At 32.2% G+C, this 72,089-nt stretch overlaps 5 protein-coding genes and 1 long non-coding RNA gene across 10 annotated transcripts in view; 2 read left to right on the top strand and 4 right to left on the bottom strand.

Annotated features, from left to right (window-relative positions):
• The first annotated feature begins 15,514 nt into the window (after positions 1-15,514).
• Positions 15,515-18,812, top strand: LOC105137642 (uncharacterized). The gene is made up of 4 exons (XR_844626.1): positions 15,515-16,044; positions 16,185-16,315; positions 16,416-16,528; positions 18,472-18,812. It is a non-coding gene; the product is annotated as an uncharacterized LOC105137642 (long non-coding RNA).
• Positions 18,813-23,172: 4,360 nt separating this feature from the next.
• On the bottom strand, positions 23,173-27,088 carry LOC105137641 (PH-interacting protein-like). Its single transcript, XM_011043450.1, has 8 exons — positions 27,054-27,088; positions 26,838-26,901; positions 26,666-26,711; positions 26,468-26,566; positions 26,118-26,186; positions 25,758-26,031; positions 25,025-25,158; positions 23,173-24,446 (listed from the first exon to the last, which is right to left on the bottom strand). The coding sequence occupies exons 1-8, from the start codon at positions 27,079-27,081 to the stop codon at positions 23,349-23,351; spliced, it is 1,812 nt and encodes a 603-aa protein (XP_011041752.1). The 5' UTR covers positions 27,082-27,088; the 3' UTR covers positions 23,173-23,348.
• A 7,659-nt stretch (positions 27,089-34,747) lies between these two features.
• On the bottom strand, positions 34,748-46,061 carry LOC105137640 (ABC transporter B family member 25, mitochondrial-like). Of its 3 annotated transcripts, XR_844625.1 has the most exons (20): positions 45,158-46,061; positions 44,642-45,074; positions 44,482-44,543; positions 44,326-44,369; positions 44,092-44,194; positions 43,735-43,842; positions 43,196-43,279; positions 42,942-43,002; positions 41,697-41,842; positions 41,482-41,598; positions 41,059-41,144; positions 39,723-39,811; positions 39,217-39,272; positions 38,896-38,976; positions 38,706-38,771; positions 38,530-38,622; positions 37,697-37,761; positions 36,947-37,082; positions 35,853-36,223; positions 34,748-35,292 (listed from the first exon to the last, which is right to left on the bottom strand). XR_844625.1 is itself a non-coding variant. In XM_011043448.1 (19 exons), the coding sequence occupies exons 1-19, from the start codon at positions 45,497-45,499 to the stop codon at positions 36,080-36,082; spliced, it is 2,316 nt and encodes a 771-aa protein (XP_011041750.1). In that variant the 5' UTR covers positions 45,500-46,061; the 3' UTR covers positions 35,508-36,079. The 3 variants fall into 3 exon arrangements, 2 of the variants coding, with proteins under 2 accessions (XP_011041750.1, XP_011041751.1); XM_011043448.1 differs by lacking the exon at positions 34,748-35,292 and having other exon boundaries at positions 35,508-36,223; XM_011043449.1 differs by lacking the exon at positions 34,748-35,292 and having other exon boundaries at positions 35,508-36,223; positions 44,642-44,947; positions 45,129-45,207.
• A 4,851-nt stretch (positions 46,062-50,912) lies between these two features.
• Positions 50,913-56,869, bottom strand: LOC105137639 (Tetratricopeptide repeat (TPR)-like superfamily protein). Of its 2 annotated transcripts, none has more exons than XM_011043446.1 (12): positions 56,388-56,869; positions 56,159-56,300; positions 55,935-56,051; positions 55,302-55,803; positions 54,840-54,878; positions 54,629-54,750; positions 53,722-53,868; positions 53,413-53,502; positions 53,153-53,277; positions 52,321-52,526; positions 51,601-51,725; positions 50,913-51,475 (listed from the first exon to the last, which is right to left on the bottom strand). In XM_011043446.1, the coding sequence occupies exons 1-12, from the start codon at positions 56,750-56,752 to the stop codon at positions 51,278-51,280; spliced, it is 2,178 nt and encodes a 725-aa protein (XP_011041748.1). In that variant the 5' UTR covers positions 56,753-56,869; the 3' UTR covers positions 50,913-51,277. The 2 variants fall into 2 exon arrangements, with proteins under 2 accessions (XP_011041748.1, XP_011041749.1); XM_011043447.1 differs by having other exon boundaries at positions 53,722-53,817.
• A 7,450-nt stretch (positions 56,870-64,319) lies between these two features.
• FHIT (FRAGILE HISTIDINE TRIAD) lies at positions 64,320-68,228 on the top strand. Its single transcript, XM_011043440.1, has 5 exons — positions 64,320-64,543; positions 64,633-64,749; positions 67,363-67,509; positions 67,662-67,760; positions 67,854-68,228. Exons 1-5 carry the CDS (start codon positions 64,394-64,396, stop codon positions 67,968-67,970), a joined length of 630 nt encoding a protein of 209 aa, XP_011041742.1. The 5' UTR covers positions 64,320-64,393; the 3' UTR covers positions 67,971-68,228.
• A 3,284-nt stretch (positions 68,229-71,512) lies between these two features.
• The window catches only part of LOC105137638 (calcium uniporter protein 6, mitochondrial-like), a 3,514-nt gene continuing 2,937 nt past the window's right edge, over positions 71,513-72,089 (bottom strand). Inside the window, exon 3 of one of the 2 annotated variants that reach the window (XM_011043443.1) lies at positions 71,513-72,020. In XM_011043443.1, coding sequence (XP_011041745.1) covers positions 71,964-72,020 — 57 coding nt within the window. In that variant the 3' untranslated portion in view covers positions 71,513-71,963. The remainder of the gene's footprint in view (positions 72,021-72,089) is intronic. The other variant, XM_011043442.1, reaches the window with a different exon arrangement.

Here is a 72,089-nt window from a genome sequence, read left to right as displayed (position 1 = left end):
ATTTTTCCAAGTTACCATCGCTAATGTGATGCACCTCTCAAATCTTCAGCTAAATCCGACTTACTGGAAGAACTGTCTTCACTTGTTTCTTTTATGTGCTCTATAATTCAGCTATTGTCTTTAAAGGCATCCAAATATGAGAATGGGCTTTTTAACGGAATAAATAGATAAAAAAGCTTGCGCTATGTTGTTCGTCTATTTTCATACAAAAAAAAATCCATATGATATCAAAATAAAGTACAAAGAATATCAATTTTAAATGAACATGATGATCATGGATGAAATTTAAAAAATAATTGAAGTCATCTTAGTTCAACATTTAGAACCCGTGACATATATCACATCTGAAAAAATAATAAAGTAAAATCTTTAACCAATTAAAATAATCAGGAATAAACTTGAAAAAAATTAAAAAATAAGAAAAGATGTAGATTTAAAAACAATGAGAATCAAATTTGTCAAAAAAAAAAGAAATGGAATTGAAAAACAATTTCAATTAATAAAAGGATGAAAAAAAAGAGATCATATTTGATATATAAATTAAATCTCAAATAATAAAATTAAAAAAGAATTAATTCAATAAAGGATTCAAGATCATATGCATTGTAATTAAAATAATGAGAATTAAATTTGATATGAAAATAAAATATTAATGGATAAAATTGAAAAAATATTAACTCAATAAATGATTTGAGACCAAATATACTGAAATCAAGAGAATGAGAATCTAATTTGACTCAGGAAATAAATAATCAGACTTATTTGTTATTTTACAATAGTCATCATGTTTTTATAGGAGATGAAAGAGAAAATGAGGAAAAAACATGTGGTTAGAGCTTAACCCTCGATCTTCTAACAACACATGCCTCGCCACCATGATGGAGGTGGCGAGGCACATCAAATATTATCTTTGATAATGATATTTAAAGTTGTTTTGGCTCCGTATGCTCTATTCAAAGGGCATTAGCGATACCCACTTGCAAACATGCGTCATCTTTTTTTTTAATTTAAATAAAGTTTATATATATATTAAAAAATTCAATTACCTCTTATCCAATATGAGAATAACAAGAAAAACTATAACAAAATAACTAAGGTGTCTTTGCATCTAAGGCTTAATAAATATTTTTTTGGGGTATTTAAGTAATTATATTGTACAAACAAAATTAAAAAGCCTAAAAATCTCCTTGACCTTAGAATAATATTTTTTTCTTTTAAGGATAATTTAATAAATACATTGTATATTAAATATATAAAAATATTGACTAACCCCCTTATTTTCTACAATGATTAATGGATCTCATGAAAAAGACTTTCTTACCTCTAAGTCCAAGCTAAGTGAGTTTGCCCTTTAAGGGTAAAATAGTGATTTTTCTATTCAAAGCCACAGTAAAATATGAGTATGTACACATTAAATTCCTGAGTTCTTTTAAGTTTTTGTATAATAATTTATTTATTGATTTATAAAATAATAAAATCAATTCTATATATTCATGGAATCTCACAAGATTAGTGGCTCTATAAAGCTGATAAATACATTAAAATATTTAAGATAAACTACTAGATATGAAGATTATAAACACCTACAAAACAAAACTCATGTTAAGTTTATAAGACTTTTAACGTCCAAATTAATAAAAATATAGGAGAATTAATAAAAATATAGGAGAAATAAAATCTTTGAAGCCATGAAGAGGATACATTTGTAAAAATATAATGATGAAAATGATAAAAATATGCATTGATAAATCTAAAAATAAAGAATTGTGAAATTTTGACCTCATGGAATGAGAACCTTCCTTACTTGGTAATTCATGAATGTTTATTTAACCATAAACCATGTCAACTTATACAAAGATAAGGATGGAGTATGAAAAATATTATGATCCTCATTTATGATAATTATCTAAGGTAATAACCCTTGATGGTTAATGATTTATTATTAAATAGATAATAAGGTTGTCTTATTGGTCATTCACTAGGTATGAGTATCCCTGATATATTTTTATAAATCTAGTTATGACAAAAGAATATGGAAGTATTTAATGTTAATTAGCAATTATATGAATAGTGAGTTGAGTAAATTGTGGTCATATTTCATGTGTTCGAGTATATGCTTTCACATATATTTATATTTAAGCTTGTATCTTTGAGTAAGTTTATACTAAAAATTGTGCCTTTAGGTAAATTTACCTCCTTACCCGAGTATATTACTTTGTTAAGCTATATAAACACCTTCAAACTTGACTTAGAAACTAATGGATTGCGAGGTAGATGGTCAATTGAATTTCTTAAAAGTATAGTCACCCATCCTAGGTCTAGTAGAGCATTAAACCACATAAAATGTCAAGATCTAAAGAGATTTAATATGTATTCGAGTTTTGGATCCCTAGATATAATTGATACCCTTTGAGTTTTTTCTAGTGTTATATATCAAGGATTACAAATCTAAATTCATCAGTTTATGACATGTTGAAAGGTATACAAAATATCTAATAATATCAATATTAAAATGAATATTGTTGGCTGTACATGATTCGAGGAAACCTTTTTAGAGAATACTAGTTTTAAAACTATATTATGCTATAGATTGGATTAAAAATATTTAAACCTACAAAAATATTGGAGTCCTAAAATTTGTTTTGGAATTGCTATTAAACCTAAGTCAAAAGATCAAGTTTATATTATCGTGACTAGATTCCTTGCACAACCTTACTTTAAAGTTATTTTTATAAGAATTATATTGAGGTAATCCACTTAACTTGACAGGTCTAAATATAGCTTGGATGTCTGTCAAAAAAAATATAGTTTGGCTTTAACAAAAAAAGTTCAAAATGATTTTTTTAAAATTAAAATATTGATATATTAAATTGATCTAGGCTTTACAGCTTAACTTGCGAAACCTGCATTCAGATCATGGACTCCTTTAAGTTTAAAAACTTTATCTTTTTAAACTATTTTTTATTTAAAGGTATAATAACAAAAATAGACTCTCACAAAATTAAGTACCAATAAAACACTAGGATATTTATTTAAGATTGTGATAATCTCACAGAAAGTAATCTAAAATAAATTTAAAAAACCAATTACAAATCAATCAAATATTAAAGAATAAAATTGATTAAAAAATAAAAAGGAATTTAATTGATAGAAAAAAGAAGAAGATGGAATTGAAAAAAAAACTATTTAATGTTGTTATTAAATCTTATTCAACAAGTCAATCTTCAAATCTTATAACCCAACTCTTTATCCAATGCGAGTTTAAAATTAACCTACTTAAAAATTGATTTTACTACACTTTGTTGACTTGGTAGATCTAAATACAAAATAGATGAACAATAAATGTTTGATTTGGCTTTAAAAGTACATGAAGATTATATATTTTTCTTGTTATAAAAATATTAAGATGTAACATAATAGATTGATCCAAGTTTTATGTTGTAGTTGTAAAATTTATGATTTAAATTATAAATTTTTATGAAAAATTTTAAAATATATAATTAAATAAAAAAGAAAATAATTTAAAAAATAAAACAATAAAGATACTTTGCTGTTAATATAAACTGTGAAGAATCATATTACTCTTTGGTTTCATTTAGTAGAGAAAGTAATTAAAATAAAATGTAACTTTAGAAATGAAATCACTTCCTTTTAGTAGCAAAATCGATCCAATTACATGGTTGGTGTAGAAAAGATATTTTTATTGACTTATGGTATATTTAAAAGTAGGGTAGTGATTATTTAAAAAAATATATATATTAAAAATATATATTATATTTATTTTTTAAAATTATTTTTAATATTAGTATATTAAAATGATTTAAAAATATTAAAAAAATATTAATTAAAAAATAAAATAAAATTCTAATTTTTTATAAACATTTTTATTTTTAAAATGTAAGAACAACAATGCTTTGATGACGCGAGTTACACAGCTCTTGAAGTATCGATATACATATTTATTTCATTATATTTGCTAATGTAATATAATATCGGTGTGTTGTTAAAGATCACTGCATTTGTAAATATCTTAATACGAATTTGTTCATTAATGTTAAAAGGTTAATATAAAATTACTTTTCAATACCATCCAAGGACTAAAGTTTTTAACTTGAAATAATATTAAAAACTTTATGATTAAGTAATAAAGAGTGTGAGATTATGTGAATCACACTATTTTTATTTTTCTAATTAAAGTTCAAAAAATTTACATAAAATAGTGGTGAGCACATATAGGATTTAAATTATTAAAAAAAACAATTCAAGATAATATGTAACTATTATTGATTCTCATATAATAAATTAAAATTTTAGTTTTAAAGGTTCAATGACAAATAATATAATGTTGAGAGTATGGAATGGTTCATTTTCAAGTATTTTTTATATAGAAATATATCAAAATAATATATTTTTTAAAATAATTATTTTTAACATTATCATATAAAAATAATTCAAAAATATTTAAAAAAATTAATTTAAAACAAAAAGTTTAAAATTTGGAAAAAACAGTAATTGCATTGCATAGCTAAATACCTTTTAAACCTTACACTATGCCATTACATGGTGATTCAACATTTAACAGTCATGCTGTTGGATAGCATAACAATTAATAATTAATAACTTTAAAACTCTCATTATAGCTCAAGATATAAATTAATGTAATTTACTACAATAAAATTCTCAAGTGAAAAAAGATGAAGTCTTAAAGGTGGAGGTGTTTTGGTCCATTGGTTATTAAAACATTACGCAGAAGTGTTTATGTTTTTTATTTTTACATTTTCAGCACAGTAAAAATACTATTTTAACTCCCAAAGTTAGTAAAATTCATATCTCAAAATAATAATAATATTTTTTGGGTTATTGTTAACTAATTTTTTTATTTACATAAATAGTTATCAATTTATTTAATTAAATATTTGCATGGAATTTTTAATTTATATTTTAATTTTTTATGTAAAAAATATTTTTAAACAGTTTATATACTTAGTATTTGTTTGAAAAACATATTTGTAACCCGTGGCAAAACAAGAGTTAAATGACTTATCATTAATAAAACATAAAAAGATATGGCCAATTCAGTGGCCGCGTTGGATCATTTTTTTAAGCTAAAAAAGGTGTAGTTATTAGAAATGCATGTATTTTGTGTAGCAACAAGCCTTTTTTAATTTTTTTTTCATTTATCGTTAGCCGAATTGTTTTTTCATTGGATAAAAACGAGTCCCCTGCATGTTATAAAAATAACGTTAAAAATTTTACACACAAAAAAACAAAAAAATGCGATGATAAAATAAAATAAAATAAAAAATCATGAAAAGTTGTATAAAAAAATGCTGGTTAATATCATTAAAGAAATACTATAATTTTATTAAAAAAATTTAATTTCAACGGTATTTAATAGAAAAAAATTCAAAATTTTTTTTAGTCAACCTATATAAATGGATAAATTTTTTGAATGTATATATAAACAAAACAAAACAGGCTAAACATGCTTAAAAGTCTACACGTCTGATCATTAAAAAGAGGCTTTGCCCATACTCCAGGCCTTTTAATTTTTTTAATAAAAAATTATTGCAAATAATACATTGTTTGTTGGCTTAGAATCTAGCTAGCTACCGGAGACTTATTGTAAAGTTGTGTTATATTTATTTTGCACCTAAAAAATTAATTTCTCATTTATTTTACTTTAAATAACTAGAAAATACAATAAAATTTTTGATAAATTCATTTATGCTCTCAAATAATTCAAAAACCAAAAAACAAAATCCAAAATCAGCCAAATTGTTAAAAAAAAAAAAACAATTCCCAACCTAGATGTACCAACTTAGACAAAAAAAAAATGATATAAAGATCATTTATATAAAACTTTTCTTATTTAATAGAATTCATTAATATTAAATATTTTTTTATCATCATAACCTAAGAGTTTTTCTCTCTCTTAAATTAAAATCTAACAAATTTCTATTTATTCTCTCAAATCAGGAATTGAGAAATATAAAAAAATAAAATTTTATATCAAAATTAAAATTTTCAAAACTATATAGATTGAAAATTTAGATTTTAAAAAGTCCAAGAACCAAACTAAATCTTTAATAAAAACTTTAAAATTGACATCTATTTTATTTGTATTTTCTGCTTTTATCTTTTAATTTTGAGTTTTCTTCATAAATTAGAAGTAATTAGATATCAATTTGGTTATAAAATGATTCAATTAAATAAAAAAAAGGTCAATGGAATAAACTATATTGCAGCAATTCATACAATTAGGTTTTTTATTAATTATTGTATTGGTGAAAATCGACAGGAAGAGATTTTCTAATATTTCCCTTGAGAAAAGAATTCTGCTAGTTTGTAATTTTTCAATTTCTAATATATGTTAGTTATTTCTACCACTTGATCTTTATAAAAATCATATAATTGACAACATCTCCCCTGTTTACTGTTTAATAACATTAAAATAGAAATAATTTAATGAAATTCTCATGCATTATAAGATTGACCACTCAAAACTCTCCTCATGTTTTATATTTAAAAAACAAAAAGGAGTACGAAACATACGTGTATGTTGTTGGTGCCACCCATGAGTGGATAGAAGTTTGGTGTGTTTCTTTTATATATTTAGGTAAATTGTGGACCTATTAATTTGGTATGTGTCATTTCAATCACTTTTTTGCGGGATCAAATGTATGAAGCAATAAAATTACTATTAATATTTAGGTATTTAATAAAATTACTTTTTTTCGGGAATTATCAACGCAGAGCTGAGATTGAAGTCGTTTATTTTAGCCTTTTCAACCTCTTTTTTAAATAAAAAAAACCCAACATATTAGAAAAATGATGCTTTTCAACTTCTTTCTTATCCAAAGAGTAGATTGAAAACCCAAGACAAACGACCACAAATTCCTCACTTTCGGTGTGATTGTCGTTTTTTAATTATTATTAATATTAGTGTCCGAATGGCTTTTATAAACCTCTAATAGCTTTAAAAACTTAATTTATAATTATTAAAAAAATATAAAATTTAATCAATTAAATTACCGTCCTTGAGAGTTATTGTTATTTTTATTTAACAGGATATGTAATCATGATGGTTTATGATCTAAATTTAGATGGGTTAATGCTAAAAATAATTTTTTAAAAAATACTGTCCTTGAGAGTTATTGTTATTTTTTAAAAATAAAAAATATTATTTTAATATTTTAAAATGAATTTAAACGTAGAACAACACATCGGGTGGGCAGGAAAAATGCATGGAATCGCAACCATACGACAATCCTTACAGTCAAAGGAAGTATTTTGTCCGTGATCATTGCTTGTGAGCGGCGAGGGATAAGAACACTAAAGTATTGACTGATTGTTTGTTTGTTTGTTTAAACAGAAGGTACAGATTACATTTTAAAGTATTCTGAATCATTTTTTTTATTTTTAAAATTTAATTTTTTACATCCATAAATAAAGATAATCTAAAAATATTAAAACTAATTAATTTTAAATTAAAAAATTAAATCTTAAATAAACAGTGTTGTACCAGCAATGTTCAATTATATGGGATGGTGCAGTCTAACAAGTTCGTGGAAAATAAGGGGATGGATCTGTTCAGAAAATGGTGGGCGGTGGAGGATGGCGGTGGCCACTATTCCCAGACAAACCAACATGGGTTGTTCTGACGGCGATGATGATAATGAAGCCTTTAGTATTTATTTAGCCGAAAAAGATTTTATTAATATCTAGGAAAAAGGTTAATCGGCATGAAATTAAATGAAAGCTTGGAACATGGTGTTGGCAAATGGATACACATAAAGACATGAAAACACATGACATGTTTGCCTTTGGAATCATTTTCCTCTTTACAACCGAGAATCTTGTATCCAAACTTTTGGTGGGTTATCCAAACTTTTAAATTTTTAACCTATTCAAATTATTATTTTTGATATTTTTATATTGTTGAATATGTTAATATTAAAAATAATTTTTTAAAAATAAAAAAAATATTATTTTCATGAATTTTCAAATAAAAAACACTTTAAAAAATTAATAATCACCACGCTTCTAAGCAGCCCTATCTTTTGAGGAGGAAATATTGTTGTTTATTTGTCATAATAGATGATTTTATCATTGTCTTTTTTACTGTAATTTATGGTTATGATTTTACTTTTAAAAATTAATATATTTACAATTATAAAAATTTATTAATTTATTATTTAAATTTTAAATTTAAATTAGTATAAAAAATATAATTTAATCAATATTTTTAAGGTTATATTGCATTTAGATAACAACTGAAGTTTGAAAAATAAAATTTGAAAGACCAAATATTGTATGATATCTACCATTGAGCACGAGAAGATAGAATTAGTGTTTGGTTGATTTTAATAGTATTAAAAATTATAGTAATGGTTGTTTTTAAAAATATTTTTTACTTTAAAATGCATCAAAACAATATTTTTATTTTTATTTTTAAAAATTTATTTTTGATATTAATATATCAAAATGATCTAAAATCATAAAAAAATTAATTTGAAGTAAAAATATTCAAAAACGCTATATAAAGACAAAAACAAACATAGTCTTAGCCTCCTAGTTCCAACTACAAAACTTCTCCAATATTTGAGAGAAGTCAAACTTGATATTTTTTCAAATAACAACAACAACAATAATAATTTTATTTTTTTATTTTATAATTTTTTATATATATTAATTTATTGATTGTGCTTTCGTTATGGCTTGAATCGATTTTTAATCGATTTTTTTTTATTTAAAAAAAAAATTAATTTTTTTTGAATCGATTTTTATTAATGTAAAAAAAAATTTAATTTTTTTTTTGCATTATCATAAAACTCAATACAATAATTCAAACTTTTCGGCTTATAGGAGTTGCCCTGTGTGACCTTATTCATATGATAGGTTCAAAGAAAAAAAAATCAATACTGAATGATATAATTAAATTACAACTCCATGTTAATGAAATTAAAAAAAAAAAAGATAAAGAAAGGGTCAAATCTATGTTAAGTAATGAAATTAAAAAAAAAAGATAAAGAAAGGGTCAAATAAATCCAGAGAAATTAGAAATATGGTATTAAAAAATAAATTAAAAAATAATAGACAAAAAAAAGAACCAAAAAACTTTATTATATGATAAAAAATAAAAAAACTGATTTGTTATCAACTCAACATTAAAAAATTAAAAAAAAACTGATATTAAAAAAAAAAGCTAAAAAACCTAAATGAAAAAAAAACTAAAAAAAGGCCAAAAACCTCAATAAAACAAGCCATAAACTAGTGTGAGATAGCCGAAGTATATGGGTTATTTAAAAAAAAATTCAAAGGCTAGATTAAAGAAATATATTAACATTGGGGATTAGTTTGCATGGCAAATAAACATTTGCAATCTTAACATCTCTGGTATATTAATCACTAAGCTACAACACTTGATTAAAAAAATCTACTAGCTAGATTTATTATTTATATAAATATTAAATAATCTCTTAACTATTTATAGTTGTTATTATAATATGTTTTAGATAAATATGTACATTTTTTCATAAATTCTTTATTAAATCACATAAATAATTACATAATGTCCATGTATTTTTTTTAACTTCAATAGAACTTATTTTTATTGCAATTTTATTAAAACACCTCTTGTTGTTTTTTCTCTTTCAATTGAGAATAATAGGAGGCTTAATCTTTTAGTTAGCAAACTTTTTTCTATTTATACATGTAGGGTAATATATAATAGTTAATATAGAGATTACAACATAAGAATAATAAACTTTTTCTAATTACATACTAGTCTATAATATGCCTTCTTAAATTGAGGGTGGGGATTCAACCTGAAGTTTGAACCTAAGAGTAGTAAAAGAAATAGTAAATATAGGTTTTGCAGAAACATTTGCAAGCTAATTCCTAGAAAAAATAAAGCAAAATTGAATGGTCTTTGTAGCAATTCTATCATAGAAAAAATAATAATCAACATCTACATGTTTTGTACGATCATGAAAGATAGGCTTTGTATATAAATAAGAAACACCTAAATTATTACATCAAATCATAGGTATAAAAAGAGTAATCTATAGATCTAACAATAAATATTCAAGATATATGACCTCAAAAACATCGTTGGCTAAGACTTTATATTCAGCCTTGGTAAAGTAATGAGCAACAGTGCATTGTTTCCTTGACTTCCAGAAATTGGTGCATGTCCAAAGAAAATAAGATAGCCACTTATATATTTATGATAATCAACACTAACAGTCCAATCAACATCTATAAAACCATACAAGGAAAAGGAAGAGTTACGAGTGATTAGAAGACCAAAAAAAAATTATTCCCTTATGATAACATAGAATGCATTTAATGGCAACCCTGTATGAATTTGTAAAAGCATGTATATACTAAAAGATTTTGTTAACAACAAATAAATGTTTGGTCTCGTAAAAGTGAGATACTAAAGAGCACCAATATTTTACCAAAAACATGTAGGTAGAACAAACAATCAAACACTTTAGTAAGCTTTAATGTAGAAAAAAAATATCATTAAGTCTGTAAAATGACATACATGCCTGGTGAATGATGTTAATAACATACTTTTCTTCTCGTACTTTGAGATCTATAGTATTAAGATGAACCTCAAAGCCTAAAAAATAATGAACAACTCCTAAATCTCAAAGCTTAAACTCTAAACTCAGCAATTGGATCAATTATTGAAGTAAAACTAAATTGCTTTCAATTAATAAGATATCATCAATGAAAACTAAAAGATTAAAAATATCATTACCCATAGATAAAATGAATAATGAGGTGTCAACCTTTAAAGCATAAAAGCTAATAGAGGAGAGATAATCACTAAACTGAGTATGCCATGCTTGAGGAGCTTGATTTAAGCCATATAAGAATTTATGCAATTAACACACATGAAAAAAGAGAGTAGAGTCAACAAAACCTGAAGGTTGTTGTAGGTAGATCTCTTTGTCAAGTGTCCCATTGAGAAATATATTATGAATATCAAGTTGATTAATCTTCTAACCACATGACACCGCAACGGTGAAAATTAACCAAACAATGGCTTGTTTAACAATAGGACTAAAAGTCTCAAAAACATTAATATCTTTATGTTGACTAAAACATTTAGCAATTATATAAGCCTTGTGGCATGTAATACTTTTATCAACATGATGTTTGATCTGTATACTCTACAACAATTAATAACATTTCTTGAATGATGAAAATGAACCTAGAACCAAGTGTCGTTGGAATACAGTGCTTGAATTTCAGCCTTCATAACATCTTGCTAAACTTCATATCTATTAGCATAAAAAAAAGTAAGTGGTTCATAGGGACAAAAAACTACTCAAGATGTATGATTGCTAAAGATGACAGAATAAGTAGTCAGATTAACTATCTTTGGCAATTGCATTCGAAGAACTATATGATGCATACTAGCCGCATATGACAAGATAGAGAGAACTGGACTATGATGATGACGTATGATGATGTTACAATGGATAAGATAAGAGGTCAACAACCAAATTTAGTAGAGGAAAAACTTGTTACAAATGCATCATTGTTAGATAATTAAGAACTAGTAGTAGAAAAATTGGGAGAACCAATAACATCAGACCTATTACGGTACAAATCAGAAAGGGTTGGACTTGTACATATAATATGATTGTTAGAGAAACATGTATGTGGTGATAGAAGAGCAAAACTTGTGGGCCGATATAGGTGGACAGAAATAGTAGTCTGAGAGACTACAAGAGTAGGAGAATGGAAAGGTGGGGAGCTAAGGAAACTAGGCCAATGAGTAAGATAAGGAAAATAGAGAAGTAGTTGTGCAATTTGTTTAGATTTGTCAAAAGAAAAGACTTGTTTGTGAAAATAAACATGACGAGAGATATAAATGCCTTGAAATATAGTGTCAAGACAACGTTATCTGAGATGAGAAGAGCTATAACTTAAGAACACATATGGAGAGGAGCAAAAATCTTATTTATGATTATGACATGGATGCATAAATTAAAAATAAAAATGCCCAAATCTACATAAAAAATCATAATCAAGAGAACATTGAAAAAGACAGTCAAAAGAAGACCTATTATCGAGGATAAGAGTAGGCATTCGATTGATAAGATAAGTCAAGATTTCAAAAACATAATTTTAAAATCTTAATTGTGCTTTACATTGCTCTAAAAGAGTTAAATCAATTTTCATAATATGCCTACAACGACGTTCAACCGTTTCATTTTGTTCATAAGTATGGAGATAAATTAAATGATATGAATTCTAATAGTTTGAAAAAAAATGAATAACTTTTGGTATTCACTGATCTAATCATTTTGAACAAATTTAATTTTTTACAAAAATTAACGCTGAAAAAAATTCTCAAATTGATGAAAAATAGAGAAGACATTAAACTTCCTAATAAGAGGATAATACCAAATAAAAAAAAGAAGCAGGACCCCAAACATCACTAAATATTAATTCAAGTGGATCAGAAGTCTTGTGACCTGTAAGTCCTATCGAAAAAGGTGACAACTTTATTAATAGACAAGTTTAACACTGAAAATCAAAACGTCTAAAGTTATAAGTAATTTTATTTTTCTAAGACTATAAAATTAAAAACACCAAAAGTAGGATGACCTAGTGAATGATGTCATAGATCAACAGAAGAAGCAGATACATAAGGAGACTAATAAGCTTGAGGAATTGATCTGACAGAAGATTCAGAAAAAACATAGAGACCATCTTTACTTTGATCAGAAAAGAGTAGTGCATTATTATTGAGATTTTTAATATAAAACACAAATGATTAAAATTTAAAATAAATATTATTATCAAGAAAAAAGTTTTGAACAAAAAGTAAAGATTTTTGAATACGTGTATATGAAGAATATTAGATAAAGAGAAGGTACGTTGTGATGTATGTAACTTAACATAGCCAATATTAGATATGGAAAATCCCTTACTATAATCAACATATAAGTGATTATCACCGAGATATGGTTTTGACCTTGTCAGATTTGTAAGATCAAGTGTGACATGTTGATTCACAATAGTGTTAGAAAACTAATCCACAGAGTTTGTAGAAGAAATATTGTTAAGTGTAAGATTAACACTAGGTTGTTGTCCATGACTTTAAAACTGAGCAAACTAAAAGGTTGAGTGACCAAAGGTTTGGCAGAGCTGACACCAGACATTAAACTACTATAAAGGGCCATGATTTTGTTGATTTTATTGCCAATTCCCTTTCATTTAATTAGTGTTTAAAGACTCAATAAAACTTTAAAAATTAGATCTATTATTACACTTGTTATTGTTGTTGGTAGCATTATTATGTTAGCCTTTATAAAAATGTCTTTTATGATAAATAAAATATTAATTGTTGTTAGATGAATTAGTATTATGATGTTGAGCAACATAAGCTGATGGGGCTAGAGTGGTGTAGGTAGTAAATGATTAGTGACAATAACACCAATAGATTGAAGGGAGGTCTTGTGAAAGAACTCATAAGTTAAAAAAATGATTATAAAGATCTGCATATAAAAGAGATTCTATCTTGGCCATGATGCTTGTTACCAAGTCTTTGAACTCACTTCGAAGATCACAAAATACATACAAATTGAAGTCCTCTAGGGAAACTAAATTGCCAACAGTAGTTAATTCATTAAATAATACCTTTATTTTTTGTATAAATATAGTGATCGAATCATCACCTTGTCAAAGATCTTGAAAAGAATCATAGAGTTGTATAATGTGAGAGTTACATAAAAAAATAAGGGCTTGCTTAATGGTACGCTAAAGACAATACATTGTTTGAAAATCAATAACAAGATGTAATACATTCATTGAAAAAGAAGAAAGTAATGCATTCAGTTGGTTTTGTTGTTTCCAATGAAGAAAGAAATTATTAACTTAAAGAGAAAACACCATCAATAGTAACCATATGAGATAAAGACATGGTAAAGAGCCATCAATAAGGTGGAAAACATCTTATCCAATAAGATATGATTTCATCTATATTCACTAATAAAAATAATTTGTATTTTTAAGTTTCAAATAAATAAATTGATGAGTATTGGAAAGGGGAATAATTGGGACATTCCTAACAGTATCAATAAGGAAGAGTGCAAGATTAAATCGTCCATGATGGCAAGATTCATGACAATAATAAAAAGGGAAGAGTGCGAAACAGAGGGAGATTAAAAGGTTTGAAGATTTATGAAAATAATATGAGAAGCTTCCAAAACAGAAAAGGAAGAAGAAGTTTGCACTAGTGACTTAGAAAAAAAAGTCTATTAAAGAGAAGGAAAAAGAGTTTTAAAGTGTTATGACTCTGATATCAAGTTAAGAATAATATAATGCTTAACTTAGTAGTTTGTTAATCTTTTCTATTTATACGTTTAGAGCAATGCACAATAGTTAATATAGAGATTATAATACAAAAATAATAAATCTTTCCTAACTATGTACTAGCCTATAATATGTAATATACTATAATACTTCATAAAGTTATTTTTAATAAAAAAATTTCTTAATACCAAAGTAAAGTTCATGTGTAATTATATAAAATGACATCATACTATCATATACACATAAACACATGTCAACTTATATAGAATAGAAGTTTGCATGTGATTAAATGTCTAATTACTTATTAACCTCGATCTCAAAAAAGAAGTAAGAGATTAAATTAAAAAAAAATCATATTTAATCATTTTTAATTTTACAAAAAAAAAGGAATAATTTTTAATATTACATTAAATTTTTTTTTTGACTTAGTTGGACTTGATCTAATTAAGTTTCATGAAATTAAGTTAGATTAAGGCTCACTTGGTCCATGAGCTAGTTTCCTATCTATGATAAGATTTTTTTCTTTTCTTTACGTTTATTTTTGTTATTCTTGTTAACTTTTTTATTTTTTTTATTTTATTTTTTCTATGCTAACATGTAGAGTTGTATAAGCTATAATTTTATCTATATTTTAATTAGAATTACCATATTCACGATGAGTCAGGTGATGTGATCAAATTATCTTATGATAAGAGTAAGCTATGCAGTAGAATTATAATATTTTAGGATAAATAGCTCTAAATTTAGTCTATAACAAAGATTTATGTCACCTCAAAATAAAAAAAAATATTTATTTAATTTTTTTTATTTTTCTTAAATATTTTAAAGTCAAACATATATCACCTAGCCTGTTATTGTAAATAAATACGCTCAAATTTAGTAAATTTTTTTTTTTTGCGATCTCAATTTTTTTTCCTTCTCTCGAGACGGTATGCCATTACTAAATTATAAATCAAGAGATAATACAATATATTATTATGATTGAATTTTCACGAGGGAAGTCAATAAGGAAGATTTCACCAACTGAATTGTTGAATTACAACCACTAATCGAGTAGGAAGAGGATGGATAAATTGTCTGTGATTCTCAGTGTTTGGAGAAGGGTTTTTATGTAATTTAAGCAGCATATAAGTTGCTAGCTACAAACCCTACCGATGTCTGTCCGTGTCTACGCCAGAAGCTCCCCTAAAGATTGTTGATAGCTACAGAGTGGAGAGGACAAAGCTTTTACTTGATTGATGATCAATAGACAGACAACCCCACCAGCTATTCCTTTCCTTCCCTACATAATAAATACATTGTAAAAGAAAAATAATATACTCCTACTATGTGGTATATAAGGCCTCACTTCCTGTTTTTGAGCAGAAATAGTGGGGGAGAGAGAAGAGAGGAGAGCACTTTTTTATCCTCCAAGCTATACAGTCCCTTGCTTGTTTCAGCTTTATATTTATTCTCTACCTGCTTTCAACATCTTCTGAAAAATCTCCTGTGGCTGTGGCTGTGGCTGTGGCTGTGTGCCTGTGTGCCTGTGAAAAAGATGCCCCTCCCTCCCTCATGTGCCCTCTTCTCTCTTTCTTTTATGTTTAAACCGAATAACTTTGCCAGATTTGTAGAGATCTTCTATCGCTTTCTAGCTCTTCTCTGACTCTCATGAGGACTGCGATCTTTCCTCTTCCCTGCCTTTATTGCAGCTCCTAAGTAATTGCCTTCTGTGATTTCTGCACTTCTTTCTTTATTCCACTCTTTCATTTTTATTTTCCCTTCTATAAATACTCCCTCAGTTCTTTGTTGCTGACTGCTGACTACTCTTTTGATTCCTTTCTTTTCCAAAAATGAAGAAAAATAAAATAAAATAAAAAGACATTGCAGCTGAAGCTGATCACCGTGGAAGCACTGGATGCTTTATAGGTCAATTTTCATGCACGGCCAATCTCCATGGAGCTATATGGTGTCGCAGAAAACCGCTTTGGTAAGCAAACTGTAACCTTTCTTTCGTTAACGCAACCCCATTAGGTCCTATAAATGTCTTGTTCATCTTAACCTCAAGCTGGTTCTTTCTTTGTTTGCAGAGAAACTGATCTTTAGGTTTTATATAAGGTTGACATCTTGATGGAAACTTTAGTGTTATTGCAGGGTGAAAAAAGAAATGGGTGGATGGATCTCTGATTGCCATAAAATTAAGGTAACGGATGATCATCATCTCAACCTAAATTGATCTAATATTAGACACTATTTCTTGAGTTCTTCAGCAATCTAGGCTCCAGTGCTTGGTGGGATTTTCCTGTTTTGGCAATTGAGCTGACCTATTCGCTTTCTGATTACCCTTTTCTTTTCCTTGACAAGAAAAATAACTCTCATGACTTTAGGGTTAGGGTTCATGCAACCACATTTTCAACATTCTAATTCGTAAATCAGTACCATTTTCTGTTACTCTTTAATTCCTTGGTATATTAGGGCAGGTCGATTGGAATATTCCTAATTTTGTTGCTTCCTATATCTTAATTTTAAGGTTCCAAAATTTGGTAGATAACATGTTAAGAATTATTCCTGCTGTTTTCTCCTTTGTTTTTTTAGATGGCCTACAACTAGAAGTCATTGTCTTGAACAAGCTTCCAAAATGACATGTTCTTCTTCCAATATCCTATGAATTTGAATTATTGTTGCCTTTCTCAGTTTATATAGGATCTCAAAAACGACTTTTGATTTCTTGAGTCCCAGTTTGTTTTTTGGCGTTGAAAAACATTTTTGCTATTTTTTTTTAAATTGATTTTTTTCGTGTTTTTGTTTTTTTATGTGTTGGTTTTAAAATTAATTTTTTTTTAAAAATATTATTTAAATATATTTACAAAAAAAAAACTTTAAAAATCAATAGCGGCTATTAATATCTCATGAACAATGAATTACATTTAGTGCCAATCACAGGAGCTTAATTTATCGTTGATATTTGCTATTTATTAGTAGTTTTTAATGTCCCCTACTACCCAAAATTGAAAAGAAAATCATTCTGTTTAATTTACAAATCGAGTAGTGAAATTGAATCATTGCACTTTCATAGTTTGATTTAGCTTGAAAAGAATGTTTTAGGCTTTTTCATATATAATTTGTGTTAGCCATATTAATGTTTGCTAGTTGCATATATTCACCTCTCCGCCCAGCATTTAAACATCTGTGACAGCCAAACACCTCAGCTGAATACGTTGTGAAATTTCTTAATTTTCATGAAAAATGGTTTAACAGAGCTTCCTTCAGTCCACTCATGGACGGGCGAAGGGTTTGGATTAGCTGCCGACTCATTCATTCAAACACAGTAGACAAGGAGTGGCAGCGGCTGCTATTGTGAATGTGTGAATGACGCGGGAGATAAATTTCATCCTTTTCTTCTCTGTGCTTGGACTGAAGGGAGCTCCCTTTAATTGTTTATTCACGATCTTAGATGACAAGATTCTTTTCTTCAAATTTCCTTCCTGTCATGTCGAGGAAGTGAAACATATAAATATTCTTGTTAATTAGATCTCAATATTCACCCCGTAGAGTCCTAATCTTGCCTAATCATACGATCCTTTTGCTCCATATTCCTTCCACATCTGAAGTAAAACCGTATGCTTGCATGACCGTAAACCTTTCACGAATGGGTTTTTTTTACCTAAGTTTGTATATGTTATGTTAGCACTTTGTAGGTTATTTTGTGTTTGTAGTTTATTATAGGCGCTCTCCTCTTTCTTGCACTCCAAACCATTTATGTATCTTTAACATTTTGAAGGGAGGCTATTGTGCTTGCTAGAAAGCTCTGACCAAAGGAAGATAGTATGAAACTAGACTGTGCTAGCCCCAGTATAGGTGAATGATCATATGAGATATTCATATTGATCTTTGCACATGCCTGTGTTAAAAAAATAGCAAGCAGTACCTGCGAAATATATTCATCCATTTTTTGTTCTGGAAACGTACCTTTTCCTTCTATTTGTGTAAATCACCTCTGCCAATTACATTATCAAAAGAATGATAGCTCATATTAGACACAATATTCTCACCGTGTTAGTTTTTCTAGAAGTAAAACATAGGATTGCAACTGTGCTAGCATCGATTTCAAATCCTCAACAATAGCACCAATTTCCCAATGAACAGAATCACCAGGCTGGTTGATAGCATTGACAGCCGCCGTGGCATCAGATTCAATCACCACGTGCTGGTCTGCAAACTGCTCCGCAAACCTTACTGCTTTCTATAATAGCCACGGCCTCTTCGTCAACGGCTGATCAGCACCTGAACGACGGCACTTTGCCACCCACAATCTGCCCACTGGAGTTCCTACAAAACCATGCAAATACATGTTGGCTCAGATCCATTGATGAAGGAGGCATCACAGTTATTATTGGCAGTACCCTGATTTGGTAGGTCTATCTGGATGGTCAATCTGCACCATGCCTTTTTTAGCGGACTTCTGCCCAAACAATTGTGGAATTTATCCCAACAAGATAGCGGGCTCTACTGTCTTCTGTAGCACTAATGCCCAACCTGCAAACAGGAAATCGTTCCTCGCCATCCACACTTCTCAACTGACAGAGACAATTAAGGAGACAACCTCAGCACACTTTCCCACTCAACTATTCAGCACCCCTCCCAACCATTTTCCAAACCCGCAAGACCCGCCCTTTGAGTGACGTAACCCACATTTGAAGCAAACCAAACTGCGGTAGCGTGAGGGCGAAAGAAAAGCATATGATCAACGGTTCCCACCTTCCCGCCGCCTGGTTATTGACAACTAATCATTAATTTTGCTTGTCATGAATGAGATTTAAAGTTCTTTCTGACAAAAATTATATGTATATATATTACTTGTTTTTGATTTTTTAGATTATTGTATATATTAAAAATAAAATTTTAAAAATAAAAAAATTATTTCCATGTATTTTCAATTAATCCTTTATATATATATATATATATATCTTGTTTTTGATGATTTAGATTATTGTATATATTAAAATTAAAATTTAAAAAATAAAAAATATTATTTCCATGTATTTTCAATTAATCTTTTATTGCTCTCCAAAAAAACTAAAGTCTTGGTTCAGCCTCCACCTTCAATCCTTGTTATCACATGGGAATCCGCAGTGCATTTTGATCATTGTTCATCGGTCAAAAGGTTAGATGTATTTATTCCACGAGCTGGCTGACCATAAATGAATGGAGATAGAATTTAACATAAATTTGGCAAGGTAAAGAGTGATGTTCTTTTTACACTTTAGTTCCATGTCCCTTGCTTGCTCTCCCTGTACCACCTTCCTTGTCTGTCCCTCCACATTACCCTTTTTGAAGGAGTGTGTGGCTTAGCTCGTCTCCTGTTTGTATCAGGACTGGGTCTGAAAGTACGATGATGCAGAATTGCATGTTGCTTTCAGTTTAGCTAACAAGTAGCTTAGGCGAGTCAATGATGAACAAATATAATGCAACGAGTATTTTACCTTTTCCTCTCTCCTGATCAGTTCTCTAGCCAGTTGTAAAACTAGCCAATGCCAGCCCCAGGGGACCAGGGTAGGCTTGTGTCATTGAAAAAAAAAAGAAAAAAGGAGAGGCTGAGACCTGAGGATTCCGCCAGTCCAATCGAAGAAAGTGGGTAGACGGTGGTCATAAATATTTAAGCATTAAATCTCTCCACCTCGTGGCCTGAGCCTTTAAAGCGTTCGTGGTTGGAACTTGGAGCTAGTTTATGGGCTACATGGCTTGTTCCCACTTCCCACCCTCACCCTCTATTAATTATTTAAGCCCTGTGTTGTGTTTGTTTTGCTCTACAAAATTGGGCGTCCATTATTTTATTATTAGCCACCAGTGAATCACATTACCTGTTTCCATACTAGTAGCAGTCAGCATTAAGTTAGAGATAAATTAAGAGGGAGACAGGGCTGGTCCCTGCCGACTAGGTATCACCTCAATTGCTAGCATCATTTTGTGTTGGATTCTTGCTCGATTGATAGCGGATCCTTTGAGATGAAGGGCCTGACTTTTATCACTTGAAATTGTGGTGGCTAATGTGTAAGGATCCCACAATAACTGGGTTATAATAAGCGCAAGGATCTGACAACAACTAGCATATATAAAATAAGGCAGTTCCTGGGGGTGACCAAGGCACAGGGTGGAAGTACAATGGAAGTTGATTTTATATTGTTCATCGGATTCATGGGGCGTGTGTTTTGCTGTCGTCTTACGCATCTTTCCAAACATTTCCTAGCATTGCATACGAGAATGGCTTTTTGGCTTTTGAAATAAAATCTGCTGCCACCAACAACTAATGGTGTTTATTTCCAAGTATCTTGTTGAGCTCTCATGCTGCTGCTGCCGCTGCTGCATGTGTGTGTGTTTATATATATATATATATATATATATATATATATATATATATATATATATATATATATATATATATATATATGCACATGATTTAGGCATTGCATGTGTACATGCACGCGTCTATAACCCATTTGATTGATTTCGATTTAGATAGAAAAAATGCAATCATTAAATACTTTTTAAATCCATCGCCATCTAAAAAGAGCATCAGGGTTTTCAACCGGAACCAACCTTTCGCTCTTATAGATTCGCAAAAACAACCGTAATTACATGTGCCCTGTTTTGTCTCTCTTGCTGGAATACATACACATTAATAAACAAATTAAATGAGATCACTTGACGTTTCATATCTTACTATTTATATCATTGTTAACGGGAGCAAATTTACTTTCCAAGTTCAATTTTAAATTTTTTTCTATTTTAGTTATTGAACTTTAGTTTTTTCAATTTTATCCTTAGAAGTTATGTTATCATGACTTTATATATATATTCTTGAATTGTATGCTATCAAGGGTCTAAGATATCAAATAATATTCTAATGAAAGGTCGATTTTATTTTATATAATTTTTAGTTGTCATAAAAGAAATTAAAACAGTAGGGAACAAACTTAACTTGAACAAAAAAACACCCTCTTTCCTATCTTAATTGTTCAAAGAGTGCGTAAAACTTAAACATGTTTTTGGATTTTACATTTCAATCCTAAATTGTAACTTTATTAACGTTTTAACTCCTAGATCATGAGAGAGAGGGGGAGGGGAGGGGGGATTCAATTGGCCACAATCCAGTGGGAAAAAAGAAACAATTTTCATGTTTTTGAGTTCAAAGAGGAGTTCATTGGAGAGGATAATTTTCCTTGAACATTGAAAAAGAAAAGAAACTAGATTGAAGCCTATAATTAAAATTTATTTAAATTCAGTTAGATTTTTGGTTTTTAGGGTGGTTATAGGATTTTTTTTTTTTGAAAATAGATTTATTAAAGTTTTTAGGATGCGTTTTTAAATGTTTTTGGATCAAAATAAGTTAAAGATTAGGTTTTTGATGTCTTGAAACTTAAACTTGGATTGGATTGCCTGAGGCATCTGGAGAAGATAACAATGGATGACAAGTTAGTTTTTTATCCAAGTACGCAGAAGACACGACAATATATCCTTTCTCTCATTTAGTTTAAGTATTTTTTAAATTGCAAAACATCTTTTTATGGCTTTTATGATCTTATAATACATATAATAGTTGTAATTTGAATTTTTAAAATCCTCTTAAATCTAAAATAGATTTGTTGGATATGCATTATGCATTTATAAATACAAAAATCATATATCTTAAAAACCATTGTAAATCTATAAGATAAATAAAATGAAATATATAAAGGTAAAATGTTTGTATTTATATTTATCTTTTATTTCTTTGAAAAATTAACTTTCTATTTTAATTTTTAACTAGTGTGAACAATTTTTTTATTTTTTATTTATCTGTTAATATATTTTTCATTCATTATTATATTAAACACAAACATAATATTTTTTCTTTCTATTTAAATGTCCTTTGGCAGGACTAATGTTTTTTCAAACGTAAACTCTCTGTATATGGAAAAAGAAGTAATGTCCTTTGGCAGGACTAATGTTTTTTCGAACGTAAACTCTCTGTATATAGAAAAAGAAAAACAAAAACTTAATGATGCTTATATATATGTATCCTCTAGCTAGTGAGCGAAACTCGGGACGTTTGGTATGCGGAGCTGGTCTCCACGTTGAGGATCTCTGGTACTCAATGTCACAAGCATTCAACACAAAAACCTGACCCAAGCTCAGCTGCGGCCCAGTATATTCATTATTTTCGTTTGTGCTAGTTTTACATGCTGATGACATCTTCTTGTGACGGGTAGATTTGGGACCTGCAGCCCCTCTTGAACATGCCGGCCTCATTACACCGTCGAAGGTGTCCTTGTCTAGAGTGTGCTGGCCTTCGGCAACCAGGAGGTATAACCCGTTTCTGCGAAGCTCAATAGAGTCCGGCAATACCAGTAGCGATTGATCTGACCTACATCTAAGTATGTGGGTTAGACGCAAGAATCTCTTTAACGTGGGTGCCTTTCTTGATTTTCACCGCCTTACCATTTTGTTTGATAACATGGGCATGCCTATGAGATTCTCTTCTAACTCTTGTTTTACTTCCTGCTGCATGTGTAAGGTAGAATTTGGTGGTTTTATGCATGTATTTTTTGGTGCAGACAAAATGGTTGAAGCCACCATTACAATGTAGGGCAGTACTAAAAAAAATTACATGAGATTACTGGTATTAATTTAAGCCACCGATATAATTAATAAGCAGTGAGGTTGTAACTCATAGTCTTGATATGTAGTTGAAATTGTTAGCTGCTTAGTGATCAGCACCAGCTTACCAAAATGAAAATGAAAGCAGGAGATACCAACCTTGAAGCAAGACCTGAGTGAAAAGAAACGAGGGAACAAGGCCAAACTACTGAAGCACCAAAAAGGCTAAGGCTAAAAGAAGAACAAGTTGTAGCTGTGAACACTGAAAGCAAATTAAGAACAAGTTTGAAAGACAGAAATAGTACTATTATACATCTGTTGGGATAAGCGCAACAACCATTCTATCTCTTATTCGATGGGGACAGGAACCCTCATATATGATGAACTCACAATTGAAGAGCCAAATCAGGCTGCTGATTATCCATCAAGGTTAACTGTTGAGTTTCTGAAAAGCAATGACCGCTAGACTCGGTTTGATGAACTTGAGAATTTACTCCTTCAACAAAGTTTGTTGTGCCAGACAGTGGCATTCGTTGCATTGATGCAACCTGTGATTGTTGTTTCCTGATCATTGCATTCTGTCGTGATAGAATCTGCTGCTCACTAACCATCATTGGAAGGTTATTATATACTGCTTGTGGATCCCATGGTGGTGGAGGTTGGATCCTTTCAGCTGGTTGGAGTTGAACGGCTTGAGGAGGTTTAGTTCCATGCTTGTGCTCAACTACACTTGAAGCACCAGTGCTTGGCCCCTCGCCATTTGCACATTGGAAATCAAACTGTGGCAAAGAGGTTGCTGCCTGACTTGTACAGGCAAGCTTTGTACTTAGGGAAGGCAAGTAAAATGGTTCTGAATGGTTGTTTAGCCATGGCTGAGGTTCAGTGATGAGCTGTGATGGCTGGGCAGGATACATTCCAGTAAGAGGGAAATAACCCGATGGTGTTTGGGAATTTCGATTTTGAAAAGCATTGATTTGCATGAGAGTTGCCATAAGAAGATTCATGTTGCCGCTGGAGCCCCTCATTTTTGCTTCCGAAGAAGCACAAGCATCCATATTTTTGCTTGTGCCAGCGGCATTTTCTCCCATCAAAACAGAGTTATTGCTTCCACCATCGTTGGGGTGAGCTCTGATCCCTTGTAGACAATTTGGGGTAGGAATCGTTTCTCTTGTATTATAACCATTCACACCTCCACTGGGAAAGACCATCTTTCCTTCAAAAGAAGCAGGTGAGATAGAATTGAAACTGTTACGAGGCATACGGCCATCATTAACCCCAGTCAGACAAGCAGGCCTGTTAAGTGCAGATGACACAGGGACCAGATCTGTTTTCTTGCAAGAAGAGGTGGGCATCCAGGACGCGAAATTTGGAGTTTCAATTGGATGTTTTCCTAGTTTCTTATTAGCAACCATTTGAGCTGTCGGTCCCAAATCTTTAACGAATTGCTTGAGACTTTCCTTGTATCGGATACTTGAATCTGGAATCTGCAGCATCGAATCACATCAATCAGCCAAAGGTAGGGGATGCAATGAAAATTATTACATTCAAAAGATTATAAGCTAATCAGGTTTGGCATGGGACACTCGAAATTAACTGAACTGGTAGAATTTCACATTTAACAAAAATGGAGGAACTGAGGATTCTATTTCACCAAACCAAGTTATCATAAAAGTAGTGTTTTGGCTCTTATTTGCTGACAGCAATAATCACACATGGTTGTGAACCTAAAGAAAGAACACTTGCATTTCATTTTTAAGATCTTTCAAACAACGAAAGCAAACCCCAGATGAACAAAGGAAAATTGCATGTTTCCTTTTTCTATATTTCCTTGCCTCTTCCAGCAGAACTTCAAAAGGTCAGGAATGGAAGCAAGCAACAAATTCTGCATTGTTTTACAAGTGGATTAGGCCAATTCTTGTGTGCATGCTGTCTCAAATCGTGCTTGAAGGCTATAGTTTCACATATTATGCACGTCCCTGTTCCTTTGTGCGCGCGCATAAGTGCATGCATTTGTGTCAGTATTTATATGTGTTGCATTCTCAACATTAAACGATGAACTTACAGGGTTAAGCACTTTTGGGGTATTATAGAGTTCAGAAATTATTGACCCTTTGCCATTGATAGAGGAGGTTTGAGGCATATATGTCATACGCCTAGCAGTTTCAGAGGATTCTAAATTTCTACCATCTCTTGAGCCTGTTCAATGCAAGTAAAAGACGAAGTGTTAGCTTCCTTTCACTCTATAAGCAGATGGCCTTAGAGATAAAAGCATATCTAGCTGTGTAAAGAAAACAATAAGAAGGGTTTCAATTTAGTAATAGTTCAAAGCTTTGACATATTCCTACTGAAATGAAACCCGATTAATTCCCTTGAAAAATTAATTATGGGAAAATGATGAAAAAGAATTGGAAATAACATTCATAATCAAACAATCATCATTGTTGCTTACCGACCTAGAACGGTTCACTTGGATTATAAAAGCTGTTCTTCATGACTTCCTCACCTCTAATTGAAGATTATTAGCCTTGGCGGTCTAATTCAAGCAAGCTCATGTATTTCAAGTGCGTTTAACTCAAGCTAAAAATTATATTGTGGAGCGTATGATAAGAAATTCATGAAGTTACGGTTTCCACAGTTAGTTTATGAACACGAGTTCAAGGAATCACTTTCCTGTGCGTGAATCCACCTTCTACGATTAAACAGACTACAGCATGTTACTTCATTATCCTCAAAATTGAATTAATTGACTCCACGGTAAGTATGTTTAGTCAAGACTACAGATCCGATTCTCTTACCAGAAGGCATTTCATTTTTTGTATGGTCAACGAGAGGATTTAGACGTGTTGAAGCAGGGTGTGTTTGGGTAGCTCTCTTTAGAGAGGTGCTGTTGAGTGAAGCACCGTCTCTGAACCCAGCAAGTTTAACAAGCTTATTCAGTGCACTTCCAGTTTTACCATGGCCTTTCTGAGCAGGGTGTCTTCTCATCCTCGAGTTCTCCAGTTCAAATTTCTCAGGTTCAGTTCTCAGAGAATTGAAGACCCGCTGAGCGAGTTCACTTATAGCACGGGCCTGGAAACCATGGTGTTGCATTAACGGAGACGCATAATATCTCCTATTACTGCTACCATTTTGCAAAATAAAACTTACAGCTATACCTCTGAATAATAAACAGTTGTCGATGAATTAAATTTCATTGCATTGCTGGATATAAGGAACACATCACGCTGCAGAATATTTCAAAGAAATCAAGATCGTTTTAGGACGTTACTGAGGGAACATATAAGTTGATGGATAACTCTTTCTGAATCAGTGTTTCGCAAACTGACCTGCAGTTTTTTCTACTTTCAATAATGAATGACCAGATTTTAAACAACAACAATGGTGATTACAAAGACTTGGACATTCACATTTAGCAGAGAATAAAAGAATAAGCTTCGGAACCTGTACTGAAAGTTAAGTACAACGCAGGTTAAAGGAAAATAGGATGCTATATTTGGAGCATTACCTGAAATTGATCCAGACTTGTATACATCCCTTCTTGAAGTTTAGCCCTTATGGTTCCAAAATCCATCGGCTCTTTAATGATATCGTAATAGCCAACAACCTTTCAAGGAAAGAAACACTATTAACATCATCGTGGATGGGGAGAGAGCGAGTTGTTTCAGTTCTGTGTACACAGTGAACAAGAACCCCGATTACTGACCTCATCAGGGTCAACTGGCTGTGCAAATATCTCTTGTGTGTCTCTCCTGTGTCAGAAGAAATGTTGAGATATCAAAAATTGCATCGTATTTATATGATGGTCTATGTCATCCAAGAAGTGGAGTCGACTCTTTTCTTACAAGTACACGAAAGAATGCTATCAAAACAATCACCTCTGTAGGATGTCAAGGATAAATTCCAGAGTCTGTTTCTTTGGCATACCCTGCAATGACGAATCTGCAGGTTGATCTTGAAAAATCAAGTGAGTTAATTAATAACTGGGAACTTAAAAGAGCAGATCAGACTCAAATTATGTTTTTAACCACAGATTAAGTAATGATGGGAAGCTTGTAAGCAGGACATTGTATATATTTAAATTTAGGACAGACCAGTTTCCATTGAAGCACCACCATCCATTGGGTTTCCGCCTTCCTGCAAGCACATAAATGCAAGTACAGGTAAATAACACACGAAATAGGATACAGGAATATTTCATCATAAGAGTGATCAGTATAAAAAGACATCCAAACACGAGGAATTAAAAATAAGAGCATTCCATAATCTGCAGCTCCAAGTCGACAATCCAATGAACTCCCTTCAGGCGCACCAAATTGTATCTTATTAGCACGATTTCTCATGTCAGTCATGGCATATCTTTCCCTGTTATTCCTCAGTGGTGACCACCTCTCGTTTTCTTACTCTGAGAAGCATCAGAAGGGATGGGAAGTGGTGTAGGAAGCCTCACAGGATTAGGCTTTAGAAACTTTTCTATTTTCTTCAAAACCTCCACTCGAAGACATATTCCAATGTTCCCCGATGGATCTCCCTAGATAGAATCCTCTAGTGCAGCAGGTGTTGATTTTGAAGCCAAGTGGCTACAAGGACGAGCTTGCAGAGATTGGGGTGAGGCCTGAAATACTTCTGTCTGCTCGATAAACCCACAATATCCGTGAGAAGTCGAGAAAATCCTGCAAGGAACATTTTCTTGGAACCAAGAAGCTGAACATCACAAGAGGTCATGTTGGCTAATTCTGTGTGACTGCCGGGAGTGATCATGAGCTTGGCAGCAAAAGCAGTCCCAACAACAGCAGAAAGATTGGATGCAACAATTACCATTCTTGCTTCTACAAAATCTAGGATCTTTTGAACCAAGAGTGAAAGCTCGATGCCATGCATCTATGATCTTTGGAAGGACATGATCAGGTAGTGGTTTACAAATTGTTGTTGAAGCCATTGTAGAAATCACTACAACTTAGAATTCAATGGCAAAAGGTCTTGAAAATCAACAAAATTCAAATCCGCTTGGTTGCCAGTCCTGTCAACGATACGGACATAATGCAGTGGATGATGAACAAGGGCTTCAAGTTCTGGGAACTTGAAGTGGTACTTGTCACGAATGATATTACAAAAAATGAGTATTTCATTGTCATTGTCAACTGACAAGGCAATGCAGTCCATAATTTGTAGGACGTCAGGATGAGATCGGAGTGAGAAGCCTTATTTTGATCAAGTTCATGTTTGACCCTGTACATAACTTACGTATATGTGTTCAACAATTTGGAAATGGTATCCAAGTCAACTACTTCATCGTCATGATAATCAACAAGATGTTGCATGCATGCATGTTCCCTTCATCAAGCCCTACAAGCATAGAATGATCAACAAAGGTAGCCATAGCCCTAGACAAAGCCATAGGCATGTGGGGTGGGATGGACTCGGACCAGTAATTGGTTGATAAGAGCCTTGGCTAGCGACTAAGGTGGTTTTATGGAATGGAATATCAAAAGAAAGAGAGAGAGAATTGCTGAATAGAAACAACTGCAGCAGCCAAGGGAGGAAGAAGAAATCCTGAATCGGAGGTATATCTTTTTTTATTATTATGAGATTGAACCAGCTCAGTTTGTCACTAAGCCGCAGCCGCGCCCAGGCCGTGTTATTGTTTTTTAACCTAATATATTAAAAAAGAAACGTAGGTGATTCAACGCTACGGACTTCCGGACTCGATGGATCTTTGTATAGTTAAGTATTAGGATGCTATGATGAGTAAATGTTTTTTTTTTCAAAGGAAAAACGGACTTCCGGACTCGATGGATCTTTGTAAAGTTAAGTATTATGAGTGGTTTCTTCTTATTTCTATTTCTTTCACTTTCATAGTGCCTTATTTGTTTATTGGACTTTCAGGCTATTCAGGCTATTCAGTAAACTATAAAATTAATTGTAATACACGTAAGCTGACCCAGACATCTACATTAATAATAATAAAAAAAATATTATGAGTAATATGATGAGTAAGTGTTTTTGAGACTAATTAGTTAATTTAATAATATAATTATAAAATAAAATTCAATAACAAAAAAAATCAATATTATATAAAAAAATTCTTTAAATATTCTTAAAAGTTTTTAATAATCTTATTTGATAATTAACAAAATGAGAATATAATAATTTTATAAAAAGAAAAATATAAAAAATTAAAAGCTCACAATAAACACTAAATAATGAATTAAAAAATTGTTTTTTTTTAAAAACTCTAATAATGCCAAGCACATAGCTGACTTATAAAAATAGAATAACATTATATAAAAGAAATTAAATAAAATAATTAAATGCTAAACAAAAAAAAATCAATAATAAAACATTAACAAAAAAAACTTTAGTTAATACAGGTTAACTCAACGAACACATAACAACCTAGTATATAAAATCAGAATAACCTTATTAAAAAAAGTGATATAATTGATAAATCTGAAGACATAATAATATAATATCAAATGGTAAAATTAAAAAATAAAAATAAAAAAACCTAAAAATAAAAAAACAAAGTCAAACCAAACTAATCTTTAACCAACCATATAAAAGACAAACCCAAAAAATGAGGAAGCAAATAAAATTCTTAACTATCTAATTTTTTTTAAATAAATAGCAAATAAAAAAAATAATGATTAAATCTAGTACAAAAATTAAAAAATATTAAATGAAATAAAATAATGAGGAATTAAATTAAAAAATAAAAAAATCAAGAAAAAATTATAATTTAAAAAATAATAACCAAGTTGGATAAATGAAATAATTGAATAATGAGAAAATACAAAAAATATTCTAACTTTATAAATTATTTCAAATAAAATAAATAATAATAATTTTTTAAAAAACATCAAGTTAAATATCTGATCTGAAAAATTAAAAGATTTGACACGAGAATTAAAAGAGAAAAAGAGGTTACCACTATTAAACTCATAGTCTGCTGACCACATGCACCATCCAAGCATAGTGAGAAGCACTTTTCAATACCATCTTGGAATATGATGTTCGGCCAACAAGCAATGCTATATGCACTGCTCGAATTCCTCGTACAAACCCAAGTGTTAATGCATTCAATGCAAGCATTGATTATTTTTTTTAATAATATTTAAATTTAATAAATGACCAAATGGCTCCTCTTATCCTCCATGATAATAATAAAATGCCATAATAAAAAGATATATAAAAACCACGGATAATAAGTTTAGGATTCTTTGTTATTAGAGGTAATTTAATTATTTAATTATTTTTTTTTAAAAAAATGAAAAGCTAAGCAGTCTTGGATGTTAGACGATTAATTTATTCCTTTTAATGTGAAAAAAAGAGGTAACCAATTCAACTCAACTCTGATCAATTTAATAATATCAAACAAATATACACCCTGTGAAAAGACAATCCACCACCAATTTATGCTTCCATGGCTTTTGTTATGAATGGTAAAAACATCATTAGAAATCTATAATGCAATGGCTGTCGCTCCACAGTGAATCATTAATGCCTTCTAGGTTTATATATATATATATATATGTGATAACATGCTGGACCTCACAACCAAGGGCCTCGGCCTTACATCGTCTTTAAGAACTTTTAATTCACTAAAGGGCCTCGATCAGGCCATAGCCATTTGCCCAAACATCTATATGGGACTGACGACAAGGGTGCCCGATCCAATCAAATAGCACCGCGTTAATTTTTATCATAGGTAAATAATTTTGTTTTTTAAAAAAATCAATAATAAAACATTAACAAAATTTTTTTAGTTAATATAAGTTAACTCAATCAGTATATGACAACTCAGTATATAAAATTAGAATAACCTTATAAAAAAAAAATGACATGACTCAGATATAATAATATAATATTAAATGGTAAAAAAAAAAAAAAGAATCTAGAAATAAAAAAACAAAGTCAAACCAAACTAATCTTTGACCAACTATATAAAAAACAAACCCAAAAAATCACGAAGCAATTAAAATTCTCAACTATCCAATTTTTTTTTAAAATAAATAGCAAATAAAAAAATAATGATCAAATCTAGTACAAAAATTAATGAAATAAAATAAATAAAGAAAGAAAAAAATAAGAATCAAATCTAATATTAATATTAAATAAAATAAAAGAATAAGGAATTAAATTAAAAAATAAAAAAAATTAAAAAATTAAAATTTAAAGAATAATAACCAAGTTTGATAAATGAAATAATTGAATAATAATAAAATACAAAAAACATTCTAACTTTATAAATTATTTTAAATAAAATAAATAGTAATAAAAAAATAAATTTTAAAAGTTAAATGGTTGATTTAAATAATTAAAGGGTTTGACATAAAAATTAAAAAAAAGAAAATACCAATAATAAACTGGTAGTTTGCTAACCACATGCACCACCCAAGCACAGAGAAAGCATCAAGCACTTTCCAATATCATTTTGGAATATGATGTTCGGCCAACAAGCAATGCTATATGCACTGCTCGAATTCCTCGTACAAACCCAAGTGTTAATGCATTCAATGCAAGCATTGATTATTTTTTTTAATAATATTTAAATTTAATAAATGACCAAATGGCTCCTCTTATCCTCCATGATAATAATAAAATGCCATAATAAAAAGATATATAAAAACCACGGATAATAAGTTTAGGATTCTTTGTTATTAGAGGTAATTTAATTATTATTTTTTTGATAGAATGATCAACAAAGGTAGCCATAGCCCTAGACAAAGCCATAGGCATGTGGGGTGGGATGGACTCGGACCAGTAATTGGTTGATAAGAGCCTTGGCTAGCGACTAAGGTGGTTTTATGGAATGGAATATCAAAAGAAAGAGAGAGAGAATTGCTGAATAGAAACAACTGCAGCAGCCAAGGGAGGAAGAAGAAATCCTGAATCGGAGGTATATCTTTTTTTATTATTATGAGATTGAACCAGCTCAGTTTGTCACTAAGCCGCAGCCGCGCCCAGGCCGTGTTATTGTTTTTTAACCTAATATATTAAAAAAGAAACGTAGGTGATTCAACGCTACGGACTTCCGGACTCGATGGATCTTTGTATAGTTAAGTATTAGGATGCTATGATGAGTAAATGTTTTTTTTTTCAAAGGAAAATTTGAGACTAATTAGTTAATTTAATAATATAATTATAAAATAAAAGTCAATAACAAAAAAAATCAATATTATATAAAAAAATTCTTTAAATATTCTTAAAAGTTTTTAATAATCTTATTTGATAATTAACAAAATGAGAATATAATAATTTTATTAAAAGAAAAATATAAAAAATTAAAAGCTCACAATAAACACTAAATAATGAATTAAAAAATTGTTTTTTTTTAAAAACTCTAATCATGCCAAGCACATAGCTGACTTATAAAAATAGAATAACATTATATAAAAGAAATTAAATAAAATAATTAAATGCTAAACAAAAAAAAATCAATAATAAAACATTAACAAAATTTTTTTAGTTAATATAAGTTAACTCAATCAGTATATGACAACTCAGTATATAAAATTAGAATAACCTTATAAAAAAAAAATGACATGACTCAGATATAATAATATAATATTAAATGGTAAAAAAAAAAAAAAGAATCTAGAAATAAAAAAACAAAGTCAAACCAAACTAATCTTTGACCAACTATATAAAAAACAAACCCAAAAAATCACGAAGCAATTAAAATTCTCAACTATCCAATTTTTTTTTAAAATAAATAGCAAATAAAAAAATAATGATCAAATCTAGTACAAAAATTAATGAAATAAAATAAATAAAGAAAGAAAAAAATAAGAATCAAATCTAATATTAATATTAAATAAAATAAAAGAATAAGGAATTAAATTAAAAAATAAAAAAAATTAAAAAATTAAAATTTAAAGAATAATAACCAAGTTTGATAAATGAAATAATTGAATAATAATAAAATACAAAAAACATTCTAACTTTATAAATTATTTTAAATAAAATAAATAGTAATAAAAAAATAAATTTTAAAAGTTAAATGGTTGATTTAAATAATTAAAGGGTTTGACATAAAAATTAAAAAAAAGAAAATACCAATAATAAACTGGTAGTTTGCTAACCACATGCACCACCCAAGCACAGAGAAAGCATCAAGCACTTTCCAATATCATTTTGGAATATGATGTTCGGCCAACAAGCAATGCTATATGCACTGCTCGAATTCCTCGTACAAACCCAAGTGTTAATGCATTCAATGCAAGCATTGATTATTTTTTTTAATAATATTTAAATTTAATAAATGACCAAATGGCTCCTCTTATCCTCCATGATAATAATAAAATGCCATAATAAAAAGATATATAAAAACCACGGATAATAAGTTTAGGATTCTTTGTTATTAGAGGTAATTTAATTATTTAATTATTTTTTTTTAAAAAAATGAAAAGCTAAGCAGTCTTGGATGTTAGACGATTAATTTATTCCTTTTAATGTGAAAAAAAGAGGTAACCAATTCAACTCAACTCTGATCAATTTAATAATATCAAAAAAATATACACCCTGTGAAAAGACAATCCACCACCAATTTATGCTTCCATGGCTTTTGTTATGAATGGTAAAAACATCATTAGAAATCTATAATGCAATGGCTGTCGCTCCACAGTGAATCATTAATGCCTTCTAGGTTTATATATATATATATATATATATATGTGATAACATGCTGGACCTCACAACCAAGGGCCTCGGCCTTACATCGTCTTTAAGAACTTTTAATTCACGAAAGGGCCTCGATCAGGCCATAGCCATTTGCCCAAACATCTATATGGGACAGATGGCAAGGGTGCCCAATCCAATCAAATAGCACCACGTTAATTTTTATCATAGGTAAATAATATTTTTTTTAATACGAAGGACAGATAAGTTAGTAAGCAAAATATTCTTCTTAAAAGAAACAGCAAAGAAGGGGGGCAGACGGACCTTCTGGTTCATGGGGGGAGCACCAGGATTAACGCCCATGTATAGGAGGAGGCTTTTGCGTTTGGGGCCCCTCCTTTTCTTCTGATTACTTTCTAATGCTGATGGTGATGGCGGTGGCTTATGAGTCCGTCTTTGGAGGGAGAGTTGGCGTGCTTTCTCCTCCAAAGCCCATATTCTTGCACTCCTTCTGGTTTGTCCATGCACGAGCCCATAAATCTGACCTGTTCCCTCCTCTTTCAGCATTCTTCGTCTAGTCTTGCATGCCCCCTTAACCCCTATTCAAATTCATTGCATTACAAGCACAACTGATCTAGACTTCCTACTATTCATCGATCATTTGCCCAGTTTGAGGCTAATCAGTGTTTATATCAGCTGATCTTTTTCATATTTTGTGCATGGTCTCTCCCACTCCCACTAATTGCTGCATTCATATTAGTTTTTTCGGTTTCACAACAGCGACAGGAAATTATTTCTGCCATGGACAAGAGTATATTGATTTCCCCTCTCTTTTCAGAAAGAAGGAGATATGTTATAACGTAAAGACTAAAGAAAAATAAGAGCTGATTGATGCCCCTCTTCTTATCAGAAGAAAATAACAAAAACTTAATGGCTAAAGGCTGACATGCAATTCCAGATTTCAGTTGCAATTTACATGTTCAACTGTCTCTTTACGTTTTCATGCATGCTTCATTTCAATCTCTCTGTTTTATTTTTTTTATTTTTTTTCAATCCATTTTCTTTTGCACTTTCAATCACAAATACATGTACCAACTGATTGACCTGAACAAATTCAAGCCAAAAAAAACGAAGCTCCAGGAGCATCAACACTCGCAAAACGAGAGATACAACCAAACTGAAAGCTGCCCATGTCACCTCAACTTATCAATCAGCTTGTAATATAACAATTATTTTGAAGAATGCACAAATCTGTAAAAAGAAGTGAATCATGGTGTACAAACAATGCACGGGTTGAGTACAAAGAAGGTACACAACAACAAATAACCAAATCAACTCTTACCAACAGCAAGGAAATGAAAGCAGCTAAGACTCACAATAGCAGGATATCTTCCAAAACTAGCTAGATATCTATTGCTTCTTCCTTTAAAGCAGCCCTGTTACCTAAAATGATCTTTTGAGAATTTGATGGACTAAATCCACAGACTCGACACCAACACTACTCTCCATATAAATCAAGATATCAGGCACCTTGTCGGTGATAGGGTTAGCGTAATGTGGATCAATCAATTTGACAACTGTACGGTGATTCCAGAGCATGTAACTCCCATTTTGGTTTAACATAAGATTCTTAACACATTTGGCACAGTGCCAACGCGTTACGTTCTGTCTTCATCGATACGACAAAGTTTGTAAGGTAAGCTTGAATAGATTCTGAAACGTAAAGTTGAATCAGTACAGTCAAATGAAGTATGAGGAGCAAAGCAGCATGACAGTCACAGAGAATGCTAACCATGCACATCATGTTATATCACTGCAAATCACAACTTATTGTGTATGCAAGTGCTAATGTGCAACTAGGCCTACTTTGTCAATAGTTTTCTGCTTGTACGGGTTTTATATGTGACGAGTATATGGAAACTCAAAAACTTAACTTAATGATGTAATAGAAGGTTGAAGGACATGGCTCTAAAGAGTTCATCAGTGCATGCAATTGAAAACAAAAACAAATACTGCATACATGGAATTCCAAAAAACTTTAGAGCATCTCCTGAAAAAACCTGAGAGTCCAAAACTTGTAAATCATTTGGTGTGATAACTATACAACAGAAAATAACGGAACAAATTTCACTCATCATCAGCAATTCAATGCCACCCAACCCAAGGACCAAAGATAAGACATCCTTTTGACATTGGGAGAAATCAGATCTACAGTTTTTGGGTGACTTTTCATGCATTTGATTGACCAAGTTATGTAGGTTTGCATATCTCACCATAATCTCAGTTGAAATTGTCTTCATCCATCAAATGGTATTGCTTTCTTTCTTTTCTTCTAAGATGTAACAGATATTATCCCTTTGGTCGTTCATTATGATGATGGAACCAACAGACGACAACCATCAGTTGGTCTTGTACAAGAAGGTTGCATTTCGTAGGAGGTCAACAACATTGGCAGCTGAACAACTTCAAGCTTTGTATGGTCAAGGGAAGATTGCAACATCTATGCCTCCAATTTAATGGCTGAATCAAGGGCATCCACTGTGCTATTTTGCTGTGCCCAGAGCTGCGCGTATCTACCTGCCCTGGTCAATAGAACTTCATGGGGTCCCTGTTCAACCACTTTACCATTCTCCAGAACTATTATCTGGAAAATCATATTTTAATGGCCAGGAAAGTATGAGTACATATTGACAGTAGAGGGCAGGTAAGAGAATAATATAGAGAAAGAATAATGACGATGCACACAGAGCATTATAATCTTAGAGAACTCAGAACTAAGTTAAATAGGACGTTGTATGTTAGAGCTTCCAATAAAAAAGCTAAGATGAAGAAGCCACGCCTTATAAGGCTGTTTCAAACTTCCCAAATGCTTCTTTAACACCTAACTTCACTAGCAGATCAACATATTTCACAATCAACAAATACGTATTGCATGGAGGTTTACATCAGCAGCAATGCAAATTGTCACTTTACTCATGCTCCAATCCAAGTTAAAGCATTCAATGCAAAAACTAAACAGGTTGAAACTCCCATGAACTACAAGATCTTATGCAATTTCATACAGAACCAACAGGGGACTGCTTTAACAATGCAAGTGCATTTGTGTCCCACAGATCTAAGGGAGTAAAAGGAATGCCTATTATTTTGCTTAAAAAGAAAAGGAAACAAGATGTAACAAACTTCCTGCTGATGAAAGTGGAAAGAGAGCCTGAAATTGAAGTAAAGACAGGCAATAGCGGAAGCATGAAATTTAAGTGAGTAAGACCATGGGCATGATCTAAACAAGTTAATAAATATTCTGAAGCAGGACCCTAAAAGTTTAAAAACATAAAAGAATGAAGGAAACATGGTTTCCAAGAATGCTCACCTCATCACACTGCATGGCAGTTGTAAGCCTATGGGCAATGAAAACTGAAGTTCGATTGCTGGATAATGATTTCAATGCATTTAGAATCTCTGCTTCAGTGGTGCTGTCAAGCGCACTTGTAGCTTCATCACATAGCCTAAGGAAATCAAACGAGACAAAGTTCATTAGGCATAGGTGACTGAGAGAAAAAAGAGCTGATATTTCATCTGCTTATGTCTGCAGTGTTGTTTATGTTGATTTAGTTCAACACAACAAATCGTTTAAGTTATTAGATGTGACCATTGTCTTTTGGCCAGGTTCAGAAATTGCAGGGGCACATACAGCAGCATTTAAACTAGAATTTAGATACTGGACACTGGAACGGGCAAAATTGATCATCAGTGTTTTTAGACATTGTTATGCTGGTTGAGAATAAGTTTACTAACACAAACTTGAAAAGAACATAAAGCACAAAAAAAAAAAAAATCTTCTTAATTTACAGAAGCAGTGGACAATATCATTTGAAAACTCTATATAAGAACTATAAGACCAGTTGTGGTTTACAATGAAAATCATATGGTCACTCCATTTTGTTGGGCACTAAATGTAATTGTTAAATGCACACTAATGTAAGACCAAAATAGAAAAATTAGGTATCTTGAATAGACAGAAATATTAATTCAACAGCATTCTTTAAGATTTGGTGAAATGGAATAACTAACTCGATATAATGTATGGATGCATATTGATAAGCAAGGATGGAGTTCTTACAGGATAGGAGCGGCTTTCAAAAATGCACGGGCCAAAGCTACACGCTGCTTCTCACCACCACTTAACTGGATGGAAAAACTCTCATTATAAACAGTCAATATTCCCAGGAATAGAAAACTACAAACACAATTGTTTAATTTCATTTAATTATGAAGCACTTTGTGTTCCAAGTAGATTCCTAAACTATCCACAATTTATAGAGTTATTCTGCCATGAAATTTCAACACATTTGTTAGTGTTAACGCTATCTACCTGTGTACTTTATGGAGTCACTATCCCAATCAAGGAGATATGAAATAACGAAGCATCCACTTAGCAGCCAACACCAACTTTTTACTATTAATTTATAGCATGATGGTTAGCAGTTATTACATATATGTAGATGCATTGCAGCTCACACAATTGAATGACATAACATCTGAGAACCATATTCTCAACTTTCCTTTCTTTTCTGGCTGCTCTTGCTTCATGCAACTGGGAAAAAAAAACCCATATGGTATACACAAATCACACACTCTCTCCAAATGGATTAAGACACAACTGGAGGGCAATGGATCCACAAGGTTTAGAGTGGCATGGATCAAAAAGTAGACCATCTTAGCCTAACCCACGCAATTTCATCAAAAGGATGAGCCAGGAAAATACAGGATGGAGTGAAAATGAAAAGATCATCTAGCAGAAACTCATAGTCTTTTTATGTTCTCAGTTCGCTTTTGGTGGGTATAATAATATTTGGATCATAAAACAGAATTCCATCCAAGGTCTTGAAGTTAGGACTCCTATGGCCATTTCAAATAGAAAATTTCTTTAGTTCATAGCAGTAGATCTCTTACCTTGAGCCCTCGTTCTCCTACTATTGTAGAATATTTATCAGGGAAGTTCATGACAGTGTCATGGATTGCAGCATGTTGGGCAGCATCATAGACCTGAGGTTATAAATAATGGTAAGTGAAGAAGTAATAAGTGTCATAAATCATGAATAATTTCAAATCTGAAGGAAAATACACACTTCCTCTCTTGTTGCTGAAAGACGACCATAATGAATGTTGTGAAATATTGTGTCATTGAAAAGTACCTGTATGTCAAACAAAAGTAGTTCAGCTCGTCAACATTACAACTTGCAAGATCTCACAAGGGAGACCTGATTAATATGGGTCATTAAAACAACATGGACAGCTAAATTGCTCAAGAAAACATACTGTGTCTTGTGGGACACAACCAATAGACCTCCGCAAACTATCCAGTGTTACATCCCTTATATCCTGACCATCAATTTGTATCTGCCAAGGAGAAAATGCCAATTTCCAAACCAAGAATAGGGAAGAGTTTCAATTGGAATCAACAGTATTGTTATGGATCAAACAAAAAAGTTCCAGAAAGACTGGGAGGAAGAAGTGAAACAACAAATAGGCCTTTGTTTCAATTGTTCATCAGAACTTATCTCAGAGGAAAATATCAATTGTGGGAGCGGAAGATCTGTAGGACCACATGGCAATAGCTATGGAGGAATCAGTACTTACACTTCCAGAAATAGTGTCGAAAAGCCTGAAGAGTAATCTAAGAATGGTTGACTTGCCTGCAGACAGATACATTTGAAATAAATTAGCAGTTTAATCAAGGGAAAAAGCATTCCTTAAACGGGTAATAGATTGTCATTTAATTCCAGCACATGTAAATGAACTTCCTTGGTTGCATAATATAAATTTATAACAATAATTGCGTATTATAACACAAATGGAGAAAAACATGTTTCTAGATTACTATGATATTTTTATCTCAGCCCTTCGTTTCACCCTACAGATTACCATGATATTTTTATCCCAGCCCAGGATACATCCTACAGAACATCACATCATGAGTAAATATCATCCATATGAGATATCAGAACTATGCATCATCTTTGAAAAGATTAATAAATGAAGAAAGTGAAACATAAATTCCACATTAGAGAACTATTCTAACAAAAATGGTCACAAACACAAGTAGCCCATCATAGTAAGAAATCCAAAACAAACGAAAACCTTACCACTACCACTTGTTCCAACAATAGCCACACTTTTTCCAGCTGGTACAGAAAAAGTTACACCTTCAAGAATTTTTCTTTCTGCCAAGTAGCTGTCACGAGTTTAATATGTCCAGTGGATGAGCAATTAATAATCAACAAATCATCAAATATTCACACATGGATAATAGTACAATATTCAATTTCAAATCTAACCACAATCAAACAACAAACGTATAATCCAAGTCACTAATCTGTCAAACCAATTATACTGTTTAACTGCAAATGGATCCAAAATAACAATTGGCCTGCACACGTACAGAGGGTTGAGGACAGGAAGGAGGGATTGAATTGACTACAAAGATAGTTCAAGGACAACAATGAATTGAAATTCCTCTGGAGATCTTCAAGTCTCCATGGATGATAAAGGATGACTGATATATAGTATAAGTGTGGATATGTTAAAGGAAATATGTTACAATTAGGGATAAAAGAATACAAATGAAAGTTGAGATTCTGAAACTGCTCAACTCTATGAACCTTGAAACATTGGTTTTCTTCTCAGGAAAGAAAGAAAGCAAAGCCTCCACTTTTCAGGATGTCATCTGATAAGTAATCTATTCAGTTATGATTTTGTTTTCTCTGTCTCTCTTTGTAGCTTAATTGTCAAGAGTTGGAAATGAAGGACTTTAGCTCTTGAAGGAATTGAAATCTGATTTCTGGACCATACCAAAAGAAAATCTAAACTGTAATAAAATGAGATTTTCTATGGAAATAAAAGAAAAATATTTCCAGCCTTCAAACCTAGACTTCCTTCTGTATTGTGTGATTAAAAATTTCATTACATCAACTAGCTTTCACTGGCGAACATTTAAGCTTGCTTTGGAGTTAGAGTCCTCGAACATTCAGAGTTTACCACCACTAGATCAAATTCTGGTCTTCAGGTAGGAAACAGGCAGCAAAAATCTATATCAGCTCATCAAACACTAAACCTGAATGATTTCAACAGCTGGGTTGCCACAAAAGCCATTCTTTATATGATACAAGAACAAGAATTTTATTTTTTTATAAGGTCATCCAGGTACAGGCAGACCAGCACCGCAGATTACTAAAGCAATATAATGATCCCAATTAGAAACTGGGAAAAGAAAACCTATACTAAAGTAAAATCAATATCAGAGCCAGTAGTGGAACTAATTTTGGATAGCAACGACTTCAGGAAACAGACTTGCTAAATGCAAGAATTTGACAGCTTATTCAAAATAATTGTGACAATGGAAATAACAACTCAACTTTATATAAGAAATTGAGACTAGCTGATGTCAAACAAATTTCAACAAAGAAGGAACCATCATCATACCTGAAGTGTACATTGTCAAATTGAATGCCACCTCCCTTTAACATTAGAGGTTTGGCATCATCTTTATCTCTAATATCAGGTTTCTCCTGCAGAAATGTATGAAACAAAGTACTTCATAAACCAGGTCCACAAGGAAGCAGTTTTTTTTTTTTTTTAAAAAAAAAAGGAAAAATCATTTGGATCAACAATCAAATCCGTGAACTATAGTGTTACAAATGAAAATGTAATAAAATAAAAATGGTGCATTTTTTGTTTCTTTTGCTTTTGCTATTCTACCATGCTTTATGAGGGTATGTTCAGAAATTGTCAAGTTGCTTCACAAACTGGAATAAGATAATGGAATTGTAAAGAGTGAAAAAAAAAAAAGAAATGCTAGATTGACTCCCGAGTTCCAAGAAACTTCAGAGTTCCTTGAAAAAATACCTCGAGTAATTCAAACATTGACTTCATGTCAACAAGACTCTGTATTGTCTCACGGTAAACACTGCCAAGGAAATTAAGTGGAAGGGAGAGCTGGAAGAGGAGTCCATTTACCATAACCTGTGTTTTCACATTCATACATAATTTGTATGACCATCAGTTAATCACATGAGATAGTAGAGCCTTTTAATAATTTTTCTTTTATAAAGAAGCTTTACCAAATCACCAACAGTCATCTGGCCATTCGTAATTCCATGTGAACATAAAACCATAGCTGTTGACAGAGCTGCGCTAAAAATCACATTTTGGCCAAAATTCAAAAAAGCAAGACTTTGCGATGTTTTTAAGGCAGCATCTTCGTACCCTGAAAGAGAGCATTAGTATGAAATTGAGAGAGAAAAAAGCAGATATAAACACAAGAAGAGACTGATTAAAAGCGATGCTTGAGTTCAGAAAAGTAGTATGGTATAACATATAGAGTCAAGCATCTAGAGTACCATATCCTTTAATTATAGATGAGATTGTGATGAAATTGACTCGCTTGGCTTGCAGGCCAAGATAATCAGAGAAAACATCAATAAAAGAATGAAGCAGAAATAACAAAAAGAAAAGTGCTTGTCACAGGATGCCTTCACAGGCATTAATGATAATGAAGTTATTCAAAGATCAAGTAGAAACATAAACAATACATAAATCCAAATATAGAAACTTTCTAAACAGGAAAAAGGTTATGTTAAGAATAGTAAGATGCGGTGATGCCATTAACTGCAGTAACAAACAAACCATTTCAGTTACTTGCAAACTATAACTCAGTCCCGAGCTGAGTCAAGGTTCAACTTCTCACCATATGAGTGTTGCTAGGTGCCTGAAGGTTAGTTCATAGCCACATTTTCAGGCATGTGCTTGAGAGTATAATATAAAACCATTACTTGAACTCACCTAACAATTTAAGCTCTTGCATCGAGTGGTTCTTTAGCATGGTGTTAAAGCCTTCTTAATCAAGTGGTTAAGAGTTCAAATCCTACCACCCACACCCTCTTTAATTAAAAATTTCAACACAAGATAATGGTAAGCTTTTGCAAGTTTTAGAACTAAATGGCTGTCACTTATTGTGGGTTAGAGAGTATATAAAAACCATGTACTCAAACCTCATCTAACAACTTCTGGGCTGAGAGATACTTTGAATGCAAGCACAAAAAAAAAAAATGCTTGCAGGATTTGTAAGTTGATCATTTGGCCTCTCTATCAGCCCTCACCCAGCACAATATATATATGAAAAACACGATTGACTATAATGCAGATCAGTGCCAATTAACATCTCATTCTAGCAATGCCACATCATGATTGTCTTTTTTATGTTTCTATGGGTCATCAATGTGTTAATTTATTCCTAGCAGTGGCAGGTTTGTATCAGATTTAACATTAAAGAAGTAGTTAACAACTATAATGCTCCAACTACTCACTCTTTAAGTACTCATCATATTGCTCAGCTTCATAAGCTTCATTGTTGAAATATTTGACAGTCTGGTGAAAGCAGGGAAAAAAGAAAAAAGCAAGATAAGCAGAAGCCTTTACGGTGGAAAGAAATTGGTAGCAGCACAGTAAATGAGGCATCAAATAACAGATAGAAAGAAAAGCATTAGAAAAAAGATGCACCAGAGTTAAGCAGTACGTAAGCAGGAAAAAATACTAAAAAAAGGAGGCAACATAAACCCACCTCATAATTGATAAGGGAATCAATTGCCTTCGTACTAGCATCATTATCAGCTTTATTCATGGCCTTCCTGAACTTGGTTCTCCACTGGACATGACATGAAAAATTTCATGAAAATGTGATCAACAAAAACACTCTTGCTAATTTATGAAAAAGTTTCGAGGAACAGATCATAGAGCTACTACATGCGATCACAATCAGTAGCGTGAAAGAAAATGACAAAGGATACCACCACAGCACATTCTCAAAATTCATGCAGAAAGATGATTGTGGAAGAAGAAATGATCAATTAAGAGGTGAGAATTGGAAGAATGTGAATTGGAAGTGATCAATCAGTGCAATATCTATTTCATAACCCATGTGCATGGTGGCAACAAAGAATTGGAAGAAGATATATTACCCGTGTCACAGACAATGTGAAAGTAACATATGCAGCAACTGAGAGTGAAGTGATCAACACAAAAGGGGCTCTAAATTTGAACCTATCTATTTAAGAACCCATGTGCATGGTGGTAGCAAAGAACTGGAATAAGATATATTACCTGTGTCACAGACAACGTGAAAGTAACATATGCAGCGACTGAGAGAGAAGTGATCAATGCAAAAGGGGCTCCAAATTTGTATGCCAGTATACTCGAAACCATAGATATCTGGAAAGATGCATGATAAAAATCGGTATGAAAATGTTCAGAAACAAGGAAGCAATTGTACAGGTAAATGCAACTAAACTTCTAACAGGTTATGCCAAGAAACTGAAGAGTTTCATTACAGACAGGTATCAGGAATTCCACAAAAGATTGGTATATTGTTTACCAGGGATGTCAGCATGTTTAACTAAATCCAACATATTAAAAAAGTCATGTGACACAAAAGGAAAAAATTCCAGAAGATGTTCGTACCTCTAAAATGGTTGGTACAACATTGAATACCATAGATGAGAGGATGAAGTTTATTGCTCGGCTACCACGATCAATTATTCTACTTAACCCGCCAGTTTCTCGACTGGAAAGACAGTGATCAAACGAGATACGTAACAGAATGTCACGAATAAACTATTAAATGCTGCCTATATAAATGACGGAAAGGAAGGGCTTTTCTATGATGTAGCATCATCGGTTTGAGGAAGCAAATACCTAAGATGAAAACGGAGGTCAAGCTCATGCAAATGTGAAAAAACCTGCAATTTCAAAAGGAAAAAAAAAAACATGTACATTAAATTTTTAAATCAGAACAAAGAAAACAGACACATCCACAAATAAGACCCAGAATAGGTAGAAGCATTGATTAACCTTCCCAGACACAGTTCGGATTGTCCTCAGAGCTACTTTAGAGAACACAGCGGTCCTCAATTCTGGCAAAAATACAATTGCAAATATGAGAGGAAAGGATAAAAGATACAAACTTGTCAAGTGTAATGAGTAAGCAATCGTGTTAGTCGCAGTAAGTTACCATTGAAAGCAGAGGATCCACAGCGCGCAATGCCATAACCAATGAGAACAGAAGCAGGGGTAGCAAAGAGAGCAAGGAAAGTGGAATTAGCACCGGTGAAAGAAGCAAGAGCAGTAGCATTGCCTGTAGCAACAGTCAACCAGTCGACAGCCAGCTTAAAAAGAAAAGGGACTTGAACATTCAAAACCTTAGCAACCAAAAGGAAACCAAGGGCCAGAAGCACCCTTAAGCGAAATTCAGGGTTATCTTTCATCCATAAATAACTGGCCAGAGTCCGTAAGATTTTCATGTCAGCAAGTTGCTGGTCTGATTTATGAGCAATAGCAGGAGTCGTAATCGACGACGATGATGAAGCTTTGTTGGCAGCATCATCATCGTCTTTATCCTTTGGAGCTGAGGTTGAGAAGAAAGCGTGGCCATTGAGCATTGAGTTCTGTTTTTGTAACAAAATTAATAATAAATAAATATATAATAGTGAATTACGAACAGATATTGAGAGGGGGTGAAAAGACAAACCGGCGGCCGGAAAGGAGTCGAGGAGGAGGAGGGACTGGATAGGAAAGCATTGGGATTCCATGAGGGAGGAGTGGAGTATGATGTGTTGGATAGGAAGGGGAAACTGGCGTGAAGAGCAGTGCTGCTGTCGGTGCTGCTCGGCCCAAGAAGGAGGCGGCATCTTCGGGTGTGATGATGATTGGGGAGGGAATGGTTGAGGCAGCATAGAAATAAGAGAGGATTTTTATTATTATTCTTGTATTTGTAATAATTAGAGTGGTGATGGCGAAGGAGGTGGAGGTTGTTATGAGCCTTAAAGCACTTATTAGATGCCGAAGCCACTGTTACCGCCGTCGCTAACATGCTGGATAGGGATTGGGGTAGGGGTAGGGATCGGGATTGCTCTCAGTTTCTGTGTCCTTGGTAATTTAATATAATTTTAATGAAGGGAGCGAATGCACTTATACGGTTGGCTTAGATTCTTCTCGATATGCTCGCTCACATTTCAGAATCTACTGACAAGCCGAGCCCCTCCCTCCCTTCTTCCCCAAAGAGAAAAAAAGTCAACCGCAACTGCCGTTGCGTAGTTGTGAAATGTGGGGCCGTACACTTACGTTACAGCACTTCCAATCCATGCTCTTGTCGTGTTCACTCACTCAAAGACACATGAAATTAAATCTGTTGTCAATAATTTCTACACCTCCATTTACTAAGTATTTTCTTGGTAAGGGCTTCCAAAGCAGAGGCAGAATGGCAACTACCTGCAGCCTGCAACAATATGGGAGACCACCACCCTTTATCTATCTCCACCACAAACAGCAGCACTCCTTAAGCAACTGCTCCTCGAGGATTAGCGTAATGGTGGGAAACAGGAGTGTTATGCTTCAGGGATTTGGCCATAACAATAGCAGTAAGGCAGCAACTGCGGGGATGGTGGTGAAATGTAGTGGGATAGGAATAGGTGGCTGATTTACTGTGTTTGTTATCGCGTGCAAATATTGTTCTAATTGCTTTTTTTTTTTTGAAAACATATTAAAATTAATTGTTTTGTAAGATATTTTTCTATTTTAATATATTAAAATTATTAAATTAATGTTTTTTCAATTCAGATATATTTTTGATATAGACCTAGTTTATAACGCACCGAACAGTCACTTAATACTCGATCCAGGGCAATGGCTGTGAGATGTGGAGGAGCACAAAGCCATTGGCATTTTATCTAAATCGCCTCATCCGTCAGAGCTACTATTTCCTTGACATCACTGCTTGTGGCCTCGGGCATCCTGAGACCACCCTTACCGAAGTTCATCCTGTTTGCCCTGTAAGAAGTAATAAGGTGGTCAAAAAGCACAGGAAGCCTTAAAATCGATAAAAAAAAAAAAACCCTCATTCAGACATGTTTATGCATGCCTCATGTACAGGTTTTATCCAAGGAAGAACTACAGTTTCTAGCTCTGCTGCCAACTCTCCGCCCTAATGCTAGAGTCATTGCTGAACGTGGAAATTGGTAAGCTTTGTTTTGGACTGATTATTCACCAATCATTTAGTTGCCAGTTCTTAATGTTCTAAGCTTAATTTCACCATGCATCCACAGTTTCATATCGCAATCAGTGAAGTCTCAGAATGATTGAACCCTGCAAGTTGCCAGTTCGTTTTCCAGCAAACCATCATTTGCCATGTCAAGCAATGCTTCTGAAACAATAATGACAATCCTCTTGGTATAAAAAAAAAATCAAACTAGGCGTTTAGAGGTCTTTTGGTATTTTCACACTATTTTTCTTTGGGTTAATTTCATCACCATCAAAGGCAATTTCATCTTTTAAGGTCCATTAATTAATTCTTTTAATGGATAAAGTTATTGGCAAGTTAGAGGTGATCGTGCATTCTGGGAGTGCCTCCTCGTAGCAGAAGAGACTGCATTGTGTTCAGCTGAGGCACCAACTTTAGACTGAGGTTGATATATTTTTTCTCACTTGTGTTTCTCTAGAATGACTGGCATTGCTTGTGAATTTGTTTTGCTCTTCTGGTGATGGTAAAGAGAGGTAGTTGCCGAGACCATAACCGATGGCTTTAAGGCTTTAATTGTAACTGCCCTTCGTTTTATTTCTATTGAAGACAAATCATTGATTCATGATCGCAAAAATGGCAAATATTTTCTTATGATTTATTTGAACCTTTTATTCTCAGGCATCAACAGACATAATTATATCCCTATTAGTTTATTAGCCGAGTTTATCATCATCGAGCGAGAACTATACACCATTACAATGAATTTACTCTTGTTATTTAACAGAATTTCAACCTCAATATTTCCTGCTATCAAGGACACTGCCCAAGAATTCTTCATGTTACCAACTCCAGCAAAACAAACATGATACATCTCTCATCAACACATCATACAACATTCAATGATCATTCCCAGTGGCCATCAAAGCACATACCTGATCTTCTTCTTTTCCACGATAAGCTTTCCACGCAATCCATGTAGTGTTCTATCATTACATACCTCGATACTGAAGGGAAATCAAAAGATAATTTACCAATCATTTTACCTGGAGAATTGCAGTGGCTAATTACAACATTACAAATATTTACACGCCTAATTTCTCCATTTTCTAGTCTATCTAAATGAGAAAATAAAAATACTGTGATCTGATATCGCTACGGAGGGGTGCATGCACAAAACATGTGAAATACAAATAAATTTAAGAAATAGGTATATACATACTATTACAATAAACTTTTAAGGAAAGTCCAATGTCACTATGGTATTACTATTTTTTTCTAGTGTATAGTTTAACCATTTCAATTCAATCCTATCCCTAGATCCTCTCTCATTACCATTATAGTCTAATAACATTTACTTACACATAATCTGATAACATTTTATCATTCTAAAATTACAAAAAAAGACATAATCAAGAGGTAAGGAGAAAACTTATCAAGAACTCGTGTTGATGATCTCTAAAACTCCAATATATTCAAGAATAGAGTTTAAGCTTTTGGATAGTAGATGATCACACATTCACATCTCTTAAGAAGTGGAAGATCAAAGAATTAATGGTCGAGGCCTTGTCTTGCTAAATAATCATTTTGTGGGGTTTTTTGAATTCTTTGATGATTAAATCAATAATTTTACAACAAAAAATTATAACAAATATAGAAATAAGCATTCAATTCTAAAAATAAAAATGTTTGTTCTTGATATTTTACAATAAATATTTTGAGAATATATGATAAGAGAGTAAGAATTATAAATTATTTGTCTAAATAATTTATAGGGTATTTATAATTATTATATTACAAATCATGTTTTTTTTTTAAGGACCAACAGTCTTTTTATTTTAAAAATTTTGGTAAAAAAAGATTTTTTATACTGAAAAAAATATCTCTTGCATGACATAAACATCTCTCAAGCGGCATAAATGAGAGTTACGCCCCTCTTCTTGCTCTTTCATTAACACTAAATGCCAAACAAAATCATAATAAAAAAGAAAAAAGAAAAAAGAAAACAAAGTTTGACTTTTCCTTTTCCTTTTAAAATGGAAGTCTAATGTGAATCTAATACTCAGTGTTGTGTTCTTGTTGTCTTGTTTAAGAACAACGCTTTCTCTAATGATATGACCAAGTTATATGCATGTTTTTTTTTTTATTTTCTATTTGACCTTGAAACAACGTGTGCATTGCTTAGTTCCACGTCTTTCTCTCAAGTGGCTCCTAATTGAATTGAATCCATTTTGTTTTTCATTTTGATATTAATTTATCTAATAATCACATTGCCTTGAATGTGAGTTTGGTAAGAGATCAAGACTCATGTCCCCTAGAATTAATATCATGTCAAGATTATACGTGTTAGATTATTATCCTCTTTTTTACTCTCTTATATTTTGAGAATATATGATAAGAGAGTAAAAATTATAAATTCTTTGTCTGAATAATTTATAGGGTATTTATAGTTATTATATTACAAATCATGTTTTTTTTTAAAGGACCAAAAGTCTTTTTATTTTAAAAATTTTGATAAAAAAAGATTTTTTATACTGAAAAAAATATCTCTTGCATGACATAAACATCTCTCAAGGGGCATAAATGAGAGTTACGCCCCTCTTCTTGCTCTTTCATTAACACTAAATGCCAAACAAAATCATAATAAAAAAGAAAAAAGAAAAAAGAAAACAAAGTTTGACTTTTCCTTTTCCTTTTAAAATGGAAGTCTAATGTGAATCTAATACTCAGTGTTGTGTTCTTGTTGTCTTGTTTAAGAACAACGCTTTCTCTAATGATATGACCAAGTTATATGCATGTTTTTTTTTTATTTTCTATTTGACCTTGAAACAACGTGTGCATTGCTTAGTTCCACGTCTTTCTCTCAAGTGGCTCCTAATTGAATTGAATCCATTTTGTTTTTCATTTTGATATTAATTTATCTAATAATCGCATTGCCTTGAATGTGAGTTTGGTAAGAGATCAAGACTCATGTCCCCTAGAATTAATATCATGTCAAGATTATACGTGTTAGATTATTATCCTGTTTTTTACTCTCTTTTTTTTTTGGGTCGGAGTGATATAAAATATGTTAATTCATCACTTATAATACTTATTCTCAAAAGAACTGATTCTACCATGAATGAACCTCCTACTAAAAACTCAAGTTTCAACAACTCAATAATTATATTGTCGATTAAATCTCTCTATGGATTAATCATTTATTTAAATATTTCTTAATACTTATTATTAACATCACATTTTCATGTTCTAATTTCCTTACATGCAATTTTCTAAGTCATTTTTTTTAACACAACTAATACATCATTACCATTTCAACCTAAGATTTCCTTAATCAATTTTCTTAAAGATTGTACGACATCATAACCCAAACTAATTCTTCCTGCTTATACCTTTAAAACATTATCATTTGCACAAATTAACAAATTTCCAGCCCTTCTATTTTCCTCTTCTCATGGCTGAACTTGAAGAAGGGAGAAATACCTTTAACCAAAATCAGTTTATCAAACCACAATTCTTCTCCTCCAATATTATTTTAACATAAACCCTAACTTGCACAAAATTGAAGATTTCCAATTCTGACCAAAATTTCTCAACCTAAACGAAATTAAAACAATAAAAGTACCTTACCACAAATAATTCAACGAGTCTGTCTCATTCCTTGCAACTTCTCCTCTTAAAATTTTCCTCTCTCTCTCAAAATCATTCTTTTTTCTCTCTACCCACACAGCCAACATCTCTCTCTCTCTCCAGGCCTCACTTAGTCTCCTAGTCCTTGGAACATTTTAGTGGTGACGAAGAAAATATAGAAATGACCATCTTCTTGGTTAGTATAGAATGCTTGACCCCAAAATATTCTGCCTGCTCCAATTCATTGATGATTTTGGTCTCCACATGCTCCAAGCAATGGACAAACGAGTCCAATTAACTCGTATCAAAACCTTTCATAGTTTCCCGAAGCTATGCTTTTCTTTTAGTGAGAGGACCATTGCTGGATTGAAGAGGTCATTGTTCAAGTGGCATGAGTAGATAATCAAACTTTCCTCGTACAAAGCCAGCAAACTTCTATGGTTTTGGGATTAAATAACAGCATGAGAATCAAGCCACATAAGCCATATAAATTAATTCTTAGAATACAGTTTAAACTATTAAGCTATTAAATTAAAACTATCATAATAGCCTAGCCCGACAAAATCCACTTAAAAAACATATTAAAGAGCAACATCACCTTATAATTTTGGGTTGGAATAGTTAACTTTGACACTTAGGATATAGCAAAAGAATAACGTTCTTTTGACATTAAAATTATTAATAGGTTACACTTGTTTTTAGTAAGATAAATTAGTTAGGGTAACCTTGGTCCCAACTTTCTCACAAGAAGATCTCTCCGGTGACCAAATCCAAAACCAGGAAAAAAATAAAAATGCCCGTGCTAACAAACAGATTACCAAGCTAAGTGAGTGTGGGAAAGGCTAGACGATATTTTAACAATAGAACGACAAAAAATGCAAAGTGGTCTTGTTGAAGACCCTGCAATTGTATATGTTTTAAGTCCTAAAATCCGTCTCATTTACCCTTTAAATTTCCTATTCTCTCGTATATCAACATAAATTATAAAACCTACAAAGTAACAAACTAGATTTTTCTCTTCCCACGCCTTCGACTGTCCAGATTATCCAAATCTAGTAGCCTTGATGATGAAGAAGCTGGCATTGGAGTTGATAAACCAACTGACTCTGGAATGTCGAGGTTGGCTCCCATGGACTGGCTTTCCATAGCACGCTTGATATCAAGTTCATGAAACTGTTGAACTTCAATTCTTACCTTGTCGATCTGCTCATTGGAGGATACATGTAAAATAACAGGTAAGAGCTAGCAGATGGTCCAAAGTAAACCTTTTGTCATATATGTAATTAATTGTTGCCATATGAGCAAAATATGAATCCAAATTAATTTACCAGTTCAATGTGGTGAATGGATGAATGTGCATCAGCTAGTTTTGTTTGCAGATCATCTAACTTTTTCTTTCGATATTCCTCATTCTCCATTTCATTCCCAATCTCTCCTAATCCTTTATACAAACCTGCAAGAGCAGTTGTGCTACAACCCAGATGAGATGATAACCAATAAACCAAATGAACTTGACAGGTATGGAATCATAGATATGAAAATCTCTCCAAAATAATCTAATCTAGTAGAAAAAGGAGATATTGTTCTCCAAGGCTAGCATTTTTAAATCAACAAATTAAAAACTTGTACATAATTTAGTCTTAAAAGGACTGCTTATCTCAACTAATTTAAGTATGAGTTAGGGTTCAAAAGAATTGCTATTTGTTTTCAAAGCAATAACTTTCAAGACAAATATATCTGAGGTCTTGCAGAATGGTCATGAGATTCAAAGTAGTATCATTTTTGGTTCAATTCCACCACCAGCATTTTATTCCCTAACAGCCCTCTCCCCGTAAAATCCAGAAGGAAAGGAATTTTACATCTTCAACACACATACTACATGACTGGCCATGGATTGCCACTTTATGACAGGTAAAATATTAAAGAGTCAACAACATCCACATTGTCTGTCCATTCTAGTAACATCCAGATAGAGAGTGGGAGATATATTGCACTTCAGAGCTGACTAGATCAAATCAAGAGCAAGGATTGAATGCAGAAAGCTATACCTGTCAGAACCGACAGCACCCAGATCTGAGTTGGGATATCATAAAGCTTCTTTGCCAGTGTAAGGGAAGATCTCAAGATCTCTCTGGCTTGCACAGTATCATGCAAAGCAAGAGCCAAATGTCCAAGGATTGTCAAATACTGTGCAATGAGTTGAAGGTTACCCATACTATTATGAGCAATCTGCAGGCCCTTGGCCAGCCGAGCTCTGCATGAACATCATTATTTTAGCACAGGAGGGGAGAGATGGAAAAGCAAAATTTAAAGATGAACCTCGAAACCATTTATTGAAAAGAATAAAAGTGTTACACACATCAAAAAAAATACAGGCAGGGGAGCAATATTTCTTAATCAATCTATATTTATACTTCTCCTAGCACCATTTAAGGTGTGCATGCCTTCCTTTCCACAGTTCACACCAATAATTCACTTCTGGTCCTCTCTCTCTCTCTCTTTTTTTCCCTGTGAATAAGTTCAACTCTATTGAAATTTTAAAAATATCCAGAAAACACTGCATAGTTTAAGCATTCAGGTGTCATATCCTAAGATAAATTGTTCATTTCAATCTTCCATAGCACTTAGTTCTTGCATTGGATAAAGAGAGAGAACAAAGCCTCGCATCCCCACAAAAGAAGTAAAATAGCTATTTTCTTCACTAACAATGACTTTACTAGTTACGTGTAGTTAAAGGATAGCATATAGATATAAGGATGTAGAATGGACAGGACATAAAAGCCATGAAAAATAATGGCCATATGCTATGCCAGCCAAACATCCTCCAGTTCAAACAAAACTTTCCATAGTGACGTTGTTAATAAGAGCCCAAGCATATACCGTGCTTCCTCATATTCGTCCTGCCTCATCAATAAAAGGCCATAAGCAAAAAGAACACTTGCTTGCTCTCGAACTCCTACAAAAGAATCCTTCATTCTGTAAATTGGTCCAATCAAATCAAGTGCCTGCACCAAACAAACTTAAATGTCAATAAGCTAAAGTAATGAAGAAATTTATTGCACTTGAAACTCACATTGCTATCTACAGAAGTAACATCAACATCATCATCATCATCATCATTATTAAAGGAGACATTTAACCTGTGATGATGATTCAGCATCACCAATGCAGATGTAAGAGACAGCTGCATAAACTTGGCACATAGCTTGCATTGACTTGCTCCCTGTTAGCTGCACAAACAGCATATTTGAAACACTGGTGGGTCATATCATAAAGATCTGCTTGTTAAGCAGAATAAACATTTGCATATGCAATAGCTAGCTTTTGCTGATTATAGCATTAGCTAAATAGAATGATGCTCATTATATGAACCCTATGCATCATTCAGACCATCGAAGTTGAAATTGGTTAGTAGTGGACCAACTGTAGTGTGACAGTAACAGCAATACCTTTGCAGCTTCAATGTAATGAAAAGCTGCTTCACTATAACAGCCAACAGAATGAGCATACTGCCCTCTCAGCATCTCAATTATACTCTCACAGGCCTGTAAAATTGTTGGAAAGCGAATGAACCACTCTTTCATTTGCACCAATGCCTGACAACATAGAGATCACGATAAGTATTTTGTTTAATAAACAGCAAACCAACGCCATTGGTTTGTAAAGTATGAAAGACCTGAAAACCAAAGAGCAGACTAAATCAAATTCTACTAGCCATTAAATAGTTGTGGTGGGTTAAAGTTCTGTTTATCAGTTGGAAAAAATAAGCAATTACTAACTGGACTCACCAATTCAAAGAGAAATTCTCAGTTGTGAAAGCTGGCTTCTTGCATGAGAGAGTGAACCAAAACATTTTAAGGTGAACCCAAAAGCAGAAAAAAAATCAATGCCTTAGTATAGGCACAGGTACGTTATACATTTGACTTGAGTGTCTTGTGTCTAACTGAATAAGTATATCCATTTAGTGTTATATCATATCATTGCCAGATATTGGTAACTCCTCTACAGCACTATGTTTAACAAGATAAAATTAAGGACTAGTACAAAATAAGCAATGAAAACATTTTAGCCCTTTTATTTGATCATTCCTGTTCAAATATCACATGATCAAGTTTATCAGTGAACTCAGCAACCCTACCAAAGGGTATAAGCAACTGCATCCATATGAAAATACTAAATTCGACAAATAGAAAGATAATCTTCGAACATAGAAGGTCTTGTGCCCAAATAGCACCCACCCCACAGGGCCCAAACTCACTTCTCCACATTCTCAGACAGAGAAAGAGAGAGACAAGTAGGAGGTGAAAAACACACACTACATGATAAACAATTGTACTGGAGGCACCACCCACCTACCTCTTGTGCTTCAACAAATTCAGATCTTGTGAGTTCCACGGCAACTTTGTTTTCAAGGAACTGCATTAAAAGCATTAGATACACACCAGCCATCCAAATGGCAGAGTGCTGCAAATCCACTTCTGCTCAATAGAAAATCCAGAAAGTTCATATAAGTGACCCAAAGGATGAAAGATACATCTTTTGAGCATCATGTAAGAATGAGGCTAACCTCTAACACCATCAGTTATTCCAAGCTTCACCAACTCCACTGCAAGACAATAACTAATCATGTTTCTGACTAGCACACATGGTCAATACTTGAATTGTAAAATCTAGCATTATTTAAAACGCCAAAATCTCTCATACTGACTGTCAAATTTATAAGAAGTAGGAGCTGCAATTCATTGAGGCAAGCCTAGAATATTTACTGAGCTAAAAATTTTAGACAAAGGAAAATCCAATGAAATGTTTTGCAAGCCCCAAAAATGCTTATCATATTAAAAAGAACTGTCAGAAGTGTGTGTCCACTTCAATTTAACCAAGGAAGTTTCAATAATTCAAAATGAAATATCAGTCTTAACTCAGATGGATGAGAACTGACACTAATATGGTAGCATGATTTTTATAAAATGCAACTAAAAAACCAAAAAGATGAAAGAAATGAAATTGGTCTTAGTTAAAAATATCAAACCTTGAATAGCACGCATCCCAGATTGAATTCGCTTTGCACACTCCTTAAAAAGTCCTCTTGGTCGACCAAATATGACCACCATAAGATCAACCAGAGCATAGACCGCACTTTTTGGCAACCATTCTCCATCAATGGGAGGTGGTGCCAACACAAGCTTCTCTTGCCATGGCCGTTTAGTATTTCCAAAATATGCAGGTTCCAGAGGTTGCTCAGCAGACCAATTCATGTTGTTCATACTTGAGATACGATCTTGAATTTGAGCTTGCTTTGAAGACAGTAAGGACCTCTCTCTGTTGGGTAAGTCAGGCCTGGAAAGACTTTGATTTAATGCATGGAGTTCATTGGTTAGTCTCTGTGCTTCCCGCATTTTCTGCGAGTCAGCCTTCATAGCAGCATCCAACTTGTCCACGTGCTGGTTGGCATTCTTATAGTCGCAGACATGAAGTTGATAAAATATGTGAAGTAGCTCATTGTAAAAAAGCAAACCAAGGCATTGTTCCCTCTTTCGTGCCACCAAAAAAAAAATGGAAACAAATTCCAATCATAAGGCCTAAATTACACTACAATCAAGATTCATTTAGCACAAATTATCAAAAAGAAAAAGAAAAAGAAAAAGAAAGACAAATTACTGACTCTATCAGGGCCTAATGATTCCCAAAGGTCGTCGCATCTACGAAGAGCAGACTGAACTGAATTATCATCGTACCATTGCATCAGATGCACGTGCAGTACCGAAGTTGCAAAAAACATCTAAGATTTGTATAGCAGATTAGTGAGATGGTAATGAGTAAAATAAACCAAGCATCGACACACACACACAAATATATATATATATATAACAGAAAATTAAAAATAACCTGTAACTCGGGATAACATAATTGAGAAGCAGAATCAAAACCAGATTCCAAAGCAGAGAAAGCAGAATGATAATCTCCTTCAATAATCAAAGCATTAGCCAGCTGAGAATTGAAATTGCAAGCCCATAACCTCACCGAAACCCTAAATAAATAAAAATTAAAATAAATAAACAAATGACAATATATTTTTACAAAAATATATAAATAAAATGAAAAAATGACTGCATACTCGGGAGGAAGGGAAGCGGTGAGGTCAAGAGCTTTAAGGAGGGTTTGTTTTTGAGGAGGAATAGCTCCAACGAGATGATAACACTGACTTAACAAGCTGAAAGTACGGAATTTTAAGTCGAAGCAAGAAGGAATCTGTTTGAGAAGAAGTTGGGAGCGTTCCAGGTGGGATTTTGCTTGATTCACGTTGTGAGAGTGCTTCAGCAGTAGTGTTGAGATGCGGAGACGGGTTTTCACCTCCACGATCGGTAAGAAAGACGCGTGGCTCTGACAGATGGCTTCAAGGCATTTCACTGCTTTTCCTATCTCTCCTTTCTTCTCCGCGTAATCTGCTAATCCCCATAGTCCCTCTGCTACTGCTTCCATTTTTTTTCTTTTTTAATTTAATTACATAATGAATATGTTGCAGATTCCATCCACCATTTTTAGGGATTTTTTTCAACTGCACGCCAGCAAGATTGTTGCTGAAACGACACCTCTTTCTTCAGCACGTTTACGACACGTCGTTTTTCGATTTTTAAAGCGGTTTATTTTCATCAAGGAGTCTTCATTTAGTCATTGCTTGGATAAAAAAAATATATTATTAATTTGTGCCCATTATTATTATTATTATTATTATTAAAATAAAATACCGATGACATGTTTGTAATTCTTTATATTAGATTCAATTCAAAATTTTTTATGAAATTTCATTTTTAAAATCATTTTTAATGTTAAAAATTGAGCTTGGGATTAAAATTAATCTCTAAAAATTATATAAAAATAAATTAGATATCAACTCCTCTCATTCACAACTCTAAATATATATTAAAAAAACTAGTTTTTTTTTTAAATAACCATTTCCTCACTTTTTTAGATACCTTGGAGAAATAAGATGAAGTTGATGAGACTAAATGGAAAATAAAATTAATTAAATTTCATATCTTACAAACATGTAAAATTAACTTCTTTATGAATTAAATACAAATTGAATATTATAAAATGAATTCAATTATAATAAAGAATTGATTTTGAACAAGCCATAAAAGATATTAGCAAACTATTATAACATACGTCGTTGTTTGCACACATATAATTTATTATATATATGTTTTTTTTTTTAATTTTGGTCATTGAAGTTTTTCCTTCTAGATTCAATTCTTTTGCTCTAATTTGTTAAATAAAGGCAGAATTGAAAGATTGAGGATCTAAATGGCAACTTCAAAGTTTTCAAAAGTTCAATTTTATCCTTATACTTTCCAATTTCCTTTTCTTTTTTTTTCAATCCCTTATGACTAAATTGATGGCCAATTGGCTCTAATTTGTTGAATAAGAGCATGGTTGAAAGATAAAGGGTCAAAGTGAAAAGGACAAGAACAATAGGAGGTGGCTTCAAAGTTCATGTGGAAAATTCTTTTTGGTTCTTATACTTTTCAATTTCTATTTTTTAGATTTTTAGTTGTTAAAATTTTAATTTTAGAACAAAATGTTATTTTTCTTACCTTTTGGTCTTTAGTATGAGAGAAGAGAGAAAGAATTGAAATTCTTGTAGTAAAGAGAGAAAGTCTCGAATGATACTGATTTAGCCCATGAAAAAATATCAATTTTAATATTAATGAGTTTCATTCAATGAAACGAATCTCACCTAGTGTTTATCTAATCTCAATCCAAAATTAGTCTCCCCATTATATGAAATAATATATCTAAAATTGTGAAGTTTTTTCATTCTAGGTTTTGAGACAAGTTTTTAGGGTTTTTGAGGTCATATACTAATTTATCAATGAGTATTTAGTGTTACGGGGTTAAAATATATTGAAAAATAGATTTTTATGTCAAAATTCCACCACCCTCCATTTAGTGGCTGGATTTTGGAGAAAATAAGACAAAATGTTGCTTGCATTTTCTTTTCAAAAATATAACCTTGAAAAAGAAACAAATAAAAATCAATCTAATCAAGTGAGTCTAGGTTGAAAGGTCAATGTGCCTAGACTTTTTTAAGCCTAAACGTGTTGGGCCAATAATAGCAGGCTCGTGTGTTTGGTACTCATTTTTTTTTATCTATTGTTTTTTTGTCCTTTTACTTTTTTCTTTTCATTTCATTCTTAAATTTTGGGTTTTTTTTTTAAATTCTAACACATTTTTAATAATTTTTTATGATGTTGTTTTTTACTATAATACAATTTAATTTTTACATAGTTTAAGAATTAGATTTTAATATTTTTCTCTTATGTGAGGAGGTTTTATTTTTGTGTAGTTCTACATAAAATTTGTTTTCTTTACTTTTATTCACTCACTTTTCTATGCATGACTTTTTTTTATTATCATTTTATTAAATAAAATAATAGTTATAAGGTATAAAATTATTGAATATAATTGAGTTTATAACTAGCGTTTTGAGATCATATATCTATATTCATAACTATCTCTTAACTTTTCAATTTAGTTTTTGGTTAAATATTATTTAGTTTTCATTTGATTTTCACATAAATGATGGCACTTTTTTTAATATATATATATAACCTTATATAATGTTTTTCCTTTGATTTATTCAATTAATTTTTAAGTGTGTTTTTATTTTTATTATCGTTTAATTAAATAAAAAATTGATTCTAATAAACTAATTTATTAAACATAATCGGGTACATGACCCATGTTACAAAATCAAATATTTTAATATACATTTATTTCTTAATTTTTTTCTAGTTTAGTCTTTAGTTATCGTTAATTTTTTTGGCATTTATTAACTAAAAATAATTTTTAATTTATTTAATTAAATGCATGTATCAACTTTTTAACTTACGCTTATGATTTTTTTTAAAAAAAACATTTTAAAAAATCTTGCATATTTATTTATTTTTGTGTTAAAAAAATTTATCTAACTTATGACAAAGGGCAAGTCATATAGATTGTAATAAACTAAAATCGAGTTGTTTTTTTTCTAAACAAAGTTACATAAATTATATATGTGACATAAAATATAATATATAAAAATAAAATATAGTAAGTCTTTTAAGAAATAAAAATTCTAGCATTAGATTGAACAACTTTAAAGGCGATAAAGTAATGTAACTTTCTAAGATATACATATCAATCTTTGCCATCATAGACCTTTTAATCTTTTTAAAAATAACCCTATCATTATCAATGTAAATAAAATCATCTACATATAAGCATACAAAAAACATATTTTCTCCATCTTTAATTTGAATAAAATTTTATGTTTATAATGATATCTTTTAAAAGTTTTTTTTAAAAAGCAAGTACTAATACGACTATATCAAGCTTTTAAAGCTTAATTTAGTCTATATAGAGCATTTTTCAATTCATACACCTTATGTTCATCATTTAATTTGACATAACCAAGAAATTGTTTAATAATTCCTTATTTTTATAGGTCTTCATGTAGAAAAGTTGATTTCACATCTAACTAGAAGATAAACTATAAATTTTGAGTTGCTAAAATAATAATCAATCTAATTACATCTTGCCTTGCAACCAAAGCAAAATCTTCTTTGTAATCAATAACATACTCGTGCTTGTAATCTTTAGCTACTAGTTGTGCTTTATATTTTTTGACTTTATCATTCTCCATTGACTTTTTCTTAAACACTAAATTTCATGCTTATGGTTTTTTATACTTTTTAAGCTTTATAAACTCCATATTATTTCTTTTAATGAAATCAATTTCATCATCCATTGTCTTTCATCACTTTGATTCTCTTACAACATCTTTAAAAGTCATAGGATCGCGATATGAGAATAACATAAAATAAGTAAGTGGATTATTAGATTGATCGATTTTAGTTTTCGCATAATTACTCATTCATGCAATGATCGATTTTAGTTTTCTTATAATCACTCATTCATGCATATCTTTTTCTAATATGATGTGATTATTGTTCATCATTTGCAAAGCCTACACATGTGCTTTGATCATTTATTGGTTGTGGTGCATCATTCATATATTTGTCTATTTTCTCATCATTATCTTTATCTAAATCCACTGAAATATTTTTTTTAACACCAATATTGCTCTATGAATAGTATTTGTTTTCATAAAAAAAATAACATCACGACTAATAATAAAATTTTGTTTAAGGTATTCATATAAAAAAACAACATTTCAATATACCTATGATACTTGAAGAATTTAACTTTTGATTTATCTATTATTTATGGCTTGTAAACTCTTGAATGATTGTCGTCATAACCTCTTCACCTTTTCTAAGAATTGGAAGGATATGTTTATTTACAATTGTTTTATTTAAGAATCTACCATTACTATTGCTCATACTCTTTCCTCTTCATCAACCATGTCTATATAAGGTAAAAAAAACAATTATTAGATGACACTTGCAAAGTTTGCACCTTCTTGTCTTGTTGATTCATTTTTTGCTTAAGAAAAATAATTTATAACCAACTCTCTATTGTTAATCCTAAGGTATTTTTTGCCTTTAAATCCTTTGATCTTTGCCTTTCTATCTCCATTTTTATGTTTGCTATTGTTGTTTCAGTTGGTGATTCAACTATTTTTTCATAAACAATTTGCCAATACTCCTTAAACCTTAAGAAGATTTTTATTTGTTAGAGAAAAATATAAATCATATATTAGCATCTCAATCTAATATCCTAAGTTGTTAGGTGATGTAAACACAAAAATAAAAAAGTAAATTAAAGATGAAAATGACTCCATCATCAATGCCAATTAATCGGTAGCGATATAATTCTTGACTATCGATTTGTGAATCGGTAGTGTCATACTTCTTGGCCGTCGATTTTTGAAGTGGCTATAACACAGTTCTTGGCTACCAATTTCTGAATCGATAGCGTCATAATTTTTTATTGTTGATGTAAACCTCCTAAAAAAATGAAAGTAAAAAATGACCCCACCCTTTATATGGATTGTTTGTTTGCAATTAATAAGATGTGATAAATATTATAGTCATTAGCCTAAGCCCAAAATAGGGGAAGCTTAGAATGAGGTCAATTTTTAGCTACATGCTAAACCCAAGTGGAATTGGGTTCAGCTGTAGGTTAAACCTAAAAGGAGCTAAGCACGAATATGTCTTGAAGTTGGGCGTGGGGCACAAACGCGCTCGAGTCCAAGTTAGAGTTGGATGTGAACTCGTCCTGACCTAACTTACAGTTAGGCATGGACGTGTCAAAGCTTAGCTTAGAGGTAGGCATGAACTCTTGACCCAACTTTAAGGTGGGCATAGATGTATTTTGGTCTAACTTAGAGTTGGACGTGATACAAGATTGAGCATGAAGAAATCATAACCCAATTTTGGGTTAAGGCTTTTATGTGATGGTATTTAAATGTGAGAGGTTTTTAGAATACCATGACCCATCACATAATATTTAATGTGTATTTGACAATGCATTAGTTCCTATGGTTGTGATTTAAAAGAATATTTTTAATTATGGTTTTTAAAAAATAGTTTAAAATACACATGTTTGATTAAAACTGTTGTGAGATAAATTTTTATATATAAACTAAATGAAAACAGGTGTATATGAATGAAAAATAATTTTAATTTTTATAAAACTTGTTGTAACCCAATTTTGATCCATTGACTTTTAATTTAATTTTATAGGGTTTAAAATATAAAATTAAAAGATCAGAGATTTATTTCGATGAAAAGTATGATGTGTCAACTTGCGTGAAAACTAAAAACTATAATGTGTTTTTTTCATTCTATCCTTAACCTTAAGATAATCCTTATTTTCAAGATAATGATAGTTGTCTATTTTTGAATTTGATTATAATTCAAACTTAAAAAATAAAAATGAGTTTGATAGAAACTTTAGTTCTCGCATGTGAAGAAACTCTTGTACTATAAATATTGATTTTAGTGTATAAAAAAAAAGAAAAAAAATTAAAGAGAGATGCTTAAAAAAAAAAACCTCAGAGGTAAAGAACACCTGGGAGAAAACTATTACCAAAAAACCTACATAAATAAATAAATAAAAGACATTTACCACAAAAAAAAAAAAAAGGCACGGCCGCCGCTGCCCCCTCTCACCAGTTTCTTTCCTCCTCTTCTCCCCCCAGTCACCAAAAACAGCCAGAGTAAGCCCTCCGTGGCTTTTCTTTTCCTCTCTGGCTTTGAGACCAAAACCGCCACCACGCCAGCCTTGGCCTCCCCTCTGAGCAACAGTGACATTCTCAGCCATGGCAGTCGAAAGGGAATGCCCCCTTACAGTGCACAACGGACCAAACCGTCAGCTCTTCCTCACGTCAACAAGAGCATCTCATCGAGTCTACGAATCACTTCTTCCTCAGGCTAACAGTTCCGCCAGCAGTCCACCAGTGCAACTTCTTTCTGTTTCACTCGTTCTCCAAAGCATCGTGACCCTCGCCAAATAACGGTCCTCCTCCAGCAATGCGAACAACAGCTGCCTATTCGTCTCCTGTGTGTTAGCCGTTGTTTTCAGCAGCCGCGGACCACAGCCACAGCAGTAAGCTTCCTTTCTTCGGTCCAACACTCCAAGTAGGCCAGGTCTCCCTCTTCAGCAACAACTACACCATAACCTGAGCTCTCCAGAGGAGAACCACAATAGAGGACCAAAATAGAGGAGAAAGAAGGGAAGCAGAAGAAAACCGAGAAAACCAGTGGACGGACAGAGGAAACCAGAGAACAAAACAAGAGGAACAACACTGGGGGGCCGAACGAAGAATATAAACACAGACGCAGAGAGACAAATACAGAGAGAGAGAACAGGCGACCCAAGAAAGTGAAAGATGAGAAGAAGCAGAGGAGGGAGGAGGAACCGAGGGATCCAAAGCAAGCCACCGTCTTTGATTTCGCCTCCCTGCATCAGGTAAGTTCTTTGCTTGCCCCCCCTCCTGCATTATAATTCACGTTAGTAGCTGTGAATTATAATTCATTTGCAACTGTAGCAAGTGAATTATAATTCACTTGTTTCTGTGCTAGTTAGCCGGGTGACTAGCGTAGCCAGTGACCAGACTGGGAAGGTTGGGTTTACAGCCATGTAGGCTGGATCAGATTCATTCCAAATAAATAAAAAAGATATAATAAAAAATAATTTTTTATTTTTTATCTATAATTTTACAGATTTATTTATTAGCACTAGAAATTATACCATATTTTATAGGTTACATAATATTTATTAGCGTTAGAGTTCAAAATATTTATATATAAATATTTATTAACACTTGAATTGAGAATATTATAAAATAAACATGAGAACAGAACACAAACAAACAATAAATAAAAAAGATATAATAAAAAATAAGTTTTTATTTTTTATATATAATTTTACAGATTTATTTATTGTCACTAGAAATTATACCATATTTTGTAGATTACATAATATTTATTAGTGTTAGAGTTAAAAATATTTATATATAAATATTTACTAACATTAAAGTTGAGAATATTATAGAATAAACATGAGAACAGAACACAAACAAACTTTTAATAATTTTAAACAAAATCAATACATCTTGTTTTAGGAAAAATACTTAACGGATAATAGTATTTTTTCTTTTGTATAATCAATCCTAAACTATAAAATTTTTATTAATCAGTTAGTATTCCTAATAATTATAATATTAGATAACAATTTTTTAATAAAATTATTTTTATAAAAGAATTAGATACTATATATATTTTTTTCAAATTTAAATTATATTTTTAATCGTTCCGGATATAACAAAACTAAAATTTAAAATACAATCATGCATGAGATTTAGTGCAAAAAGTATAAGCTATTTAACTCATTAAACGGGTTTTTCCATGTAGTTGGGTAAAAGCAGTCAAGGAATTAAAATAACCATCAGGGACTTACATGCACCTCATCCGGGGCACATGACAAAGTGGAGTCTCCTCCCAGTTCGAACTCGAATCACGTTACTAACATGCTATGAATCCTTAGTTTTAAAATACAATCATGCATGAGATCAGACCAAGGCCAGACTAGTCACTTGGCTTTTCCCATGGAATCAAGATTCAAGCCTCTCTCAAAAATCAGAAGTGATTTATTTATTAATAGAGAAAAATAATGATAAAGCCGGTGCGAGTGCTGCTGCCCTCTCTCGCTTTCGCTCATAGCATTACCATTGACAGTTGCCTTCTTCCTTTTCTTCGTCCCCAGGATTATTCTTCCTCAAAGGGATTCAGACCTATTTCCACCACCATCAACACCACCAAGGTAAAACGAAGAAAACCCTTCTTCTCTTTTTCTTACCATTTAGTTATTAATGAATTATGATTTTAATCATCCTGATACTCCCTGACTAGATGTCAACGGCGACGGAAAGCTATCAGTTCGGGCCTTACAAAATAGACCCAAAAGAAGTGTTCTACTCCACCCATCTTTCCTATGCTATGGTCAACCTCCGTCCCCTTCTTCCTGGTTTGTTCTCTATTCCACTCCTCTCCACTTCGCACCCTTTTCCCTTTTCGATTTTCATTTGCTTTCTATAGTTTGGAACCTCGAATATAGTAGACTCAATTTTGTACTCAAACTTTATTTTTTTGTATCAATTTTACCATCATACTATTTTGATTTCTCAATAAGGGTTTCTGTTACAATCACTCAATGGAAAATGTTGAGTTTAACAGTCCTTTTTTAACGAAAAAAAGAATAAGAAGTACAATATGGATGAAAAGTCGTAAAATGGATAGAAGTTAAGTTGAGACTAGCTTTGTAGTTGGATGGTAATTTTGAGATTTGCCCCTTTGTCCCCTCCTTTGCTGATAAGTTGGTTATGATTAAAGAAAAATCTTTTTTCTTCAAATGATAATTTCAAACAAACACGAGCTGTAACAATATTTCATGCCTTTCTAATAGTTTAAAAATGTTGGAGTATAATGTTTGTATCCTAGCAAGCCAAAATTGCATTCCTGAATGAGTTTAGTTGATAACTAAACTGAAAAGCTTATGAATTGTTTCATTTGTGGATTAATTTTGGTTTTGAGTCAACCTCAAGAATGCATTTTTTTTGTTAATTATATATTATACAAGATTTTACTATCTCAAAGTAGTTTTTAACTGAGCTTAAAATGCAAAATCTTGTTTGATTTGCATGTTCTTGTGTCTCTTTTACGTCCATGTTTGAATTTGTTGCTTTTTAATCAATTTCAGCTTTGTTTAGTGTTGATCAAGGAGTCAGTTACTAATCTTTTGGGACAATGCACTTATTTAAATTCTCAGATGGGAAATTTTGCTATGTATAGCTATCAAATATTTGGAAAGTAGGGTGATTAAACCATGATGTTGGTAAATTTTTGTGTTTGGAAAGTAGGGTGATTAAACCATGATGGTAAATTTTTGAAAAAGTATGTTTCTTTTATGTGTTAATCTGTTTTTGTTTTTTTGGTGATGTGCTGATTGCATTTCATAATAGGATTTTTTATAGATCACATTTCTATAGTTTTTAGTGCCTCAATTTGTATTAAGATTAAGATTGCAATACAATTTTCTTTCGGTATTAATTATGTTGCTTTGTTTTTATGTAAAGTCAAACTATTTAGAGTGATCCTAGCTGCTTTTGGTTGAGAATCGAGAATGCATGGAAAAAAGACTCTTAACCTGCTGGGAGGGACTTTATGAGTTTTGTTATATATATCAATTCTTTTTTGAAAATGACAAAGTGAAATTTCTTGAAGCTCCCAATCTTTCTATACTTTTATTTATTTTAGTTCAGTTTTTATTTTTCATTGCATGTGATTTATAAAGTTTTAATCTTGGAACGAAAAAGAGTATTCATTAAATTCACATTACAATTGTTGTCTGGATTCAAGGAAAATGAAAAATTACCATTACGGATACTGAGCATCTTTTCGTGAGTATTGTTAAAAACATCATGCTTTCTTGTGTTTTGCTTTCCATTTTGCGCTTTGTAGCTGGTGCGAAGTCATTTTATATCTGTATTAACAAACTACAGTGGATTTTTTCCCCTCCTTTGGTCAATAACAAGTTTAACTAATTAGCATCACTGGAGAATGAGTGATTAATGGTCCAATTGAACAAGGAAGACTGAAAGCAATTAAAGATCCAGATTCACCAAATAATATCATCAGAAAAGTTTTCACCGATAAGCAAATAGATATCCATCAAATGTGCACAATTGTGTGTGCTCTATTTGATTTATTTTGCTTTTCTGTATTCTTGCTATAACTGAACTCTCTTCTCATTTTGATTCATGTCACTTTTCCTTTGCAGGTCATATCCTTTTTCAGTCAAAAGTTTGAATGATTTGTTGGGATTTATCTGCACAGGATCAAATTTTTTCTCATGAAATTCTCCTGGATGAACTGTTTGAGAAATAAGCAGTGCTGAATCAATGCAATATATTTTTATTTGCGTTGTGCATCAATGAAATTATGGACAGATATGCTATTATGCTCCTGTAGTACAACTCAAAAAGCTTGAACAATAGGAAAACCCTTTGTGAGTATATGCATGTAAATCGCAGTAACATTGTGCACATATATTTCGGAGTTTAGAAAACTTTATGAATTGTCTGTTTACTGGCAAACTGACCCTGTCCAAATGACCATTAGGATCACCAGGGAAAAAAAGCAGAGAGCAATCAGTAGATTCATTCTCTGGCTTAGTTTAATTTATGTTTCAATATCTGTTTAGCTTGGCCTGGCTTGGGCAGTAATGCTGATCCTTTTGAGCATATAAGAATTGGATTTGATGCACACAGCCTCTTGAACAAAGTTTATAAGCAAGAGTTTGACTATCGTACATGTGTGAACTGACTGAAGTGCATGCCATTAGTACCAGTATGTCCAGAAGACTGGAAGCACTTACAATTTGCATATGCATTCAGCATTTATACAAAGACATCGTAAGACAACATAACATAGCTGAAAGTATCTCATGTGGTGGTCATTTCATGAATGGTAGTATGCCCTTGGAATGTTGGTCAAATTTCTTGATGGTTTATAATTTGATTCAATTTATTATGCATAATACACCTTGTTGAGTGGTCGATTTTGTTGGCTTGACCTTTTGTACATGTGCTTGTCTGCCCAAGGCGTGAAGTGAAGCGCTTTGTTGATCTAACTGCTGATGAGACCAGTGATTTGTGGTTCACGGCAAAGAAGGTTGGCAGTCAGCTCGAGAGATTTCACAGTGCAACCTCGCTCACATTTGCCATCCAAGTAAGAAAGTTCCTCATAAACTCATGCTATCTCTTCTTTTTTTGTGTTAGAACATAGGATGAGTGTTCTTGCTTGTTATCACAGCCACTAGGTGATCAAAGCATGCTGTGTGTGTTTGAACACTAACCACTTGAAGTTTGTTGGTGCTTTAGGATGGGCCGCAGGCAGGACAGACTGTGCCTCATGTTCACATTCACATCATACCAAGGAAAGGTGGCGACTTTGAGAAGAATGATGAGATATATGATGCAGTAAGTTGTAGAATATCCTTCATTATTTGTGCCTGAACCTGATCTATATGCTCCAAAATGAGTGTAACAAATAATTCTGTCTGTGTCATTTAGATTGATGAGAAGGAAAAGGAATTAAAGCAGAAGCTGGATTTAGACAAGGAAAGGAGTGACAGAAGCATGGAGGAGATGGCTCAAGAGGCAGATGATTACAGATTGCTTTTCTTGTAGATGATCCATCAAAAGAGACTTGTTAAAAGAAGGAAGTTGGAACCTATAGTTTCCTTTACTATCCAATGCATTAGTTCGAACATTTGATTCTTAGTTAAAAACCTGATTTGAATTGCAGATTTTAAAGGGAAAATAACTAGTAGATGTTATGAATACGTTTTCTTACATTACACAATTTGGTCGACGTTAACATCTTTTGTTTTTAAGGTATTCCAGGAATGATGATGCTATGTCTTATATATTTGCCTTTTTTTTTTTTGACGGTCAAGTTGTCATTAGACAAGCATGTGTATCAATTGATATTATTAACAAATGGAGAAGGCTGCGTCTGCAAGGCATTCAATTTCAGACACAGTAATTCATCGAATTGGTGGAAATCACTGGCTTACCAATTAATTTCTCACGGTATCTAAAGCAATGAATATTTGCGCTTGACAATTCAGTAATTGTCATTCAGAAAGGAGCAATCATCATTTTTGGTTGCCTGGTGCAAATAATTACTGACTTGTAATGATGTGTTTTCTAATGATTGTGGCTTGGTTTCAACTACATAGTCGCATATATTTGCTTAAAAATAGAATTTTCTGCGTTCTAGTAATTTAACTGGGAGTTGGAAGAAGTTTCTGAAAGCAAGCAGTTTAAAAAGGATAATCACCAATCACCATCACTCGGGGTAATGGACAGAACATCTTTTTTGTAGTGGGATTCCGGACATTTCATGGCTCCCTTGAAGACTTGTAGCAGAGTACGTCTCCTGTCGCTCAAGTCCTAGCAGATGCTTTCCAATAATGATTTTAGGAAACCTGCTGCTTGCTCAGGATTTAGTCAGCATACGAGTAACTTTAGGCGTTTGCTTTTATCCAAACCAGTTGGAGGAAGACACTGCTATATGGAAACCAACAATCAACGATAATAAGTTTTATATAACTTTTTCTCTGGGGGAAAACTCTTAGGAAGAATCTGGGTTAAAGCCCATCTACAGCAGAAAATAAAAAGCTTCAGTTCTAGCTTTCATAAAATTGCATCAATTTCAGTATTGAAAACAATATATTCATGTTGCTTATCGCAAACGATCATTAGTTGTTGACTTCATGTTTGTAGTTGCTGTTCATTTCTTTCTTTGAAACACATTTCGTCTATAAATTTTTATATTATACTGTCTGTTGACGTTTCTTTGAAATAATAAAGTTTGCCAGTTTTAGTTAATACTTGCTACTTACAGGACATCTGATGGAGGCTGTTAGAGATACTTAAATTTGTAGGATAGATTGTGATCTTTCATTTTCTTGAGTGCAAATTTACAAACTAGAAAACTTCCATGGAGTTCTGTTCTTCATTCCTCTCCCCTCCTACGTCTGTTTGTCATAATTAATCACTTAAATGCTATTGATTAAAGTCTATATCTTTATGCATCGGAGTAAATCCAATAGGACCCTTTTGGATGAGAGAACCAAGCTTGCTAAAAGCTTAGGGACTGCCCGTAGGTTCATCTTTCTTTGAAAGCTACAAATCCCCAAAGAACAGCTTAGTTAGCAAGGAATTTGCCATCTGAGCAACTGTTCCTATCGCTTTTTTTACAGATATGCAGAACGTGGTGATCAAAGAATCAAATGTACCAAAAACCCCACCAGTATAAAAATATAATTTTGAAGTTGGATAACCACTTAATCAATTAGCTTTAATAATCTCTACTATTTTTTCTAGTCAAAATAATTGATAACTTATATTTAATTTTTAGGTGGCCAAAATTATTCATGATTAGTATGTGCAATTTTTTTTTTGATGGAGATAAGAACTTTTCGATACTTAACTAAGTATTTTTTTAGAGAAAGAAGATACAAGAATATCTTACAAAAAGATGTTCTGAAAATATAAATATAATAGAGAATTGGAGATTGTAAACTTTTGTTCTAAAAATCTCATTGTATATTTATAATCCTTGAGTCTTGTCCTTTTGCAAAAAGAAAGGTTTACAGTGTAATTACTCTGATAATATTTAATGATGGATAAATATCTCTTACATTTATATTAATGTTTGATGAAAACATAATGGGTCCTTAAAGGACTTATACACCTAAAAATATGTAGAGAGATTTATAGTTTAAAACGTTAAATATAGTTAAGCCTATAAAGGCCGAGTTCTTCTCTGAGATTTAAACCCAAGTCGATCATTCCCCTGGATATGCCAATGGATGGTCCTCACCTTGGACTTGGCTAACCGCCAAGTCCAAGTGTCTTGGGTTTGACAAGTTTTTTACACCTATGTCACTTTGAACTTGGTTGATTGACAAGTCTTGACTAACTATAAAGTTCAAGCGTTGTGGGTTTAACATGAGTGCTAGACCCATGTTTCTTAGACTTGGCTGATTGTCAAGTCCAAGCGTATTGGGTCTAACATGTGTGTCAGATCTATATTTTTTGGATGTGATTGATTGTCAAGCCAAGTCCAAGCGTCTTAGGTCTAGCATTTGTGCTAGACCCACGTTTCTTGGACTTAATTGACTGATAAATTCAAGCGCCTTGGATTTAATAAATATATTAGACCCATGCTACTTTGTATTTGGCCGACTACCAAGTTTAACTAATCAATATATAACAACAAAAAAGACATATTTTTTTTAAAACTTTCTCAGCAACCAAATAAAATAACATTATAAAGGAACAAATTACAGTGTAGACTATAGAGGAAGCCGTTGATGATGGAAAAAATGAAGACCGCTGATTATAAAGGTTGAAGAGTAAGTCATTGTTAAAGATTGAAGAGGAGAACACTGTTGATGTAGAGTGAATAGTTTGAAGATTGAAGAGCGTTGTCGCTGTTAATGAAGAGGAAGAGCCATTGATAATGGAGAAAAAATTGTTAAAGATTGAAGAGGAGAACACTGTTGATGTAGAGTGAATAGTTTGAAGACTGAAGAGCGTTGCCGCTGCTGTTAATGAAGAGGAAGAGCCATTGATAATGGAGAAAAAAAGAGTGTTGCAGCTGTTGATGAAGAGAAAGAAAGCTGTGAGGCTTGAGATCGTTAGCTGTTAATTGAGAAAAAAATTAGATTTAGGGATTTAGAATTTTAGAAATTTAGATTTTATTCTGTGTGTGTATAAATAGTTGATACAAAGATAAAAGAACATGTAATAGCCAATAACCACCAGACAATTAGAGCTTGGAGGAAACAATAACAACAATTTATGTTTTCTGATGATATCATTAAAACGGTTATCAAATCTTTATTTCACCTGATTTTAATGATTTCACTGATTTTTATTCAATTTCACCTATTTTTTAGTTTTTAAAACAATTTCACACGTGTAATGAAATATACATTAACTTATAAAATCGTATAATTTTTTAAATTGAATTATAATTTTAACAACCTTGAGTATGGTTACGGCTGTTGTCATTGAATCACGATGATTCTAAGGGAGGAGCTGGTCATTGGTGGCTGCCTCTGGTAGATGTAAGAGATGACAGCAGTGGCAGAAAGAGAAACAAAAGAGAGAAGATGGCAGAGAAAAAACTAAAAAAAAAAAAATAATATTTTTTGTTGACTTTGAATCCTAATTTTTTCGTGCTCAAAGCATGAAATCCACTTCCTATCTATAGGAGTGAAAAAAAGGTAGTCTTATCTTCATTGCTGCTCAGATTATAAAGAAGAAAAGGCCTCTCTTGCTGTCAGAATTGCACAGGACCAACAGGTTCGCCCTATCCATAATGCAAATCTACTTTCCCCAAGGTAACTTCAAAAGGTAGATATACCTGAAGGAAGTTCCACTACATCAGAGGCTGCAGAGAGTTGTTCTATACTGGATTAGCTTGAGAGCTATGATGAAGGGAAGAGCAGATCCAGCTCTCCGCATTAATTGATGAAGGGATTTAGATATGTTGTTCTTCATATTTTCGTTACATGGCAATTCGATACGTGGATATGTTGCAGGTTTTACTGACATATTTTGGAGCATTTCAATAGGTCGAAAGAGGAACTGGTGATTGATCTACTAAGTAGCCTTGCAAGTGACTTCGAAATATTCAAGGAGAATGACCTGTATATGCTTCTGTGAAGCAGAGAGAAAAAAGAAGAAAAACATAACTTAATCCGTACAGACAAAGGAAAAAAAAAGCAA

The sequence above is a fragment of the Populus euphratica genome, unplaced genomic scaffold, assembly GCF_000495115.2.
Source record: "Populus euphratica unplaced genomic scaffold, PopEup_1.0 scaffold69.1, whole genome shotgun sequence".
NCBI lineage: Eukaryota > Viridiplantae > Streptophyta > Magnoliopsida > Malpighiales > Salicaceae > Populus > Populus euphratica.
Note: the sequence above shows the minus strand (reverse complement) of the source record. Positions and strands in the feature narration are given on the sequence as shown.

Coding starts and splice junctions, on each gene's coding strand:
- LOC105137641 (XM_011043450.1), bottom strand. CDS start 27,081: ATGGATGGTGGTGCTTCAATGGAAACTG. Junction 26,902..27,053: donor TGGTGCTTCAATGGAAACTG/GTCTGTCCTAAA, acceptor ATCAACCTGCAG/ATTCGTCATTGCAGGGTATG. Junction 24,447..25,024: donor CCCCAAAAGTGCTTAACCCT/GTAAGTTCATCG, acceptor TCGATGCTGCAG/ATTCCAGATTCAAGTATCCG.
- LOC105137640 (XM_011043448.1), bottom strand. CDS start 45,499: ATGTTAGCGACGGCGGTAACAGTGGCTTCGGCATCTAATAAGTGCTTT. Junction 43,003..43,195: donor ATTCCCTTATCAATTATGAG/GTGGGTTTATGT, acceptor TGCTTTCACCAG/ACTGTCAAATATTTCAACAA. Junction 36,224..36,946: donor CTGCCATGCAGTGTGATGAG/GTGAGCATTCTT, acceptor ATGATTTTCCAG/ATAATAGTTCTGGAGAATGG.
- LOC105137639 (XM_011043446.1), bottom strand. CDS start 56,752: ATGGAAGCAGTAGCAGAGGGACTATGGGGATTAGCAGATTACGCGGAG. Junction 52,527..53,152: donor GACGAATATGAGGAAGCACG/GTATATGCTTGG, acceptor ATGTTCATGCAG/AGCTCGGCTGGCCAAGGGCC. Junction 51,476..51,600: donor CCATTCACCACATTGAACTG/GTAAATTAATTT, acceptor TCCAATGAGCAG/ATCGACAAGGTAAGAATTGA.
- FHIT (XM_011043440.1), top strand. CDS start 64,394: ATGATAAAGCCGGTGCGAGTGCTGCTGCCCTCTCTCGCTTTCGCTCAT. Junction 64,544..64,632: donor CCACCATCAACACCACCAAG/GTAAAACGAAGA, acceptor CTCCCTGACTAG/ATGTCAACGGCGACGGAAAG. Junction 67,510..67,661: donor CGCTCACATTTGCCATCCAA/GTAAGAAAGTTC, acceptor TTGGTGCTTTAG/GATGGGCCGCAGGCAGGACA.